Source organism: Amblyomma americanum, chromosome 4, assembly GCF_052857255.1.
Source record: "Amblyomma americanum isolate KBUSLIRL-KWMA chromosome 4, ASM5285725v1, whole genome shotgun sequence".
NCBI lineage: Eukaryota > Metazoa > Arthropoda > Arachnida > Ixodida > Ixodidae > Amblyomma > Amblyomma americanum.
Window position 1 is genome coordinate 179093764 of NC_135500.1, and position 72089 is coordinate 179165852.

Genomic DNA, 72089 nt, shown 5'->3' on the forward strand with positions numbered 1-72089 from the left:
AAGACCCTATTGCAGGTTTTGTTTGGTAGAGTGTAGAAAAGATCAAGAGTGCTGCCAGGTTATAGAGCTCACAGAAATGAAAAATGTATATTTGTGCAGGCCAAACATGCGCTGCTCTTTAGAGGAGGGCACCTGAGAAGAGGGATCAGCAGAGAAGGAGTCTCGACAGCCTTGTAGCGAGCTGGTTCCTCACTATCCGCCAATTTCCCATGGGTTGACAAACATGCGTGATGGCCATTTCTCAATCATTTAAAAGGCTGCGCTGCTTGGGCAAACAGGGACATGTTACAGAGACAGAGACGTTAAGCGCAATCTACCAACTAAGGTTTTATTCCAAAAGTTTGGAACGAAGAAAACCAGTACACGTGGCTAAAGACCGACGATAAATGGAAAACCCCAATGAACCACAGACACACGTAGCGATGACAGCAAGAAACACACAAATTAACCGATCAGAGGTTTCGTTCCGCTCCGACACACGCGCTTAGACGACACTCATGCTAGTCGTGTATCCGTGCGCAAAATACGATTCTATTTTCCTCCGAGTGAGCTCAACGGACGGGGAGCTAACGTAATCACATTTATTTAAACTCATGGTGAAGGCCTCAATAACCTCAGGCGTTTTTCTATTGTTTGCACGTGCCAGAATTGCTGTGTTTTCAAAAGATGATTGACACTTGTGTTTGAGGCAGATAGGGGCCAAGTTTCCAGGAGCCTGCAGGGAGCGACAATTCCTTCTGTGCTCGAAAAGTCTTTTATTTTGGGCAGCACCCAGTTTGTCCCACGTAGAACTTGCCGTGGAATAAAGAGATTTTACAAACGACCCCCATTGAGCACGGAACAAGTGGCGAAACATGACGAACACCACACCCCCTTTTCTCGCCTGCCGATTCTTTCTGGTTAACCGTTTTACAGATTTCTTTAAACTAAAAGGGAGCAGAAAATATGACCTTAAACCTCTGTGCAGTCTTCTTCAGCTTGTGCGAGGTCCTGTGTACGTACGGAAGGACTGCAAAAGGCTTCTTTCCTTCATCTTTCTTTGGCGGGGAAAGCTGGTTATGTGTTCTCAGGTTTTTCAAGCCCGTCTCGGCAACGCCAGTTAGTAGCCTTTGGGGTATCCGCAGGCACTAAGTCACTCCATTTGCGAAAAGAAGCTTTCGTCCATTTTTTTCGGTGCATGACTTTGTTAGGGTTCGTTTCACACCAGACAGCGCTATACCTCTTTTGACTAGTTTTTTGTGTACTGATGCATAAGGAAGGATGCCTTTTTAACTTTTAGTCTTGTAAAATCAACAAGTATGGCTGCTCGAGAGCACCCTTCTAATTTCAAGAAACTGGAGCTGTGAACCTCAAGGACACTTCGACGTGAACTGGAGCCCAGGATGCACGAACGGAAAGAGGAACAAAATCTCTTCAGTTCTATCTTCCGGGAAAACCAGGTTAGGCAAACAGATCAGGAAATCGTCGATGTATCGGTCCCTGATCCGTTTTCCATACGGAATATTTAGAGCTAGCAGAGGTTTCACTGAACCTTCGCCACTCCGTCTACACTCTGTGCTACTCTCGGTTCCACATTATAATGCGAAAGCACTACTAGTTCCATTACAGGGCGGCGTAGGTTATTATGGGTACTAGCAGATGGTACAGAAAATCTCAGCGATGACACAGATGGTTGGATGAATGAATGAAAAAAAAAATTATTTGCCACTTATTTGAAGTATTCGTGACTTTTAGGGGTCACTCATCGATCCTTGGTTCAGGATGCCGCGCTTGACTGCTGCCATCGTGGCTCGGCGTACGAGAAATCGTTGCACTTTTTCGTCCTCGCTGGCCAGCAAGCGCTCCCACGGCGCCACACTTGGGTTGTCTGTGATTGGGTGTAAGTCTGCCTTAGGGCAGGTCTATATGACATGCTCTAGGGTCGGTTTAACCTGCCACCACGGAAATTCGTGTACGTATTGCGTAGGGAAAATCTTGGTGCAGTTTGTGTAGGTGTGGGTAGGTACGGGTTTTAGTCTGCCCCAGTCTACAGCATCCTCCTTGGTTTGCGTTTTGCGTGGGGCTGGGTAGCGTTTCTGCTGGCCCCTGAAATGGTCGAGTATGTCTGAGTACGCGAGGGGACTACAGGGTCAAAGGTGCCCGTGGTGCAGAGCGTTGAGTAAGCTCGGTTGACGAACTCATGAGCTGACTCGTGAGCTGCCTCGTTGGCCCTCGTCCCTTCATGTCCCGGAACCCATACCATACTATGTTTAATGGTGACAGAAGACAACAGCCAGATAGACCGAAGAGCATAGGAGATTTTTGGAATTTGTGATGTTGATCAATGGAGTATTTTAGTGCATTTTTTATCGCTTAAAGATAATTGATGAGAAAAGTAGAATAAAAACAACCATATGCCTCTGGTGGGAACCGAACCCAAGACCTCCTAACGTTATGTGTCTCCTCGTCGTTTGTAGAAAACGAATGACGATCCTGTCGATCGTGCCTCTTGTTTAGTTTCTGCACGCTTGCTTCGGAGTCCTAGCACTTTAGTGAAGTTCTGCGTTGCGTTGCCGTACGCTATTGCCAAATCGATGGCGGCTTCTTCAGCTGCCTCTATGCATGAAGATCATTCTGCGTCGTTATCGGTACTTTTCTGCCTCCGTGTAGACTCCGTTGGGATTTTTGCTGAATTCCCTGCTGAGTGCTCGGACTCTGGCTTGTCTACTTTCATAGAGTATGTTGGAGTCCATATGTCTGGTTATCGGTCTTACCCAGATGTTGTCTCTGTCTGCATCTTTTATCTGTTCTCTGTCTTTTTGTGTGCTCAAGGGTAGCCCTGATTTCTCCATTAGGTGTCTTCCCGTTCTTGTTTTTGTGAGTCTGTCATGTGTTCGTTGAAGCTGTTCGATACTGCCAGTGACATTAGATTTTCGGTTGCTGTTGGCATCGGAAGTTTGAGCGCCGCTTAGTACGCTTTGCGTAACACGGTGTCGATTTGTAGAGTCTCTTGCTTGATTAGTTCGTGGTAGGGAAGACTGTACGTTACCCTGCTCGTGACAAGGCTGTATATGAGCCTTAGGGTGTCCTGCTCTCTCATTCACTTATTTTTGCTGCTGACTCTTCACACTATTCTGGCGCCTTGCTCTGTTGTATTGTTAAGGGAGGCGATGGCTTTGCTACAGCGGCCTTTGTTCTGCAGCCGCATTCCAAGTACTCTGACTTTCATTTTCGCAGGCATTGTGTCGTTTCCGAGTTTCAGGCTGATTTTGGAGTCGTACTTCCTCGTACGTATTCTGAGTTTTCTGCTGAGCACGATAGTCCTCTGGCCCTGGCGTATTGCTCAGTCTGGTCGATCACCCTTTGTAGCCGCTCTTCTTTTGGTGCTAGTGAACCTGTGGCTGTCCATATTGTTATATCATGTGCGTACATTTCGTAGGTGGCGTTTTCTATTTCGTCGAGTTTTTTCGTAAAATCCCATCATCGCTACGTTGAATAATAGCGGTGATATTGTTGAGCCTTGCGGGGGGCCCTTGTTTGGCGCCGTGAAACCGTCACATATGTTTCCGATGCCTATCGTAGTCGTTCGTTCCGTCAAGAAGGCTTTAACATATCGGAAGGCTCATTGTACGCAGTTTATGTTATTGAGACCTTCCATGATGGCAGCATGCCCCACGTCAACGAAGGCTCCTTTTATGTCGAGCGCTGGTACTGTGCGCTCTCCATTTCTCGGTATTACAACGAGGACTAGAAAAATAGGGTGACGTCATCAAGCGGCTTTAAGACGCACACATAAATCCAAGTAGAGGAGTGCTGTAGAGGTGCGGCACAGCTAGAAAATGCGCCTTTTAAGCATGAAATGCTTCTAGCTCCCGCTGTCGGCGCGCTGCGGTTGGCCCTGGCGCCAAAGCGAAGGAGAACAGAGAGGCGAACCTAAGCAAATTTTACCGCAACTTTCAGTCCGCCAGGTGATACGTGCTGCGCTGCCGGTGGTGTCAGCGCCAGCGTCTTCGTAGTCCCGCGTTGGGGAAGCTATTGCAATGCGCGAAGGAGCCGATAAGTTTTGCCTTGCAACCTCAGAGACGCGAACGCAGTCGTGCCGGCACTTGATAAGCTAGGCGACCACGCCGCGTGAGTTGCCTTCGTTATGTAATCCACGGGAACCCTAGAACACAGCTTTCATGGCGCCACCTGTCAGCACGGCCAGTAGCTAGCTCTAATTTGTTGTTCTTCGAAGTGCATAGGTGAATTAAATTTCTAATGGTGGCCTGATTAGTTGCTATCCGCTAGTCCATAGTTATTTATATTTTGCATGGCTTGAAGAATTTCTTCAAAAGGGAAGTAAATTTTGCCCTTGTCCTGCTTCCAGGATTTTTCCTGAGTGACCCCGGCCATCAAGCCGGCTCACCTGTTCCTTGGGCTTGTTGGTGTCTTCCCGTCCCTTGCCGCCAGTTCTTCCTCGGGATAAAGACCGCGACGTTCCGCGGGGAGGTGGAAATGAACTGGAGCGGTCACGGGAGGCGTACTGCTCTCCTTGTCCACTATTCTTGTCTTTACGTTGCCTTCGTCTTGACTCACGTCGTTGTCAGGCCTTGGATTTCAGGTTCTTCAGGGCAGCGGGCTTGGCTTGATCCGCGTAGCGGTACTTTCAGTTCTTGCTCCCTGTTGCATGAGCACCCCACAAGTAATGCACGTTTGAATGCAGTGCAGCACCTCCGCAGCTGTGCCACAGGTGCTTAGATTAGCTTAGGAGTGCAGGAGTGCTGCCCGCAGCAGCTCCGCAACAGCTCCGCAGCTGTGGCACAGGTGCTGCGGCGGCCTGCTGCACACATCAGCGCGGTGCCCCATCGTGAGAAAATTCAGGCATGTTTCAACTTGTTCTTGGAATTCATAGCAGTAAAACAGCGCATAGCAACAATTCATAGCAGTGAATTAAGTTCAAAGGGCAAATGCTTTCCTGAAAATGTGACCAAGTGGGAACCAGCTTTGCTGATTCTTCGCGCAGAAATTATTGAAAATTCTGGGCTGCGACTTATTCTCAGCACTTCCACAACCCGTTAGGTTATTTAACGCCTATTACTCCCGCCCCATACCCAACATGGCTCCGTGATCCCGGACTATTGAGGTATGGCAGTGGAACTGCAGGGGGTATCGAAGCAAAAAGTCAACATGCAGTTCCACATTGAAAATGTTCAAAAGCTTGCTGATATTATAGCCCACCAAGAAACCAACACCGTTATAAAATTTCTAGGCTATAGGGTTTTTCAATCTCTGACTGATGACCGCGCAGGATAGATCTCTGAAACTGCAGTTCTTATTGAGAGAAATATGGTAGCGATGCAACGCAGCATAAACTGAACAACTGTACCTCATACACTCATCGAAATAATTCCAAGTGGTAAAAAAAACATTAGCTGCCTTGCCCTCAGTGTATACAGCTCATCAAAGGACAAAGGTACTGAGATCTCAGGTCTCACGATGTCCAAAAATATTGGGGATATTCAATGGTCCAACACCTGGCAGAGATCATTAGATTATCTCAACCACTTTTCATATCCAAATCGAAAAGCTCCCAAAACTACCTCCGAGATCACAGATTGCGAAAAATTTCGCGAAACTCGGGCGCAAACCGCTCCAACCGATATCTCTAACCTGGAAAAATGGATCTCGATCCGATCTTGCCTAGGGTGTAGAACATGCCATACCAGTGGCCACACACCATGCCATACACCACGGACAATAAATTACCCCACATGTGGGAAGCGCATGCCGGCCTTCTTAAACGCTGGAAAACACAACGCTTCAATAGAGTTAGTTCTTGGGTTAGTTGGTATTCTTGATTGAAGCTCGTATTTTTTTCTGCGCAATGGCACACAGCCAGGGAGCACGCAAGAGATCTAAGAAATAGGGAAGGTGCTAACCTTGTCGAGCACTGCGCAACTTGCAAGGATTGCACACCGATGTTTTCGGGAGTGAGGATTATGAGCAGAAGCAAGTTAAAAACAACCCGTGAAACGATAGAGGCATACTATATTCAAAGAGCTGGGTCGGATGTGTCAGCGATATTTCGGTCATTTTGTATAATACAGAAAATGAGTTCCTTTCAAAGCTTTTGCGATAAAGGTGTGATGTGATTATTTTCTCCTTTTTTTCTTTTTGTTTTCCCTTTCAGAGTGTGCACCTCCGCTGGTATTTGAGTGTTTAAGCCGTGTGTGCGTCTGTGAATAAACAGTTCTCAGTCAGCGCTGTGTTCGTCCTTCTTCTCTTCCTTCTTCTTTTCTTTGGCTGTGTGCCGCTGCGCAGAAAAAATATGAGCTTCAAAAGTACACGCTTCTTGGTCGGTGTTGGTCACCATATAAGTGTTTTCGCACTTACAGAGACCGAGGGGCGATGGCTGTGAGGGGGAAACCGCGGCTCCCGTCAGTGACTGACGACGGCGCCCGTGTCAGCGATAACATCAATCAAGAGGCGCAGACACGCAAAGGTCTCGCGAGAGCGGGACTCGGATGCCGTCTAGGACTAAGTGTCAGCAACAACAACTAGGGCAATGGTACTGAAGCGCCAAATTGATTTTAGTGGACAAACGCAGATAAGAGGAAGATAATTAGTTATATATTCTTCGTTTATAACAATTTAAAGCGCCATTCTTGTTACTGTTGAAAAATGAAATGGTGGTATTATAAAAAGTATTTATTTCCGCGTTTTCTCACAGATGCAGGCAGTGGTCCTTATTCCATATATCTTGACCGAGGCCATTCTTTCTTCTGCGTTCTCATCAGCTACGTGTGTACGCTTGTTTTTTGCCTTACCAGCGAAATTTCTAGTAGATTATGAAGCTACTGGCCTTAGAAAGACGGATGCGTGCCGAGACGAATAGCACATAGCATGGGAAGAACTGATGCTCCTTTGGAAAGTGTCAAAATGTGAACTGCTCCGCTGGGATCACGCTGCGACGGCAGAGTATTTCAGTCACTTTGATACGCCGCTGTCACTGGGCGCCTATAGCAGTGAGAAAGTTCTGATATAACGTGCCTGGGTGGGAGGGGTCAGATGTGCGTCTCAGATGATCACTGAGCAGTTTGTACGAAATAGCGTGTTTCATTGTGAATTCTATGCATTTCCTCGCACCTGCAATAGGAAAGGATGATTTCGTGTTGTGTTGACTGTACTGGGTCAAATAAGGCATGAGGGTTATTTGTGTTCATGTTGAAGCAACGCCACAATCAACGTGCACTTGGCAGGGCTTTAATGTCTGAAATATGATGTGCAGGTCTAGCGGGCCGTGGAATTTCGATGACTTGAAGTGCACATGTGCTTCATATCCCTTCGAATGTTGGGGAGCGCTTTGGAGAAATCTATAGCACGATCCCTCGCAAAGTGAACGCTGCCTCGATGGTTTACACTACTTACATGCCACTGAACTCTGGAAACAGCGACTGAAAATGTTTTTATACACAGTGAGTTTTGTAGACTTTCTGTTGTCGTGATATTACCCTTTTGACTGCCTTGTTATCGCAGATTGCAAAAAATAGTGTAGTATGTCACGTGTCATCGTCTGCTGTTTTTGCAGAATCTTGGTACTCAGATACGGTTGCTAATTGTGCGTTATTCACAAAACAGATATAGTGAGGTGTGTTATGTGGCGACACACTCTGCGCATATTTCCGCGCAGCCTCCGCCTTATCATCCGGCCCAGCGTAGCAAGGCCACACGCTGGACTGCTTTACCGATAAAAAAACAGCGCCATTGCTGCGTCACTCGAGGCGTGTGTCGTCGGCGGTGGCTACAAAAACAGGCTGCCCGGCTGGGAAGAGCGGCCTCTACCTTCCGCCACCGAGACGGGCGTAGTGTCGGTATGCCCGCCCGGGTCACCAGATGTGGGATGTCGTTTCTGTTGAAGGACGGATCCCAACATAAAAACGTAACAACGGTTTATTAGCGACGGCAGCGGACGAGCATACCGACGCTACGCTCGTATCGGTGGCGGAAGGTAGAGGCCGCTCTTCCCAGCCGGGCAGCCTGTTTTTGTAGCCACCGCCGACGACACATGCCTCGAGCGACGCAGCGGTGGCGCTGTTTTTATCGGTAAAGCAGTCCAGCGTGTGGCCTTGTTACGCTGGGCCGGATGACAACAGGGCGGAGGCTGCGAGGAAATATGCGCAGAGTGTGTCGCCACACTTATTTCATTAAAATCTTCCAGGGTAATCTGTTGGAGCAAATGCTTGCTTGATTGTTTCTTGGGACTACAAGCTCACCATTCTTTTTAGGTGATTCACCAGTACCTTCTCTCGCTTCCTGTTTGTGTGAGTACTTGATTCTATGTTTCATTTGATCTTTTCAACTTTTGATCATAATTGTGGAAATCTCGGTTCTCTGTAGTTTCTGAAAGGAGCCCTAAATTCTCCGGAAAAGTGCTGCGCTATTTACGTCACTTTTATGGCATTTATGTAGAGCAGACAACTGGTTTATCATACTCTGGGCGTGTAGGTTTATAACTTGTTACATGCGCTAGTTCAGCAACCTCTTCTATCGTCACTGTTTTGAATCTGCGTTTTATGTCGTGGTTTTCAAATAATAAAATATGACAAAAAATTTGCACAATTGCCTCTTTTTATGTGAACAAAACATAATAAAAGGTACTCTCTCACAAAGCCAATTTGCTCGCAAACTCAGGAGTTCTAAGGCAGCTCCCAAACAGGGAGTCGGTCTCCTATAAATGCACAGTTTGGGCATTAAGACAAATAGCTGGGCTTATACGCAAGTTAATACCTTCAAATTCAGCGCGACAGACTAGGTGGGGACGAAGGAAGAAGTAACAAACAGTTTTTAGTATCTAAATACTGTTTTTCATCGTAAGCGCTCGCGCCTTCTTTTTTTGCCCTTGTCTTCTCGTCGTGCTGAACGTTCAAACGTTCGCGCATTTTTTTCCCACCAAACAACACTCCTACTATGACGTCACGTTTTTTAAAAAAAACTTATGACGTTATTGTTTAGTCGTCCACTTGCATCGAAGGTGGCGCTGGCTCCGCACCAGAGGCCGCCATGTTTTGAATGTGTGGGCTTCTGCGGTAGCTATGCTACCACTCTACACGTATACGTTGCTGCAGTCGGCGCTCTTTGAGAATAAACCGGCTGTGTGCGAAGCGTCGCGCCGCGTGAACCGTTGTGTATGTATTAAGGCGGAAGTCTTTATAGGCTCATCGTTGTGGACAGGATTAGTGCGTCCTCAGAAAGTGTCCGCTCCAACTGTCAGTCAAATAAATTTAAGAATAAATTTCAAAGAGGTTGAGATCCGAACCCACACGGGCAGTGCCCAATGGTTCAGTAGTCCATCGCCTTAACTACTCGGCCACCGAGTCTTTTTATTTCTTTATTGCCAGTTCCGGCAACAGTCAAATCACTCCAATAAAACACGCTGACCGCACTCGGGTCAACGTAGCAATTTAAAACTTCTTCAGAGCTGAAAGTTTATCCAACACTGGTAGCCACTCAGGTGGCTCTAGTTGGGCACGGTAAGCTTCCCGCACGTACAGTACTCACGGATTGAAATAGGACATTCGGAGCGCTAGCCTTGCAGTGCCACGCAGGCATGTGGTAAACCACAGGCCGGCTCATTGGCTACTGGAAGGAACAATTCTGCTTTGTAGATGTTCTCCCTCTCGCGCCATACCACAATGCACCACCTTGGTTCCATGAGCGTCTACGGGCGGCGCTCCATGAAGCGACGGCCACGCGCTCCGAATGTCCTATTTCAATCCGTGAGTACTGTACATAACTTTCTATAAAATTCTCTCTCACTGGCCGAACGTTCAGATCAGCATTTCTAAATGCCATCCTTATTGTCCATAAACTATGCAGGCCGAGTAGAATGATGAGGTCATCAAGGAAACCTCCCTCGTCACCTACAGGTAAAAACCGAATCCCATACGATGTGATTGGCAGGTCTTTCTTTAACGTCCTTTGAAGGAGGTCCCAATGAAATACAGGGTCCCAACAGTCAACGAACACATGTTCGATCGTTTCTGGCTTTTTGCACAAGAGACAATTTACCGTCAATGGAAAGAAAATTCCCTTCTTATCTAGCCAGGTTTTCACTGGAAGTGTGTTGCTATGGAGTTGAAATAAAAAGCTTTTAACGCTGGGTTTTACTGGCATTCTTTTTACGCTTTTGAGAACATCCTGCCCTGAGCCTGCACAGCATAGCTGTCACTCGGCCACCCAGTTCTTTTTTTTTTATTGCATGGAAATAGTGCCGAAAAGAAAAGGCTAAGCTTGCTTACGCCACAAAACACCAGGCCACCATACCCCTGCATCACCCCTCCTTCCAAAACATCAACAGTCTATGAGGCACACACATGCATCCAGATAGGCGAGCCAGCCAGACGGCTCTTGCAGGGCAGCATATGCTCCCCGCACCAAAGCTCATTGTTCACGAAACAAAGATTTCGACGACCGTGGTGATTCGGTGTGGCGGTCCATCATGCGGCTCTTCCAGAGACTAAATAGTCCCAACAACATAATTGGATCGTATGGCACAACAGTTTTTCTCCACAGGCAAAAAACGAATACTGTAGGGTGTGACGTCAATGTCCTTCTTAATTGTTCGTTGTAATATATCCCAGAAGCAGCATCAATGCACCGAATAAAACAATGGTGAATTGTCTCTGGTGTACTGCACAGGCAGAATATTACCGACCATGGCGCTAGCATTTCCTTACCAAGAAGCCATGCCTTCACAGGCAGCGTAGATGTGTGCAGTTTAAAGAAGCATGCAGCAGAAGAAATGCACATTCACCTAACACGTTTTAAAACACTGGTGTCAAGGAACCCAGAAAAGGTTGCCGATGCAACGGTACAGTGAACAAATACTCTGTAAGTGCCTGAGGCAAGTGCCTTCTGGAGAGGCTATACAAGTAGCCTAAAAAAAAGCGCACAGTGAGGAAATTGAAGGTGTCAATAAATTACTTAAGAAATCCCCATAAAGGCCCCTCACGAGTGTGTCCAGTCTGTGCGAATACGAAACGCAAATGAGCACTGAGACACTAAAAAAGGGTGGTTTAACGATTTGAAAAAGAGAAAAAACGGGAAACAAGCTGATGCACGAATAAGTGCACAAGGCCTATTCCACCAGACTCTAGAGAAAGAAATATTTTATCGCGACACATGGGTTTACATTGGGAACGCCATACGAATGTAGCAAATATTCTGTGCATTACCTGCACTTTCTTCCTCGCGCAGTGGAGAACCTGCAGCACATAGGCAAGTTTTGCAAACAAAAAAATGTTGTAGACTTGAGCCTGAGCAAACACTGGGGGGAAGGCAGCGATGGCGTAGAGGTAGAGCGTCCGCCTCGCGTGCCAGAGGACCGGGGTTCAAATCCTGGTGCCGCGAAATTCTCCACCGGGTTTGAAAAAAAAACCGCGTGTCGATCGAATTGCATAACGAGGCCTGGGGTGCGGCCTGATATCGGTGACCAGGACCGACAATGCACTCCCTCACCAGAACAGGACTTGGCCGCCCTGGTGTAGTACTTGGCCACCACCTTCTATAAACAAACCAATTAACCCTCGGCCCTCAGTTCCCAGAGGCTGCGGAGCAACTGACCACGGCGGCGGTCAGACCTGTGACACAGCGGAGGGTGCCAAGAATTTCTGGCTCCGGACAGGCCACCATTGGAATCTGAACCTGGCAACGTTTAACGCTAGAACTTTATGTAGTGAGGCTAGCCTAGCAGTGCTGTTCGAGGAACTAGCGGGAATTAAATGGGATGTGATAGGGCTTAGCCAAGTTCGGAGGACAGGTGAGGCGTATAAAGTACTAAAGGACGGATACATACTGTGCTATCGCGGATTATAGGAGAGACGAGAACTATAGGTGTGGGAATCCTCGTTAATCAGGATATAGCTGGCAAAGCAGAGGAGCTCTATAGTATTAGCATGAGGGTAGCAGCTATAGTAATTGGGCTGAATAGGAGGGGCAAGCTGAAAGTTGTGCAGGCCTACGCGCCCACATCCAGCCATGATGACCAGACTGTTGAAAGTTTCTATGAGGACGTAGAATCGGCAATGAATAAAGTAAAATCACAGTACACTGTACTGATGGCCGACTTCAATGCGAAGGTGGACAAGAAGCAGGCTGACGACCACGCCGTAGGTGACTATGGGATAGGTTCTAGAAATAGAAGGGGAGAGTTATTAGTCGAATTCGCAGATAGAAATAATTTACGGGTCATGAATACCTTCTTCAGCAAACGAGAGAACAGGAAGTGGACCTGGAAGAGCCCCAATGGTGAGACTAAAAATTAAATCGACTTCATACTATGCGCTCAACCTGGCATCGTTCAGGATGTGGCCGTCCTCGTAAAGGTGCGCTGTAGCGACCACAGGATGGTAAGGTTTCGAATTAGCTTAGACTTGAAGAGGGAACGGAAGAAGCTAGTGAAAAGGAAGCCCATTAATGAGTTAGCCGTAAGAGGCAAAGTACAGGAGTTTAGGATAGCGCTGCAAAACAGATATTCGGCTTAACTGAGGAAGACGATCATGACAGCCATCATTACGGAGTGCGCGGTAGAAGTAGGCGGTAGGACAGTTCGACAGGATACCGGAAAGCTATCTCAGGTGACGAAAGATCTTATTAAGAAGCGCCAAATCACGAGGGCGTTTGACCCTACCGACAGAATAGAACTGACGGAGCTATCGAAGTTAATGAATAAGCACAAGGTAGCCGACATCAGGAAGTTTAATATGTATAGAATCGAGCATGCTCTAAAGAACGGAGGTAGCCTAAAATCGGTGAAGGGGAAACTAGGCATAGGTAAAAACCAGATGTATGCGCTAAGAGACAAGCAGGGCAATGTCATTAGCAATATGGATAAGATAGTTAACGTTTTATTCCTGTTTTATTCTCTTTAATTTTGTTTTATTCCGCGCGTCCAGAGAAAATTAAACAAAGCAGATGTGACGAATCCTCCTTTGTCACGGCGATGTCGTAGACTTGTCATAAACTGTGGTGCTTTGGGAGAGACGCTACGGCGAAATAAACATAACGCTTTGAGATTAGTTTTATTTTCGTGTACTTATATATAGGCTTAAACGGCAATAAAAGCTGAAGTGAAATTCCAGAAAGACGTGGCCAGAAGGCGGTAAAAAATTAGCTCAAAAAGGACTACACACGGAGGGCACATCTACAGGCCTCCGTGAAGTGATTCCAGATATTACCCCCTCCCCTAATATACACGTTTAATTATTACAAGATCTTACTAGCAACAAAACGAAAAATAATGAGCGGAAAAAACTGACTAAATAAGACCAACAAACACGCACTGGGAGCTAGTTGGTTTCCGACGCATCTACCGGGGTGTGAACCTTAGTTTGTAGCGGTTTAGTTCGACCAGGGGAATATCGATTGAGTCGAGATCATGGATCTTCCCTTCTTCGGGAAGTATGCGGTATTTCTGAAGAAGACATGTTATGTAGAGGAAAATCTCCACCGAGGCCAGGATCTCGCCCGGGCACATCCGTTTTCCTGGTAAAAAAAAAAGAGGGGACAGGACGGAACACAGAATAAGTATTGCTGTTCTGATCCATTGCGTGCAAAGCCTATGCAATGGGTGCGGTAGCTGCGTTGCATATTTTTGGCCGCAATCACATGCGAAAATATTTTCATTGCTTAAATAGACATTCAGGACTGATTGAAGTTGGCCTGCATCGATGGATTGCCACGTTTTAATAACAAAGACGTTATTGTCACTAAAAATGCAGATTAAATACAGTTGTCATCACTGCCGGCTGTTTTTGCGAGCGAACTACGGTTCTTCAAGAGTGTTTCATTGTGATAATCTCTGAGGCTATAATACACCGCGATTCTCGTCTGGCTATGATCACGGAGTCCTCTTCAGGCTTGACCTCACAAATTTGGGTTAGGATTTGTAAAAAAAATTTAATCTAATTTTCTCAGCAGCAAATGCGTATTTTCGTGAAACATCAGCATAACCATAAAGAGTCTTGCAATTGATTTTCATTAAGAACAAAATGTGTACATTGCCGTGAACCTTTGTAGTGTTAGTTTGTTCAATCTCCAAAGCTTCCGCCACGCCAATACGCGACCAGATTTATCTCGATTGATCGCATCCAGGCGGATCCGATTATACGTCATTCCAGAATGTTCCAGTAACTTTGCACGCTTTATCTCGAAAGTTGATTATCAACTTTAAATTGAGCACGGCCGGGAGCGGCGGGTATTCTGTTCGACGACCGCAGAGCGCGTTTGTTACTACGCAGTCGCCGAGTGATTCAGTCCATTGTAGGCGCAACTCAGCCCAAATAAAGAGTTTTGTTTAGACGCCATCTTCGCTGTCTATCTGCTCTCCGGATCACAGTCACCACTTCGTGACAATATTGTTGGCCTGGGTGTCCTAAATTTTCTAGAGAATATGGTAGTTTTTCTTACTTCCGCGTTTTTATAAACTTTATAATATACTCCCTGTGTGCATGCTTCCTATACTTTCACGCATTTCCCCACTTATTATCTTTTCGCAGTAAGGGGCCTTCCAAGTTTCTGCGGCAGTTTGACATCAGTATTTTTTTACAATTGCTCTACGCTGTTTTCTCAAATGCTTGGTCACTTTTTGCTGCTCGACGTCAATCAATATGTCCCTAGTCTGTGAGCCGGGAAGCACGGCAGCTTCGACTGCTTCCTGTAGCGTGGCACCATGTAGAGTAACATAAATATTATTCTTGGAAGTGCTCGCAATATTTTCTTATATGTTCCCCTTTACTGTAAGCAATTTTTCTTTGCAATAGCTTTAACCTGGAAGATTAAAAAAATGACAGACATAAAGGAAGACGTGAAAAGTCGCCTTGCGCCTGCTGCATGCAGTGTGGTACATTACTTTCAGATCTCCTAAAGATATAGCGCACGGTTTTCTGAAGAAGCATTTTCTAACATCATATTTCCAACAATAGTTATCACTGTGCCCTTACTATAGTTTGATATCTTTTGGCTCTGTGGTGCCGGGTCCACTTGGCACAAAACAATGTTTCAGTTATTACAGTTCTGCAAGCAGGATATTCGCATCAGGCCACACGCTTCGGAAGAAAGCGATATAATCTTGATTTTCTAATACACTAGGCTTGGTAAAAAAAGAATGTTACTCTTTGTGCCTTAGTACGTTAGAGTACTTTAGCTGCCACAAATATTCTTTTCTACGAACAGTAAATAAATTCTGGTGCCAACCACATAAAAATTCACCCGAAAAAGGAAGATTGTTTAACTTTTTTGTCTTTTCTATAGCTAGTAGTAACATTTCACGTCTCCTCTTAACTCGTGCCTTCAAAAAGTGCTCTGATTAGCACGTGGTGACACTCTTGCTGCTCAGGTGAGACCCCAGAGCTCAGCGGTATAACCTGCATTGCACGCCAGACCTGACTATTTGTAGAGGATAGTACCGCCCTTATCCCTGCCTTCTTATTGCTTCCTGCTATTCAGGCAGCTAACTCTTCGACTTTTCCTCGCTGATTAGCTTTAGAATGCCTCATTAACCACCAAAACCGGCACACGCAGAGTGACAGTCATGACACTGCTCTCACAAGATTGCGCTTCTCGATTGTCCGGCGCTAATCTTAAGCTGCCTTGACTGGCCAAGGTCCCGTCTTTTATCGCAAGAGCTCGCAAGAGCTCTCAAGAGCTCTTGCGATAAACAGACGTTATGCGAGGCTCTTGCGTTATGTGTGGACCAATCCTGCAGTGGTCTTACAATGTTTCTGTACACGACCGCTGAAAAATACACGCGCCGGGGCTGGCCTTACCGATGGAGAATGGAATGAGGCACTCGGGCTTCGGTTGGACGAGAGAGCCGTCTTTAAAGAAGCGGCTCGGGTCAAACTTGGATGGCTCCTTCCACAGGGTGGGGTCGTTGTGCACCGCCCAGACATTGGGGATTATTGTGGTTCCTTTTGGGATGAAGTAGTCATCGAAGACGGTGTCCTCTCCGGCGCTAAAGAAGGGGTGTTAAGGAAGAAGCATACGAAGTATTTCAGTTAAAATCTCGCTGGTTATCTTACGACGAATCGCAAAATCATGGCAAACCTATTGGGTTATAGGTAACAAGGCTTTCTCTGCCTGTAAATAAAGCTGTAAGCAGCATTTTGGCATGCTTTCTGTTCACACTTTTCGCATTTCGATTTATTATTTTTTGCCATTACTCAAGAATACTTTTTTGAGAGTCTTTTGAAGGATGACTTGTTTTGGTGTAAGGATTGCATGGCCCCCCGACAAAAAGATGTCATAAATACCGCAGCATGGTATTACAGTCGGGAAAATCATCACACATTCTGCGTAAGTTTCAGTTACGTGTGTTAACGTTCCGATTTACTGTATCGAACGACTGCCTCTAATTCGCCATTTTGTGTAATGGCCTCGGTCAAAATTAGTAGTGTTATGCGTGTGACCAGTTAACGTCGTTATTCCGGTGGCGCAGTTCTCAAGACTGTTTTGGAAAATGTGTTTGTGTGCGCACATAAACGTAAGTAAAACGACGTAAATAAAAACGACGACTTTAAACTGCTTACACAGTTTTGGCAACAAACCACTCACGTATCGCCTACCCTTAGTTTATCGATATAGAGTTGAGGACATTCTACGTAGCTGCTCGCTTACTTTTCATTGATGTAAGGACATGCCTTGGTTATGAACTGTGTTGTCCGTGTGTGTGTCGTGATAAGAGCAAAAGCCTCGCATACCCTAATATTTCACTTAGCAGCGTGAGGGTTCGGGGTGGAGTAATCTTTGTGAGTGTTCATAGCGCGACAAAAAAAAAACGAAAGAAAAAACTCCGTATACGAAGCAGACAAAACACAGCAAGTAAGCTCGAGCTTTGACTGCAAATATCAAAATAGAGCACTTTGTCAAGGTTTCCCTCTATATGTTTCTTAAGAAAAGAATGACATTACTTGAATCCAAGTAAGGCTTTTGCGTTTGGTTTTTCTCTTTTACCAAAGTTTTGCGAAGTTTTTGTTTTGAAGAGTGATATTTGAGAAGTGCGTTGACTTGCAGCGCAATTTTCCCTTCATATTTTTTCTAAGCTTGTGCGCGCCAAATAAATCTGCAGTGGAAGCTGTACTTTGGGTGCTGTTTTCTCTCTTTTCTTGAAGGGAGTGTCTAGCGTTCCGTCCAGACGGAACATTTGCTGCTGCTGCAGTTCCGTCCAGACGGAAATATTTACTGCAGCTAGAGTTCTTTTATGTTACTCCTTTATGCTCCTTTATGTTTCTTTATGTTCCTTTATGTTTCTTTATGTTCCTTTATGTTACGTTCAAGCCGACGTCCCGATGTGCCTGTGTCGAAGCCGTTGTCAGCAAAGCCGGCTGAGAGGAATAATTAAGGTGTGGTTATGTAGTTGAAACTACTAAAAAGTTCAAAAAGCAGCAATCAGCAAAGTCAGATGTAAACGTGTAAACTATAGCTCAATCATGTAAAAGTAGTGAAAGTTTTTGCTTGTTTTTTTTAAACACGCTAACCATGCCAAACATAAAGTATCTCTTGCGCAAATTGGAGTTTGGTCTGGACGGAACTGTAGCGCAAATTGGAGTTCCGTCTGGACGGAACTCTAGCCACAGCCTTTCTTGAATTCGAATTTTTTTCTCCCTATGAGCGTTCTCAAATGTGACACTGAAACGCCTGCCTGCTCACCCCCTGGGCACGCCGAGCGGCGAGACGGTCTTCCAGCGGTACATCTCCCAGATGCAGGCCATCGTGTAGGGCATCTTGTTCCTGTCCTCCCATGTGGGTTGCCGCTCTCTGCCCACCACTTCGTCGATCTCTCGCTGCACCCTGGCCTGCACCGTGTCCGGCTTGTCGGCGAAATTCAGCATGTGCCAGTGGATGGTCACGGCCACGGTGTTGGAACCGGCAATGAAGAAGCTCAGCACGTTACCCATGAGGAAACGGGCTGCGCATAACACTTTCCCTTCAAGAACGCTACACATAGCCAGCTGCGACGTGTATATCACGTGGTGGCACCACTGGTACACAGTGTGGTGGCTCAGCGCACCGAAGGATTGCAGCGCGCTCTTAGTGGCCGCCCCGCGAAACTTTCTTTGCGGACAGGGACCAACGCGATGCCTGAGCACGCGTGACTAACAGTGGCCGCAGTAAAACTCCTTTAAAGCGTTCTGTACCGGCGGAGTCTTTAAAAGCCTGCCACTCCTTTTTCATTACTCTGGAGGCTTGCCCTCTCCTTTGGAAACTCACCTCTAACACGCTGCACGGAGCGGCTGTCTGGCTCCGGCGATACTTCTACGAATGACAAGACACGGCAGTGTGCTTTATTTTGTCTGTTCCTCGTGAACAGCCCGCAACGCTGGAGAATCTAGAGCTCTGAGGTTATTTGCTAAGGGGCGGCTAGATGCACAAGGCTCCTCACACGAGACATTGACTCACAACCACATCACTGTACCATAAATAAATGGCACGACATTATCTACAAATGGCTACCGGGGCACAGCGGCATAGCAGTCAATCACCGCGCGGATGAGGTCGCGGGAACTGCTCACTAAGATAGCGATTTTGTGTCGTTCCCCTTTTCGAGATCCGACGCAGCGGGCAGGTTTCGCGCTTTTGCGCGGGGCATAACGCTTGCCGCGTGGCATTCCGGCCAATTTTCCCATTCACGTTTAAAAGCCTCGGACCCAGATCTAAAGCTCTGGTTTCCATCCGGCTCACCACGACGTGAAGAAACTTTGCTCTGTCCCCTGTGGCTTGGTGTACTATTACTCGTTCTTAATCGGTAAGGCTGATAGCCCTGCATGTGCCATCTGCGGGCATGACGAGACTATAATAAGGGAGTAATTACTCATTAGCATCCACCCAAGCGCAGCCATACGGCTACGAAGGAGAGCTGTACAGCTTTCTCGCAGACCAGGACGAATTTTTCTTTAACTGCGATGTTTCTGAGAAAGCTGTTCAGCTCTCCTTTGTAGCCGTATGGCTGCGCTTGGGTGGATGCCAATGAGTAATTACTCCCTTATTACAAATCTACTCCACCATGGGGGATTCCCCTAAAACCTTTGACCATGACGAGACTATATCTCACATTCTTTGTGACTTATCTGCCTATAGCGCCGAAAGGCAGTCGCTCTGCCGTGCGCTGGAGCGTATAGATCCACGCCCACTGACAGAAATGAAGATTTTCGGCAACTGGCCGCAGCTATCATCGGCGCTGAAGGCCTCCAAGGCACTGCTCCGCTTTTTGCGAACTTCTGGCCTGCGCGATAGCCTGTGACTTTTACGAATGCTGACTTTTCATAGTGACTCTACCTTGTCTTTCATTTTTTTACCCCCCCCCCCCCTTTCTTCCCGTGTAGGGTAGCGAACCGATTATTCTTCAGGTTAACCTCCCTGCCTTTCCTCCTCCTCCTCCTCCTCCTCCTCCTCCTCCTCCTCCTCCTCCTCCTCCTCCTTCTCCTCCTCCTCCTCCTCCTCCTTCTCCTCCTTCTCCTCCTCCTCCTCCTCCTCCTCCTCCTTCTCCTCCTCCTCTTCCTTATAATGTACAAGGTTGCATTATTGATGGTCGGCTTTGTATCACGTTCTGAAGGACGTGCTCTAAGGTTTTGAGCGAAGGTTTTATCGCCCACTTTGGAGATCAAGTTCTTTACATTTCCGAAAGAACAGTCTTGTACGAATGTAATGAGGCTTCAGGTGCCTGACAAATGCGGCCGTACACTGATTGTGGGCGCGCACCAAGTATCTAATGACCTCGATATTAACAGTCAGCCTGCCAGCGTTTAATTACTGCTTACTTTTTCTTCATAGAGGTTAAAGAGCACAGCAAAACAAACAAAACAAATACCGCATGAACAGAGAGCGATTTACGAATCGTAACTGCCGTTGAGGATTAGGAAGCGGTATACATTTTGGAGAGAGAGAGACAGAAGAACTCAAAGGCAGAGAGGTTAACTGTACGACGCCCAGTAATCTACCGCGGGAAGGGGAACGGAGGGAGAGAAAGAAAGAGGAGAGAGGATTGGAAGATAATTTTTTCATGTGTGTCCCTCATAGCCTGAGTCGCTTTGGGACGTTAAACTCCCAGAAAACCATAAACCATCATTTTTTTTTCACGTGTCCGTAGGCCATTACTAATAAGGTACACAGGGCGCTCACTGAAAGCTTATAACCTTGAACTCAACCCTGAGTCTTATAAGGTCTCTAAAAGCGCCTTCCCAGCGGTCCTCTGAGACGGAGGTTTAGTCCAAGGACCCCGAATCTTGGCTTCTGTAAGGGGACGAGGATCTAATAGGTGGAGCATTGCAGCCAGGAGGACAGGCTCACGCTCAAGCCGAGGGCAGTCACAGAGTAGGTGGTCTCAAGCCACCCGCAGTTCTCAAATGCAGGATAGTCTGCAATTGCGATTAAGTGGGAATGCACGGTTGTTAGCGCCACTCTCAGCCGCAGGCGACACCATAGCGTGTTAGCGCAGTGGGAGAGGCGGGACGGTAGACTGAGTTGAGGTAAAGGGTCGATGCGGTGCAATCGGCATGCTGAGTTCCCAGGGATACACCATGACGCTGAAATTCACGTTTTGGCTGAGCACTCTCATGTATCTTGCTGCATCGGCTATTATCAGTGTTATCCGGACAATGTTGAAACTGCCGTGAGCTGATCGAGCTGCATCGTTAGCCGAATCGTTTTCGACAATGCCACTGTGCCTTGGTAGCCACTGAAAATGACTTCGTGACCCTGTTCAAGTGCCCGATGTTGTAGATGTGTTGTCTCCGCTACTAGTTTCACGTGATCGCTAGGCGTAAGGCAGAATTGAGACATTCGATAACAGCTTTAGAATCGCAGAACACAGTCAATTTATGAAGTGTTTGTGAACCAATGTACTGCACAGCCGCACGAAGAGATGTCAATTCTGTCCTGGTAGAGGTTGTCCGAAGCAAAATTGGTTGATGCTGACCTGTCTCGCAGGAATGACTAGGGCGTAAGCTGAAGTAGTAGTTGAGACCAAGCCATGCGTATACACATGAGCGCGGTCACTATATTCGCAATGGATTAAAAACAGCGTCAAGTGCTGAAGGGTCGGCATCAATAAGTCCGACTTCCTCGGTATCCCCAGAACTGTAAGGCGCACGCATGGCTCCCGCAGACACCTCAGTGCGAAGGAAGGTTGTGTCACCGGGGTGAACTGTGATGGGACGGACGACTGGTGGGCTGCTATAACCTTTGAAAACGCAGCGTGTGCTCTCTGTGCCGACACTGATACAAAGAGATTCTGACGAATCCTTGTTTGATGACGTATGTGAATCAGCGGTGTGTCAAGGGCGATAGGCGCCGAAAGCGGGTAGCCCTTAGCGATACCAATGGTTCCAACTATTCATGCGTTGCGAGAAGGGCCCAGGCAGATGCGAAAGGCCTGACCTTGTAAAGTTTGCAGGGCACGAAAATTTGTCTTGCACATGTTTGAAAGCACAGGTGGGCTGTCCTGCAAAATCCCAAGAAGAGTGCTGTGTAGAGCTGCAGTATTGACTGAACCGACGAGCTCTATGATTTTCTGCACAGAAATTTGATTAGGCTAGCGATAGAGGTCAGCTCTTTCTTTAAAGCGCTGCCATGCGTGTTCTATGGTAGATTCCGGTCTATGATAAACCCCTAAAAAGCGATGGGAAGTAAAATAGGAAATGTACGGCTGTCGATAGTTACCAGATATAGTCATACATTAGCTTGTAACTGCCACTCACTCGCGCTTCTGGGCTGAAACGTTCAGACCTTGCACACGAATTTAGGAGTAAGTTATGGTTGCTGTCCACTAAGTCTGGATCGCACCTGGAGGCGCGTCACAGAGGAGGCCTAAATGCCGATGCCGTTGGCATACAAAGAAATGTGGATGGTATTAAGTAGGTTCTCGTGGGGAGGGGGGGCTCTAAATGTCCGATTAAACAAAGTAAGGCTGAGAACTCCACCATGGTACGCACTGGCAAGTGTAATGCACACAGGATAAAAAATGACTTTTTGGTCAGGTAGCTTTGTACCCACCTAAACATCCGACCAGCGATTCCAACAGCTTGTAAAGTACTGAGGTTGGATATATGTGTTACGTTGTCGTAAACACCTTCAGCATCAATAAAAAGTGCCACGCACATGTGCTTCTGGCGTTTCTGTTGATGAACTTAGGATGCGAGATCAATGATGTCAATAGAAGAGCGACCCCGCCGAAAACCTGCCATAAATTTGGGGTAAACTTTATAGTGATAAAAACAACCCTAAAGGCGCGTCGGAATAATTCTTTTCCTGAATTTTCCCACGCAACCGGCCAAAGCCATTGGCCTGTATGATGTGAGCTCGAGCGTGGGATTTCCCTGGTTTTAGTAATGGCACCAGTGGACTAGATTTCCACTGGGGACGAACAACACCGTCGAGCCATGAATAGTTAAAATGGTTGTGCAGCTCTCCTTTCTGGTTATTCGTTCATGCAGCCGCGATGGCCAATTTAAAAGAAAGATATGCGCGGTAGGTCATGAAGAATCGTGCGTTTTCTTTTTGATATGTTGGGATCTCTGCTCTTTACAATATACATTTTATTTCTCGTCTACAGAACAGATTTTAATGACTTTTATCAGTGCAGAGTCTTAGGATGCTTTCATGCGGCTTCGTTTTTCTTTTCGCCCACTGACTGGTGGTTACTGGTTGGAAAGATTTATCACCGCAATCCAATTACCAGCGCCAGTCGGTACCACGCTGGCGGAGAATAAGAAACCGTGGGAAAGACACGTGCAGGGCCGCCGACAGCCCGGATTATAGCGGGTGATCGATTACTGGTAAGAAGTGCTCGGCTGATGGTGCTCTGGAGGGTCAGCATCGGTTTTTGGATAGCGGTGCGATGAGGTGACGAATTTTGGAGCAGAAACCCTTCAGTTCTATGTCTCAACAAGGCTTGAAGGCGGCTTTCTGAGCATCTGCTATACTTGTTCGATGCTGAAATGAAGGTGCTTGAGTCCGATGATGGACTAGGTATGGCTTAAACACTTGCTTTTGCGCATGACTTGCTTAGTCGCATATTTATTCACTGTGCGCAAGCCAACACACGCTCAGCGCATTGCGACAGTTAAAGAACGGGCAAGTCGAAATCGTAACACTTAGGTGCCTCCCTAAATTATTTTCAGTTATAAACAGGATGGTTCGGTGCTAGACGAGCGGTAAGTGAAAAGCGTTCCCTTCGCAACCAGGTTTCACTTCAAGAGAACAATAATATTACTTTTCCTCTGTGTTTTCTAGCAAAAAGTAATGCATGAAGATACATTAGCATATGCTTATGCAACTACAGCTAACGTGATAATCGCTTATATCAGGGTATGTTGCTGGGCTAGTTGTAGTTGTCGGACATCATGTTTACAGTTCAGCGCAACTGTGCGTGTGTCCTCTCTGTGTCCTTGTCTGCCAGCGCTGCGATTCCATGATGTTAGCTTATATAAACTAATACAAAATACCGGTGGAACTTGGTTTGGTTTATTATATTTAACGTCCCAAAGCAACTCAGGCTATGGGGGACGCCGTAGTGGTTTGCTCCGGTAAATTTTGACCACCCGGGTTTCTTTAACGTGCACTGACATGGCACAGTACACGGGCTTCTGACATTTCGTCTCTATCGAAATGCTTTACTACTGAGCTCCGACCCGGTGACTTAGCTACAACTCGTCTGACTGGCCGAAGACGACGCCGAGAGTCAAGACCTTAAGACCTTTCGGCCGTCGTCTGGGCGGGTAGCCCTCTGGCTACCCTCCTAGTTTTCCTATCCTATCCTATCCTATCCTATCCTATCCTATCCTATCCTATCCTATCCTATCCTATCATATCATATCATATCATATCATATCATATCATATCATATCATATCATATCATATCATATCATATCATATCATATCATATCATATCCTATCCTATCCTATCCTATCCTATCCTATCCTATCCTATCCTATCCTATCCTATCCTATCCTATCCTATCCTATCCTATCCTATCCTATCCTATCCTATCCTATCCTATCCTATCCTATCCTATCCATCGAAATGCGACCGCAGCGGCCGGGATCAAACCCGCGTCTTTCGTGTCAGCAGCCCAGCGCCATAATTACTGAGCCACCGCTGCGGCTAAACATTGGTTTTTGTTGGCTTAATTATTGGATTGCTTAATTAGTAACTCACGCTGAAAGTTCGAGTTCGGTTCGTTTTCGTGCTCCTTGATCTTTTTCAGGTACCCATCAATGAAGTCGCGGTTGAAATGCTCATCGATGGTCGCTTTGTGCTGTTCGACTTGTCCTCTGAAACAGCACGCGTAAATAGGCCATCACATCAGCATCCAGAATAACACAGACAAATACTGCTGTACAGAAAGAGAGAAATCTCGTACTGACGTTCGTATTCGGAGAATTAGGTATTAGTAAAAACTATGGCGTAGCGGCGTCACTAAGTGGCGGCATTTAGTTAATGAGCACTACGACAAAAGGGCAGCCTCCATTTTTAAATGAATGACACCGCGGCTCCTTAGGCGTACTATTTTATTTCCCGCGTCGAAGTAGCGACCTAAAATTCTCTACTCATGCCTGCAAATTGCTATGAATTACTTCCTCTCGCCTGTTTTGTGCAAGAACATTTTCGCCCGTTTTAGAAGTACTCACTTCGCAATGGCTGAAATGCTTGCTTCTATAACAGATGTTTGTAACGATTCAAATCCACACGTAGCCGTGAAGCAAGCTGTCGCCAATGATGCCGCGTCAGTTTTGACCCCCGTCGAACTTTTCAACGAGTACCAAAGTCTCAGCATGTGGGTGTTATGTTAGCTTATGTTCAAAAATGCGGATGCCGTGGCCGGTAACCGAACCCACCCCATCTCGCACAGTTACGGAGCTTCGCTGTCAGAGTGTCAGCTGTAGGGCGACCGATGCTCACTTCGTGTACTCGATGAATTCCATGAGCTTGGACATGATGACGGTGCGGCGCGTCGAAGGCAGCTTGGTGACCAACTTGCGCACGAACGAGGGCAGGAACTCGACCAGCGTGCCGGCGCGGATGGCCTTGAACAGCTCGCTCAGCAGCTCGTCCAGGTAGCGGCGGCGCGGGTGCTCGAACGGGTAACGGCTGCCGTACACCAGCGCCGCGATGTTGTTCGACGTGCTGGGGAAGATGTACTCCTGGATAGCGACGGGAGCGCCCTTCTTCTCCGCTATCTTCTCCACCAGGCACTGGCACTCCTCCTGCGCCGTCCGGAGAAAAGTCGTTTCAACGTTAGTCCATGCTTCTTTGCACGCAACGCCTCACTATAACCACAGATAACTTGCCCATGACGCACGTCGTGCATGAGCTGTATGAAAGCTTCTTTCCTTTGGCCAGATACGAGACACATTTGTGACACATAACGCTCATATGTAACACATTTGAATTCATGCTAGACACATTCGAATTCATATAGGTTTGGTTTATGAGGGTTTAACGTCCCAAAGCGACTCAGGCTATGAGGGACGCCGTAGTGAAGGGCTCTGGAAATTTCGACCACCTGGGGTTCTTTAACGTGCACTGACATCGCACAGTACACGGGCCTCTAGAATTTTGCTTCCATCGAAATTCGACCGCCGCGGCCGGGATCGAACCCGCGTCTTTCGGGCCAGCAGCCGAGCGCCATAACCACTCATCCACCGCGGCGGCGCCCGAATTCATATAAGATTTTTTGATAGGGATGTTTGTGAGTTAATGTGACGTACGAAACATTGTCATTATCTTCGCTAATGTGAGTTCATAGAACCTTCAAGCAGAAATCTAGCATTTGGAATCAAGAATATAGTGGAATCCGTTAGGTGCACACAAGAAAAAAAAGGGGGGGGGGGTTCAGACATATTGTTCGCATACAGCAGCGAGAAGACGTGGTCCAGAAATGCACCCGAAGTACACATTCTCCATAATACAGGACGCGACAGTAGTTAAGCGATCTCCGGGCAGCTTGAGTCACGATTGAAGGAAATTTGTGAAAAGTAACTTTCGCCTTCTATTCATACCTGCCCTTTGCTACACGCGGACACTCATTTCCCCCCCAAAAAATTGCATGTGCCTGGGTTAATAAGCAGCTTTAAGCAGCGCAAACACAGTCAATAAGGCAGGGAAAATCATTAGCTAATGGTTCTTCGATGCGACGTCTGAGTTTGTGGGCGTATTGTTTGCTGTATGCTTCATGTTTGGTTGTTTCTGTGGGCTGGGCTTTACTGCATATACAGGGTGATTTTTTTAACGTTTACGGATTTTGATTTTAAAAACAGTGCGGGATACATCGGCGAGGCCTGTTGAGCTGGACTGTGCTGCAAGGTGGACATTATGTACCTCATATGAATAAATAATTTGACAAATAATTAACTGGAGTAAAAAAACTTATTTTCTGTTTTAGGGGCAAGGTTATATCGCAAAATTGATGGCCGTCAACGTCGAAGGTGAGCTCTGTTTTAAAATTTTCTTAATCGGCAGTGTGGTTCGAATTACTGAACGTCAAAAATACGCATTTGAGTGTGTGATTAGTTGGATTTCCCCGTGAACTGATTACAAAATGTCATTGCTACGCGTGGTACCATCGTCCAAATCAAGCTAACTGCTTCTACATCACCAAATACATGAACTGTGCCTATATACAGTGCATAAGAAATACGAGGCGTTTTTTATAATTTTGCAATAGAGGAAAGGCAACTCAACGAGCTTTTAAATTGGCATTCTTGGCGTTCAGTAATTGGAACCACATTGCCGACTAAGAAAATTTAAAAACAGGTCTCTCCTCCGATGTGGACAGCCGTCAATTTCACAATATAAGCTTGCCCCTACAGTCAGAAATAAATAAATTTTATAAGTAATTTAAGTTAATGACATGCCTAATTATTCATTCATATCAGCCGCCTTGCTGTACAATCTACCTAAACAGAGCGCATCGACGCACCTCTCGCAGTTCTTTAAACAAAAATCTGTAAAGGTTAAAACACCACCTTTTATATGTATACTTCTCAAAAATGAGCATTGCAAGGAAACTTTGCGCAAAGCAGAGAAGATATAGGAGGGAAAAACACATATGAGCACAAAGTTTTCCTCGATGTGATCGTTCACAAACTGGCATTTTTTATTTCTTTATTTCTTTCTTAGACATTTGCCTAAGAGAGGGCTGAGACTAAAGGCTTGGTGTCGCCTGACGAGGCCTCAGCGCCCCGTGCATGACAAAGAGGCAAACAATTTATATATATATATATATATATATATATATATATATATATATATATATATATATATATATATATATATATATATATATATATATATATATATATATATATATATATATATATATATATATATATATATATATATATATACAACAGTGCGGCTGGGCGGCACACAAACAATATCATTGGTCAAAACACAAACGCATACAGTACATACAAGAAACACAAAGATACATCTGTAACAGGAAAGGGTACTCAACGAGAAAATTACACTGTAAATGTAGAATGGGTACAACATAAAAATGATAAGAATCACGATACATATGCAACATAATACACTAAATAAGAGACTTTTCCTCATTTTTCTCTTTTCCTCTTCCCCTTCAAGCACAGAAAGAAAATATGTCCATGAACAAATATCCGCACATATAAGAACAGTACAGGCATCGCAAGTAAGAAAAATGGGAGAGGGCAAAGGAAACTTGATTTATCGCAAAAGAGACAAAACATCTATACACTACACTTCCATGGAAAAGATGTTAGTGAGAAGAGTAGACAACGTCACTGAACAAAAGAGCTCTCTTACAATCCTTTTTGAAGGCAGGGAACGGTTTATTGTAATTAACGGGAACGTCTCTTCTATTGAGCATTTTGGTAACCTGAAAGGGTAGTGTTTGCCGGCCATAGTTTGTTCTAACTATTGGCATTCTTATTTTCGGATCTCTGATGTCGTACGGGCTTACACTCTCTGTAGGTACGTTATGCAGTCTGTTCTTATGCATCCATTGTAGCAGCTTGAAGTAGTATACCTGGTCTGCCCTCAGAATATTGTACTTACTAAAAAGTGGGTGAGTTCTTAGTTTTCGTTTATCCTCACAGTAAGTTTCGCATATGCGTAGCACTTTCTTCTGCAAAGTAATTAATTTGTTGTAATTTGAGTCAGTTGTTGTGCCCCAAACTAGTATACTATAGGTTATTCTAGAGTAGAACAGAGAATAATATAATGTCAACTTCAACCAAGATGGAATTAAGTTTTGAATTCGGTAGAGGCAGCCTGTAAACCGTGATAATTCGGACTTAAGGCTATCTACGTGGGTGTTCCATGAGAGATCACCACTGAACCACAACCCCAAGAACTTTTGCTCGGTGACCTCCGCCAGCGGGTTGCCGTCGTACCTGATGTTGATGGGACTGTCATCTCACTTGCTTGTGGGTTTGTAAATTACGTATTTAGATTTTGTTATATTTAGCCTTATACGATTGGCTTGCAGCCACGTAGATAGTTTTAGTAAGTATTCATTTACAGATTTTTCTAAGCATGCTTTTGTTGCTCCCGTAAAGAATAATTTAGTGTCATCTGCGTACATGATTAATTGAGGAGATCCTGGTATCATAGTTATATCGTTCACGTATATAAGAAATAGTAAAGGCCCCAGAATGGATCCTTGAGAGACGCCGTACTTAATTTATTCTGCACTACTCAAAAATGAAGTGGCTGATTATTCGTGTGGCGCTGCCATTACAGTAAATCAATCATCTGTGACGATTACGAACATGTTGCGAGTGTTTTCAAGTGAAGTGCAAAATCTTTTCTTGTAAACGTAGACTGCTTTTTTTGATTGCCTTCTTGTAGTTTGCAAATATTTAATAAACATAGTACATTGGCCAGTGAAGCAGATGGGTATGAAATTAGCAGGCTACTTCACACAGCGGTACCCAGGAAATTTTTTCTAAGTGCACTGCGGCAAAGAGACTCACACCCATGAGGTTGATGGAAGTGTGGATGAGTGCCACACGGTTCCCAACATTCTGTTATGCCTGTATAGCATCGCTTTCGGAAGTTTTTTAGCACTTTTCTGCAATGTTAATAACTGAACGTGTGTCTTGCGCAGAGTTAGACCCGAAACAGAAGCGCAGCTTGCCTTCACGTGCTCCTCCATGGAAGTCTTGCCGAAGCCCAGGTCCCGCAGGACGTGCAAGCAGAACCTACGGTTGTCCACCCACGTGTCTCCATTGAGTGTCGCCACGCCTGACCATCAGGAAAAATATTTAATTCCACAGTTAGTAATTGCACTAGGGCAATAACTAAGGCGCGTGCTCCTTTAAGGAGTTGGCTTGAAAAGAACGCAAAGATTGCACATATATCAATAGGCTAAATATATAAAAGACAAGAACTGAGCACATGAACAAATACGTTGTTTTGCACGCACTCTATCTTTCCTGCTGTCAGCAATCACAAAATTTCTCGCCGTTGCATGCAAGCCCGGTGATTTTTTTTTATGCCAGGCAGCTTAAACCAAAGCTACACTATCTGGTGCACTGACGCGGAGGAGTGCACGCTATTGTCGCCAGACAGCGTTTGTTGGTAACTGAAAAATATAGCTGGTCAACAGAAGAGAATTCCTGTTCTTTTCAAGTACCGCCGCTATGCATTCTTGTGACCCCACCAGCGCTTTTTAGCTCGTTTGCACTATGCACGAGCATGTATATCCTTACGCGTTAATCAAAGCCGCATTGGAACATTTGGACAACTTTATATCCTTACCTCCGTACACTTCACCCCGGAAGAGCCACTTTTGAGGGCGGTATAAAACTTCCTTCTTCGTCAAAAACTTCTTTATTGACTGAAAGTCATTCAGTATGACCATGTCGGCTGAGCCAGTCTTTATCCTGGAAGGTAATCGGGGAAAGATGCATATATTGCAGTTAGAAGTGTCCTAGAAATATATTTTATATGTGAGTAGTTAATTAACTCATAATATATGACTATTGCTGCTCTCGGAAGGCGTATCACGGAACTGAAGAGGGCGTAATAAATGGTTAAGACCAGCAGGAGAATTCTATTGCGATAAAACAGTAAGAATGTAAAGTTAATCATTAATCTTCTGTAAGAAAACTGTCTGGTATATTCGAATTTTAGCCATCATTTCGGTTCACTCTAGACGTGGTTTGAAACCGTCGCTTCGTTCGAACAGTGGGAAAACAGGCGCACTTCTCTCCTACCACAATGCACGTGTACCAGATAACACTGCGATGGAGGCGTGCTCTGAAATGTCACCGCCATCAAGAGCTGTCGGCGCGGAAACAGCAGCATTAGCCGCCTCAATCAACTATCATCGGCTCCTTTCGAGCTTGCTAAATGGGTCGCATGATGTGCACTGGGTTCGGGCTGCCAAAAGGACCGTTTAACGTTCTCAAATCGCTCAGGAAATCAGAATCGGCGCCGAGGTGCAGTTGAATGGGAGATTTTGCGCGTTGCTGCCACAGAAACAAACGGAGCTTCTTTTCGCTTGTTACTCTACACAGGCGTAGATAGCATCTCGTTCAATGTAATGACGTTAGAGAAAAGGCGTTCAGTCCTTCGATTTGGGGCTCATGTAATCCTGCCATAATAGCACCCATCTTTACACTTGCGTTTTGCTATCTTAGTGTGGACACCCCGGCATTTTTCATAGGAGTGACAGTGTCATCGATGCTATTAAATGCTCGCATCAAGCACTGCAAACGAGGCCTTGTCCGACATGAACGACGCCGTGTGAAAAATGGAGAGCAGGCATTGTATTCAAAGCGAATACGTTAACTTGTGTAACGTTAGAGGGCGCTTCACGGCACATGTATTCGGCCTCGCGACGGATGCGTTACGTTGTAGATGCCCTGTAAATGAGTAGAATCCAAAACTCCAGAGCTGCACACGAGCGAAAGCGGTTTGTGATCGGCCTGGCATTCATTTTATTCTGTAACCGGCTTGATTAGTAGGTACGGGACCACGGCCGTCCTCGCGAAGTGGTTTTACGAGGTTTGCGAACTCGACTAATGGTTCGCGGATGCCAGTTCAAGGTGAACTCCACAACACAATGAAGACTTTTAGAATGAAGTGCATACCTGCTACCAACAGAAGGCAAGCGCAGCAAGGCGTGGCATAAAATCATGTGGGCGGATGAGAGCATGTTTTCGGAACTAGAGGCCGTAGCTGGCACAGGACCGTGTTCATTGGAGATATATGGCAGAGGCCTTTACCCTGCACCCTGCAATGGGCGCAGTCAGGCTGTTGCTGCTGCTACTGCTGATGCCTGCTACCTAGCTAGACTCAAGGTAAAGTTACGTGTGGGGCAGGTCTCTAAGCCACATACACTCACGCCTTTCGCTGCGCTTACAAATTACAAAATGGGAGTGACCTCAACTCTTTCAAATATTTCAGTGGACAGTGTCTACGGACTGTGTAAATAAATTTTTGCAGCGGTTAAGACTTTTCAATACCCCGAAGGCCACGGGGCCCCATCGTCGGAATCGTGCACTTTCCACACAGTGTGGCCGGCAAAAAGAGTGGGTCTCTGGGGGGATGACAGAGGCGCTCACCGGTAGACGGGCCCGTACTGCTGCGCCCACTTCATGGCCTGGTTGCAGTGGAAGTCCTTGTGCGTAAACTGAACGTGCCCCACGAGTGGTCGACCCGGGGGACCGGGCGGGAGACGCGTGCCTGGTGGTAGCCGCTTGACCTGAAGCCATCGCTGTAGCAACACGTATAGCAGGGACGCCACCAGCAAGCTGCTCGCCACCGTCAGCCAGTCCATGCTTGCGCTGGTACCCAATTTTGATGGTCTGGAGTGTGGCGACTGTTAAAGAAATGATAAGAAAAGGAGAGAAACATCGATCAAAAGTTGGGGTAAAAAAAATGGCAGGCCATGCTCTGCAAGAGCAAGGTTCGCATGTGCTGGCAAGCACCTGACCAAATAACGACTGCTCGGCTATTTTTCAAACCATTGCAAATACATTTTGTTGGCCATTGAAAACACCTTTCTTTATTAACCTTAACTTCTGCTGAACCAGTGCCACCACCGCCTTGTTCACACCACATCATTCTTCTTTTGTTGCTTTTATTCGCAACAGTGGCATGTTTAAGACACTGTTTAAGACATGCCAAGGCGGTGCCCATTTTGCCTGGTCCATGTTTAGCGCAAGGCCGATGGGACCAAGCGACGCGTGGAGGTTTTGTCGGCGAGCGCGCGATAGGTTTCTGTGACGTCAACGGAGGCGGAGTTTGTATACGCCATCCACATTCTGTTCACTCACGCCACCTAGGATTACTTCATGGAAAGTTCGCTGCCACTTCTGTTGGCGTGCTGCGCAGACTATGACCACCTCTACCCTTCAAGTAACACGGCACTCGTCGTGACTTTTTGTTTTAGTTATGCTGATGGGCGTATATGGCGCTTCAGAATGGAAGGTTACCTCTGAGGTGTCAGTAAGCGCACTGATATTGAGATATTAATTCCCAAGTAGCTTTGAACACCTCTACCGACAGCGGTTTAATATTGATCGTCAAGAGTCTTGTGATAAACAACCATTATAAACTTGGTCGGAAACTTGCTAAAGTCTGAACAATGGTTGTGAATAGCCGTGAATTTTAAGGCTTGAAACGAAGTTAGATTTATGGCTAATCGTTATCAGTCTAACTGCACCCGCTTTAGAACAAAGACCTCTTCTGGCCTCCGATAACTTTGTCTGCGCCAGCTGCAGTCAACATACCTCCGGCCAACTGCCTAACTCGTTTGCCTATATGGCACCCTGCTGCCGAGTCTTGCTATATTCATCTGCTCCTGTAATCCGTTGCGTTACCCTAAGGGACGATCAGTTTTCTTTCCTTCGCATTACGTTTCCTGCCCATGATTATTCGTTCTTGGTTTCAAATTAGTTATCATTAACCTGCTTTTTCCTTAACCCACTCTCCTCTCTTCTTGACTCTTAAAGTTACACCTATCATTTTCCTTTGGTCCAAGGCCTACGGGCACTGCAGCGGTGGCCGAGTGGTTAAGGTGCGGGGTGCCTCGCATGCAGGAGGCGCGGGGTTCGATCTCCAGTGGCGCCGGGTACCCACCGGTGATACATTGGGTACAAGCTTTCCTTTGGCTTGGTGCTCGACTTATTTAGGGTGAGATGCTTGGAAAATGGGTCTTTGACCCCACCTTGAGTAATCGAAGATATCTTGCTTCATGGAGCTCTTTGGCCATAGATGCCCTTGCGCCATAAAAATCTATAATCGTCATCCCCAATGCTTAGGAGAATAACCCTAGGCGGAGTAAATTTGTATCATTTTCCTTTCCATAGCTCACTGCACGGTCCTCATTTAAATTCCAAGCTTTTTGATTAGCCTCCATGCTTATGTTCCATAAGTGAGTACTGGCAAAATGCAGCTGCGATTTAATCTGCTCTTAAGTGGTGATGGTAGACTGCTGTTGAATATTTGAAAGCACTTGACAAGTGCACGCCATCCCATTGTTTCCGTTTTTTACTCTCCTGATCTGGAACTGCAGTCATAATTGCTTTTCGTAGACGTATTCTTTTACCGCTACCTATGTTTCGCCGCCTTTCTTAAACTGTTGTTTCCTTCCAAGACTAGTGTGCACTACTTCGGTTTTGTCAATAATGATATTTAGATCCTCCCTTCTGTTTTGCCGATTAATGTCCTCGGTCATGCGATGAATTTCGCCCTCTGACTTCCTTCGCAGTGTAATGTCATCTGCCGATCGAAAATGTTCAGATTAGCGTGTAAGTTATTGCGTGTATGAAGCATAAACATATTTTATAGTCACGCCTGTACAATAGGGGAAAATAAGTCTACAACTCCGGATTACGTTGTTTTCACACGATTATTACCGCAGTAGGAATAAAAATGATTGCGATAATTAAACAAGCAACTGAAAACATCTGTTTATAATTCACACTTTCAAAGCCATTCAATGACTTTGGAAAGTGTGAATACAAAGTGTGAATACAAAGTGTCAATACAAAGTGTAATACAATAGAGTCTCTGCCAAAGTTTGGCAGAGACTCTATTGTATTACAGCCCTGCAACGCCTAATTTCCGTTCGAAAGAGGGGGCGCCTGGTGACGAGTTAATTAAAAGGAAGCCAGGCTGTTTCGACGTAGAACGACGTGCACTCGCGCTCCAAACCTCTACGCCGAGAGTTTGCAAAGCGTCCACATCGATGTAAATGACAGTTTAAAATTCACGACCCATCAGATAAGAATTTTATTGGATAGCGGTTTGCCACGTATGCTCGGCAGCGCACAGTGTGTACGCTGCATCTTTATAAGCAGGCGTAGAAAGTATAGCTACTTGCCTAAAAACGCCAAATGAAGTCTCCCGTAGACAACAGAGAAGGAAACCCCCTCTTTTCTTTTACCGTTTGCTCTTTTTGTTTGGCGAGATGTACGTTGTTCGCACACAGCGAAAGGTACAAATATGGTCAGAAAAAAAGAAACAGTCCTGCCACGCCCTTCAAATTTCTTCCTCGGCACCCAGTTTTACCTGAAGTACCTGCCGCTCCGGATAACTGAAATGCTTCACCGAAGCAAATTCCATACAGGAGTGGGTTCACGGCAAAGCCCGGTGCTGTTACTGCGCGGTTTATAAAAATGTAAGAAAATCCAGTCAACTCAGTTCAAAAGGCTTTTACCGATTACCATGAAGACAAGGTACGAAAAAACCATAGAAAATACGCACGTTGATTTCCTGTGGCCTCTCGGTTTGTAGCCTGCAGCAAGTACGGGAGCATTAGGAAACATATGTTGTCGTAAGTTGCTAGGCTTCAACTCATAGCTAACGTCAGAGAAGTACGTAATGCAGTCGCGTACAGCTGCGCCTCTACACTTTCAACTAAGACATAAAAAGAAAAACTCACCACCTGGCTACCCATTAGGAGTGCTGCATGTTCGGTGCTTTTCTTGGCCTGTTCATGCACATGAGTGGCGCTCAGGCACAGGTTCGTTTAGAATCTTTATTAAGCAGCACTGCAGAGGCATTTGAGTGCAAAGTAATATTTAAAAGCTTCCGTAGAAGCACGCGGAAATGATTTGGCTGGACACCACAATGCACTTTCGTGCAGCCATGTCCGACACTCTTGGACAAATAATTTCAATATTGAAAAAAAATGTAATAGAAATATTGAATGTATTATCCCTTCTTCTGGTGTGTAGCAAAATATTTATTTTGAAGTTCATCCATCGCTCTCATCGAGCAGTTAAGGCTAATGCATCGCGAGGCATGCTAGGGATGCTTCAGTTAAAAGCACGTGATACAAATGTGGTCATTCACGACATCGCTTCCTGGAAAGGATGTCCTTGACACCTAATGGTGCGTCATAATAAAGTTGTTCTCCCCCGCTCTGCCAGGACAAGGGGGTGTCTGCGTATTTAATTCCGGCTTCGCGGTAACTGGAACTCCGGCAAGATTTACGCGCCGCTCACGGCGGTGTGCGCGTACCTGTCAGGAATGCGGGGTCGGTCTGACAGCTCCGGCAGCTTTGAGCGCTTCCTAGAGAAATGGCTGTATGGCTCCTTGGCCATCTATCGCGTTCAAAACAAGACGGTGCATTGCGCCACGTTGGAATGCAACGTAACGCTGGGAACCAGTTCCTGACGTGAAAGTAGGACAAGACAGCGGGAGAGCTGGATTCGACTCGTTCGTTGTCAAATACGATTTTGCCTTGTTTTGCCAGCCCCAATATTAGTTTCAAGATACAGACTCTTGCCGCAGTTATAAACTTTTAAGAACGGAAGATTCTTAGAGCGGTGTTTTAAAAATAAATAATTAAGAAACCCTTTGTGGCACTGAATTGGGGCGTACGAACGCGCGCTGCCGGTTTTAGGCTGTGTGCCGACCCCTCGCACGCGCGAATCCTGAGAGTACCAAAAGCCCTATAAAAAATTCCAAAAGTCCGCTTCCCTGCGTAGGAAGAACATCTTTATCCACGTTTACGTTGCTCATCCTGGCAACAAAAGTCCGGTTCACCACTCGATAGCTTTAACAAGCCTCTTTCCGTGCACCCACCTGGAAAGCAGGAACCTGGCACAGCTGCGGCTCCCCCCCCCCCCCCCCTCCCCACCCCCTCTCGTGGCTGCAATGCGTGCGCCGCAAGTGTTTCACCTGCCAAGGAATGGTTTCGGCAGAGCTGCTTTACTGCGACTGCAACACATGCAAGAAGCGTGCGAGTAGGATGTACCTCATTATTCTGACTCGACAATTTTTCAGCAATGCGCTCATTTTCTTCCTTTAAAACAAGCAGGGCTGCCATGGGCAGGGCACCCAAAAACCAGCTTTAAGTGCTTGCTACCCCTATATTAGTGAAGTGCTTCACAGCTTCACAGAAAATCTCGAGCACACCTTCGTTTCGAGCACCGTTCAAAGCAGTGGAAACCGCGATATTAATGGTGCGACTAGCGAATCGCGCCAAATCGCTTCTTCGCATGAGATACGAGGATTTTTTACAAGCTTGTCAATAACGAAAAAGTTCCTGCAGCGGAGTGGAACCTATATAAATGCAAACAATGGCTTCCACGTGTATGATATTCTCCTACGCTCACGTACCAATTGCGCGCTTCACAATGCCGTCGGCTTGTGCCGACTCCGCGTTCTTCCGCTGCACTGTAAGCACTTCTGAGTTAGAGTATATATCTAGACACTCTCCAGGCTTATGGATGGCTGTTTATTTGATGGCATGATGCTGTGTCTGTAGACGGCAAGAGCGACGGTACGCTTACATAAAGCTAATATATCGGCGGACACCTGGACCGCGCCGTAAGGGAAGGGAGAAAGGAGGGAGTGAAAGAAGAAAGGAAGAGAAGGATGCAGCAGTGGAGGGCTCCGGAGCAATTTCGACCACCTGGGGATCTTTAACGTGCACTGACATCGCACAGCACACGGGCGCCTTAGCGTTTTTCCTCCATAAAAACGCAGCCGCCGCGGTCGGGTTCGAACCCGGGTATTCCGGGCCAATAAAGAAAGTAGAAATACAGAATCCGAGCACTAAAAAACTGAGCTTCACATGTTTCTACTATCAATAAGTTTAGTCTATAACAGCCACATTGATGCGCGTTTGCTCGACAGATTTGGCAGAAACTTCATTTCATTTCTGTTGAAAGGGTCACTCCAAGCGCACGGACCCTACACTGCAGTCACTCTTTCGTTTAGCTAATATGGTTCATTTCAACAATTTCGTGCCTTTCGTAACGTTTACCTTTCGACGAAATCTTTCGCATCGTTGACAGGCTAACTCGACGCAATGAGGAGCGTAACGCAGCTGACAGAAAACTTCCTTTCGGACTCGTGCACGGCGGCGGTGGAGTTTTCCTGACAGGGACGAAGAAGTGGCAGCTCGGTGGCGCTGACCGCAGGCCGATGGTGTAGGCGCCTGATCTCGATTTTCTTCCTCCTACGCCACGCGAAACTCAGCAGCACGCACATTCACGGGCAAGAAGGTTTTTGAGCCTTGTATAACTGCCACCTCGTGGGGAGATGATAGTCGTGCTGGTAAGCCATGGCACCGAATTCCCGGCCTCGTCGTTCCAGTCCCCGCAGGCAGGTGCATTTTATTTCATTCCTTTCGTTCGTCCGAACACTATTTGGTAGCAACACCAGGCCGTTGTGCCATAGGAGATGCGGGCTAGGCAGTTTTCTTCATATTTGTTTTAAAGCCGACTCTAGCGAATGTTAGCAGAATCAACTGCAACACTTCTCCCATAAAGGAACACTGAAGGCAAACTGGAGTTGTTCTGCATCGATATATTACCACATTTCAATAAACTATTTTCACTGAAAATAAAGCTTTTGCAAGGTAGAAAAGTCCAGGAATAGAAACACGGGTGCCGCCATCGCGATGCATCTACACAGTTTATTTTTCGCGGATTCCAGAGGCTACGTTAAACTGCCATTTACTTGAAAACGGTGGTCATGGAGTCCTTTTCGGCCCTGTCGTCTCGAGTATCAATCGAGTGGCTCGAAAAAATTTAAAAGCATTTCTCCGAGCAATAAATGAGTCTTTTTACTGCCTGACCAACATCAAAATACCCAGAAAGAGGCATAGAATAGCTTTTTATTCAGAACAAGAATTGTATGGTGTTGCCCTAAGTGTCCCTGTAAGCTCTGCTGGCGTCTCGGTCGCTGCGATAGATTTGGTGGGAAATAAGGCACCGAGAACGATGCCGATACAACAAAAGCGACCAAAGTGGTCGAGAGCGCGTTCCATCTCATGTCTTTTTCCGAGCTGCGTCGTAATTTTTCGCACACAATTTACGCACACTCCACGGCGGCTATTAACTTACCTCATCGCTGGAAAATTACTTCCGGCCTCAGAGAAGACTTAATAGAAGACCTATAATCCCTGGCCCTGCCCTAATTCATCATAAGGTGGATTCCTGGCCGTGCACGGATTAGAGTAAACAAGCTGGCTCATCAGGCAGCCCACTGTTTGCACATCCGGAGACACCGCGGTCCCATCGTTAACCCCTACAAATTAGGTCGAGATGCTGGTAGAAAAACACACAATTAGGAACGCCACCAAAAAAAGGGGGAAAATTAATCGCAACATTCACCGCGGCCACATCGAATTCATAGCGTTACTTGTATCCACATACCTCGTAGTAATTGAATAAATAGCATACTTACACCTGCATGACTCATCCTTTCCTGTCTACGTCCTCTAACCCCTCCTCTTCCAACTGCCGTGCTCTCTTCCTCGCCCTGCCCACTCTCTTCAGCCATTCCCTTATGCTCCCTTCCTGGAGTTCCTTGCTATCTTCAGCGTAGCTTGAAGACCAGCTCGGTCTGGTCAACCAGGCGCAGGATTTACTATGCGCTTCACCTGCGCTCTCTAATAAAATGACTCTCTCTCTTTTTAGGAATAATTTCGCGTCGTGATGGGCCGCGGCTTGAGATGTTTTTTCACCCAGCTGAACAAAACGCTCGGTGACCTTCGCCGCTTTTCCCGCTTACGCGCCGCTGCGATAATGCTAGCACTGGCGCTCATTCCCGGCAATGTGCTGTTGCTTGTTTCTTTGTCTGAAGCCTGATTTGTGGCAGGCTGCTCACCGGCGCATGGCATGATCCCTCAGCTCTGACAGGTAGGTTAGCGATACAACGCGATCGGGGTGTGGCGTGAGCAACAAATCAAGCATAGGAGACGAATGATCAGTCTGTCTAGTTAGTTCGGAAATTAATTGTGCTAATCCTAGCGTTAGACATGAATTTACAAAGTCGCGTTCAGCGTTGTGTTTAGATAACGTCTGTGTCAAATCAGACCGTATGATTTCTGCAAGGTTAAAATCACTCGGTATTAAAATAGCAGCCTTATAATAAACTGCACATCTCCAACCAAAAATGTTAACTTTAACCCAACGTTTCGAAGCCGACTCGGCTCCTTCATCAGGGGTGACTGAGAGCTAGCGTCTTTTAAGTATGGAAGGGAGGGGGGGGGGTGTGAAAAGAACGACAGCTGTGTCGCAAAAGGCGCGGGCAAGGGGGAGGCGGGTTTAGGCTGTTAGTCACGCTGGCGCACTGCAGGGAGGTGCTGAATGGCGACTTTTTTTCGTTGCGTTGAAGAGCGAAGTCCCTGGGCATACACTGGGGACAGGTTTTCTTTTTATGCGGTTGATATTGTTCGGGGTGGTTTGGATATGCCAGGATTCCAGAAGGAGCCTCTTGTGGTAATTTGTTTCGGTTCCGAGGATGCGGCTCTCTTCAAAGTTTGATTCTATGGTCGGAGTCCTCGGAATGTTCGGCTACTGGATTGCGCTTTCTTGCGAATTTGCGGACGTCGTTCTTATGTTGCCGAATTCTTTCTTTGAAATTTTTGGTTTCGCCGATGTAGCTTGCGTCGCAGTCGGCGCATGGAATTTGGTAGACAATGCTTTGGGCTCTTTCTCTCGGCGGCCGGTCTTTGGGAACAGGTAGGCAAAGCGCAACAGTGTTTGTGGGCTTGTGCGCAACCTAGAGACCCGATTTTTCTCCCCCCCCCCCTTCTCCCCTCCATACTTAAAAGACGCTAGCTATTGCCCTCAGTCACCCCTGATGAAGGAGCCGAGTCGGCTTCGAAACGTTGGGTTAAAGTTAACATTTTTGGTTGGATATGTGCAGTTTATTATATGTCTTCAAACCCAACCAGACAGGTAAACCTGTCAAAATGTTTAGTTTTCTAAAATAGCAGCGTGAGGATTGAACTGGTGACGTGGTTAAAGGTGTCATGAAACTGCATTACGTAAGTGGGTTCAGCGTCTGGCGGGCGGTAACAAACTGAGAAAATTAGTGGAGGGTCAGATGCGTTGCAGGATACGAATAGCATTTCTAAAAATAATGGCATGCTGATGACAGAGGACTGCACCCGGTGATGTGTAGCTGCGAGTACTTCGCCACCATGCTTATCACTATGCCGAAGTTGGGGAGACAAGACGACAGCTCGCTATTGGTTATCGATGGGTTTAGTTAGGCTTCTGTCAAGATGGTTACGTTGCATTTGGTAGTGTCGGTAAGAGGATAAAGTAAGTCACGTTTTGGCTCGATGCTTTTAACATTATTGTAAAGAAGGGATATGGGGTGTGATTTCTATTGCGGAGCGCAGGAGCATGCCTAAGGGTTGAGCATGATCACCTGCATGGTGCGAAGTGTGATCGAAAACGCACTTGGTCTCGTCAATAGCCAGTTTGTTGTAGCGAAGTTATATTGACTTAAGCCCCCGCGGCGGCTCACTGCTCATGGTCCACGGCTTCTTAATTCGCTTTGGGACGTTAAACTCCTTAAACCTAACCTTTTTTTTAATGTGCTGGCGCTCTCGCGAATTCAATCAATTTTTTACGCGCAGTACGAGTGTCTGAAGAAATATTTTCCTACGTAGTCTGATCCTTCTCGTTGTCTTTTTTTCCATTTTGTAGGACGTTGTTTTCATCTTTAAAGTGAAAGAGCAAACATTAATGTTCCCGTTTTTATCAGTATCAAATCGGCCAATTGCGTGGGCTCTTTCAGTGCCCTTTACTTGGAGAGTGACATTGTTTCGAGTGGCACACGTAAAATATTTTTTTGTATGATTGCGACCAGGTATATTTGTCGCTATCTTTCAAGCCGAAGAAAGCAAGATTTGACGGGCGAGCGCGATTATCAGAATCCTCGATTCTGGCTGAAAGGCTAGCAATTTCCTGGCTATTTTCAGTAGCGAGTTCGTGCACGTTTTCGACCTCGTTTTTTTCAAATAGTGCTTTAAGGAACGTTATAAAGCTTCCTCGAAACGATCAGCGTATGAGAAACCAACATTTAATAAACGGAACGACCAAATTTTGTTGCAATTGCCCTCTTCCATCACCCTGGAAGCAGAAAATTAGTAACAAGTTCGTGCAATTAGCATTACGCAGCATAAACATGCTACATCTATGCATTCACCTGCCTCAAACCTGTGTCATGCTTATATACTCACTATGAAGGGTATACCATCTAGTTTTAGGGGTGTATTGCAAATAACCACAAATTTAAAAAAGAATTTTAGTGCCATTGACTTAATCGGACGGTTGAAAAAACGAAGAGGTTTAACTACAAAGTCATATTAGTTGAAGTAAGTCCTTAGCACACGAGCAAAAAAAAAAGTGCAATCCATTTCTTAAAATCAATGCTTGACGTAGAAGTTTACTTTCTTGGAACTTTTTTTTTTCATCAATGTTATAATTCTTCAGATCAATGTTTCATCAATGTTGCTTAAACATTATGCTTCTAACGCTACTGATCAACTTTTTGTGGAGCGTTCAATAAAAAACTAAAGTGTAGGGAAATTATTGCCGAAAGATATCAATGACCATGAATTGACCTGCTCGTAATTGAGTTCCTGTTGATCAACATTCAAATGAGACTCATTTGACCTGTGAACAATTGACTTCCTGCTGACTCATATCAGTAGAGAGCGTTTTGAAATCTTAACAAATAAGCTCAATGAAGTTTTGGGTTTTTATTGTAATGTTGCAGACTCTACAAGCGCTCAGTACGCGGTCAATTGAAACTAAATGGGCATTTTTGTTAGGAAGAGTGGCTCGCTTTCGAGTAGACAACTATTTGTCCGACCTCCATCAGTTCCCCCGTTCCACTCGTCAAGGTGCTGTTCTATTAAATAACACCATCTGCCGGGCTAGTTGGTTGCGATCCATATGTATCAGCAGCGCGAACACAAAAAGGAAGAAGAAGGAGAAGATAGTACAGAGCGCTCAGCGCTCTGTACAGTCTTCTCTTTCTTCTTCCTTTTCGTGTTCGCGCTGCTGATACATATGCTGTTCTCTGTTCCATCGTTTTAAATATCGCTATGGCCCTTCTCGCCGCCAAACTAGCCGAAATTCCCTACTTGCGCCGCATCTTTTACGCCGATGGCTTCACTCTCTGATGCAGTATTGCTCTTCCGGTCACGTAGAGAACATCCTGCAAGGTGACCTATATCTCATCGTCTTCTTTCTCACCACCGCTAGACTCGCTCCCCCGGAGAAATCCGAGTTGCTTCTCCGCAGCCACTCATCATACCAGCGCTCCTGCAATCCCCTCGTCTCTGTCAGTCTTCTGCCTCTCCCATTCCTGTCGTCAACCAGTGCAAAGTTCTTGGCTTCCCTTTGCATGCGGCAAAGAACGTGCTGGCCCTCCATCACGCTTTCACGACCTGTCACTCGGTAACTCACCTCCTGCGGCGCATGGTAACTCGGCCCTCAGGTCTCCACGAGGTTCATTAGCACTGAGTTGTCCACGCGCTCGCCCTTAACAAGGTCTCGTACTTTGTACCTTGCGTTTCCTTCACCCAGGCTCAGCGCTCTAAAGACTGCCCTTGAGGGCCTCTACAATTAAGGCAGCTCTCAACCTCTCTGTCCCTGCCTCTACCGCTGAGCTCTTTGCCATGGGCCTCTTCCATGCGCTCCATTCTCTTTTCACTCTACATCGTAAATCCCAGCTTGCCCGGCTTTCCTTTAGTCGTCAAGGTCAGTGTTTACTGGCTCAGGCGAGTGTCTCTCCAATTTCCATCTCCACCTTTATCTCTCCCATCCCCAACCCGGCTCCCAACCTTCGTATCCTCTCTTTCCCGTCTTGCAAGCCGGCCGTCGTCATGCTGCTGAGCAGCCTCTCCCTTCACCTCTCTTTGACACCCAGGGGGCGGCCTACACGTATGCTTCTTTCGTGGCTACTCGAGGTTCCTGCGGCTACGCTCTGTACCATGCCCACTTCCCCGCAACTGAAACCCACAGCAACGGGCCGTGCTTAAATGTCACTACTGTGGAGCACTTGCCGGCAGAACATTTGCAAAGCTGATCCAACCAGTATCTAACAGTTTCAACCTCTCTGCCCTCCGGATGCTTTGTTCCTCGAGCTCGCCGCCATTGCGCATGCCATTCAATCGTATACCATTCTTCTCTCTGTCTCCCAGAGTACACAGTCTACTTAGGCTACCGAGCCGATATCCGCCACATACAGAACCGCACACTAGCTCCTGCATTCCAACAGGAGGTTGAACGAGCAGCCTCCATTCTGCAGTTTTCCACTGTTTTGCTCCGCTGGGTCCCTAGGCATTCAGAAACTGACTGCAATGAGCTAGCCCATTAGTTCGTCCGCGATATTCTTAACCGGGCACCGTTGCACCCTGCCCCAAGGCCTCGGAGGACAGTGAAAGACTCCCTGCGCCGCACAAACAAGCGGTTATACCTCAGGCTCTCTATCAGCAAGCACATCTACCCTACCCCTCGTCTTTCACCCTCCGTGCCAGAGGCTCGCCTTCTTCTGCACCTTCAAATAATGCACTCATTTATTTTATTTCAGTATACTGCAAGCCAGAGTTGGCCCAAGCAGGAGGGGCATACAACTAAAAAAATTTCTAAAAGAGCACCAGCTACAAAACCGCGAGTCAGTAAACAGGACACAAAACCAGAGTCATCAAACAAGATACTGGGAGCCATACAATAAGTTCTTGAGCTCCTTCTCAAAATTCCTAGACTTACATAGACCCGAAGGAAGGCCATTCCACTCCGCGACAGTGTTCGAAAAAAAACTGTTCTTAAACCCACTAGTTCGCGCGAAAATTGGTGCTAATGACTGCTCATGTACATGACGTGTTCTCCTAGTGCTCGCCAGCTTCACACAATCAGGAAGATCTGCCTTCAGATTTTCAGACATGTAATTATGAAGCAGTACTAGACGGGTAACTTTTCTTCTTATTGCCAAGAACTGTAAATTACTCTTTCGAATTAATGCAGTTGGAGAGTCTATCCTTCTAAATTTCCCATAAATAAAACGAACTGCTTTTCGCTGAACACGCTCCAGTTGAGCAATGTCTTTCTTGTTATGCGGGTCCCACACTGCTGCCACATATTCAAGTCGGGACCTAACACAAGCCTTGTATGCAGTGTTTCTGGTGCTCACGGGAGAGTTTCTGAGTTTTCTTTTAATAAACCATAATTTCTTTACTGCTGATGAGCAGATGTCAGCGATATGAGCGGACCTCTTGCCTCCTTCGCTATTGCTATCGATCGACCCTTCCTGTCCTAACTGCCCCTCTACCTTTACCTGCCTATTTCATTGTCTTTTCTACTGCCCGGCTTCTCAGCAGTCAGGTACCAATTTCATTACCACCCGGATCGGCTAGTTTGGCGCTCAGGGGGACGGACGTCAACAGGCCGCCCACCAGATCATTATGCTTGGCCTGTAAATTTTGGTCCAATAAATGTCCTTTTCCACTACTGGTATTTAACAGAACATGCGTCATGATGGAACGTGAACATTTCGGCAGGATTCTGCCTGATTTCAAGACTGCATGACCTTTGCGACGCCGCAAATCCCGCCAACCCTCCCTCCTTAGCCCCGCGAACACGTTTTGTTCGCCACCTAACTTATGCAGCTTACATGGCGCCGACCCCCTTTCCCGGCAAGGTGGCAGCACATTTCTTGCTTTCATCGAATCAACCTTGAAGAACGTACTGTTATGAACGGGATGCACACCAGCCGAAGACTATTAAGACGCAGACTAATTCGATCGGGATGACCACTTTGGCGGTGACAGCAGCGGAAATTTCGAGAGCGTGAGGTGACCAACGACCGCACACCCACATAAATGAAGCGCCTGGGAAAGAGCCTGTGCAATTTTTCTCACGCCTTGCCTCAGTGGGAATGACCTTTCCCTTTTGACTCGTTCCCGGAGAAGGGCACCTGGGGCAGCAACCGACAACGGACAGACGACGGGGGAATAAAAGGACGGCACGTCAAGTAATTAACCGTGTCCGACAGGAGCCGGTCCGACCGGAGGCATCTTGAGGCCCGCGGCGCGCATGCATCACATGTGATTCGACACGGAGCCGCTTGCACGAGCTTGCCACAGTGCTGTGCAACTTTTTCCATCTTAGAGAAATGTGCCACATGTTGCATTGGCCGCCGCCTCATGAAGGGGCGGAACCTTAGGTGATTTAAGAAGCGTGCTGAGTGAGAACGAACGCTCTGGGCCCTGGCGACAAGGCTCACCCAGTCGCTCGACTCATGAACTGGTAATTTTTGACTCTTTGCCCATTTATTAAATATGTAAATAAGTTTCGTGAAAGTGACATTAAACCCACTTGTTTTTGCTATCGTTTTTTCAAACTTCAAGCTTCCGTCTTTCCTCCATCCTCCTCCGGCCCAACCACGCTGCACTGCATCGTAACAACTGGTGACAGCGATGGGGGCCGGCCCCGAAACGTCGCTTCTGTCTTGAGAGCTTGGTCGTAATGTCAGCTTCTCTTCTCTCTAATGTGTCTGAGAGTATGTTGTTGCATGGTTCTGAAGCCATGGAGGCTTTTAGCATAGAGCGCAGAGGAAGGTCATGGAAGAGGAGCTGTTGGACCTAGGCTGTAAAGTTTGTATCCGCTCATAGAAACACCGCAAGTTAGAAGAGTGTATCGGTTAATGCTGTCAAAACAACCTTGCGCTCAGATCTGAAGAGGATGTAGCATGTAATAACGAATGCTGTAATTGGAGCAAAAACATCTTCATAGCTAAACAAAATCAACTACATGGTTCAGGATATCGCTCTGCGGAATTCGTGTTTACTTGGAACGAAGCATTAACTTCTCCGCCATGCATCATTGCAGGTCACCTGAACTCGTAATCTTCGGTTTTTCTTATTTCCTTCCTATTTTCAATCACCGCGTTTTCAGTGTATTAAGGGAAGAGAGCTAACTCCTGCAGCTTGCATAGATCGCTCTCTAGAGGCGAACTCGGAAGCACTCACCGCTTATCGAATTGTAGCCTAGTGAAGTCCGGGCAGAAATGCTCGACAGCTGTCCGGACAGCGGGGAGTGTGCAACGCGCGTGAGACTTCAGTGGAGAAGACGGGTAGTCTGAAGCGGCAGGGCAGCAGCCAACCTTGACGTTCTCTCCGGGGACGAGGGTCTCAAAGACGAGGATGGTATCCGGACGTGTGGTCCTGCAATCGGCGCCTCGGTCGAAGGTAAACACCAGTCAGCGCTTTTATCGAGCATGTGCGATGCGAAGAGCTGTATTCGTGAGAGCAAATAGAAACCTACGTTGGGCGACTGGTGGCAAGAAAGCGCTGATACTTGACCTATCGGACCCGTTGCGTTCTTCCGGGTGATTATTCCTGTCGAGCGGCGCAGAGAGAGAAACACGAACAATGCAAAGGCGCTGATTGCGACGAGCCGACAGCGGAAGTTGGCATTGTTGCCAACAGCGGCTTGCTACTCAGCGATAGAAAGTAGCCTATTGCCCGGATAAGGATATTGCCCTGGGAGTTGTGCACGCAGCCTGCATATCTACAAGACAATTGGCAAATTCCCCATAAACAAGTGCGATTCGAGCAGGTTCTAATGCTTCAGATTTGCGGTATTCTGACAACTACTCATCGACCTCGTTATTTAGTATTTAACAAGTGCTCCTATTGTCCATGAGGTTGCTTCTCGCTGATTGATTTTATTCATCTGAAGTGTTGAACGCAGTTAAAGGACAGCCTGAGGCGCTGTTTTTGGGGATGGTAAAAGCAACTGTATAAGAAGTGGCGGGTTGGGTGGAGGGGCACGTTAAATATGAAGCAATAGTCCTGTTTCAGCTGAGCTTAGACCCGACAAATCTGTATTATCGTGCTTGAAGAGTCACTCGGTTTATTTTTCTAAAGGATGTTCGAAGCCGTCCAGACGAAAGTTTCTCACCGTCCAAAAATTAGCCTCGCCAAGGCGTGCACTCAGACTATGCAGCAGAAGCTTGAGGGCTCTGGAAAAGTGTTTGACGGTTTTTAAAACGAGAACATTATTGTGCTCACTGTGCGAAAACATCGCCGTCATCAGAAACCCGTGGCAGAAACGCGGCACGAAAATGATGTTATGACTCCTCCAGGAGCAATAGGCCGCCGGAGTCACCACCGCCATGTACCCGAAACCACAGTTGAGGTGCCGACTAACCCAGTTACACTTACTCTGGCATTTATGCATCATAAAAATTGCTTAGGTGGCCCCATAATGTTGTACTGAGAAATTACTTCTAGCCGCAGCCCCGGGTTTCAGCGGTGTCCATCTGTGTGAAGCCTCTGAGCAGCAGGTGAAACTAGTTCACTGCATGGGTGAGTGGACACTCAGTCACGCTGTGAGTAGGCGATAGCGTGCACCCAAAATTGAGGCAGCTATGCACCTTACCTTTTCTCAAAAAACCAGAGCAAGGATTATCTGTTTATTTTGAGGAAAGGAAAGGAGCATAACTGGCTCTCTCGGTCAGTGGACACCTCAATCGCGTTTGGAGGTACGTGGCGGTGGTGTCCACCTGCAAATAATCGTGTTTTCGCGCAGTATTTCGTGCTTAGCAATGCTAAAACACCAGCTATATATTTTTTGGCATCATGAAACTTCTCGCGCACGTGCTGAAAGTTGTATTCGCTGCTTTCTTCACAGAAATAAAATTAGTTTGTGCACAGCGTCCGACCTTTCCATTCTGTGTGCACGCCTTCTATGGCACTGTGGAACTTTACCTGTTTAATTACGATATACTACCTGCTTCTCTTCGGGTTGGTCTGCAGTATAGTAGGTGCATATTCAGTGCATCTCGACCTTTATCACACACTCAAGAGTAGAAAGAAAGTGTGGATATATATGTATTCTGCCATAGATACGGCAGTTATCAGCAGTTATCAGTTTATTGCCAAATACAGAGGAGGGGGGGGGGACTCCTAACATGGCACGAGGCAACCCTTAGGGGGCTGTCCTTACAGGGCAAATGACAGTCCTTGGAGGGCTATCCGCTTAAGGGCGTCGGTAATTATCCGGCGCTGGTCAGCAGCAGCGGAGCTAACCAGGAGAGTCTCCCAGTATGACTCCGCCGTGGGGGGGATGCAACAGATCTGGGCTTGCGCAGCTTGAGCCAAGACAGTAACTGAAAGGTATCAAAGTCGGTCCCTGCTCCATTTTAAAATTTGGACATTCGGTGGTGGGACCTAAAAAGTCAGGAAAGCAGTCAATGAACCTAAGCGTGTAGTATGTGGGGCTGAATTGGGGAGATAAATACATTCTCCCCACTTAACCACGGCTGACACAGTTCAAAACCGCCAGACCCCACCCCGTGATCGCGTACGCTACCGAGCGCACGCCGACCACGGCGGGCCTTGCTCTGAGGGAACAAAGGAACGACACATTTGCTGACACAAATAGGCATTTATTGCTACAGCAAAAATAACGCTAACTAGCAACAAGATATGGTAATGAATCGAGGTCGTCCGAATCACCAGCAAGGATCCGAGCGAATGTTCGCCCGAGCTAGGGCAAGGGATATACTCCGAGGCCGGACGGGACGAGACACCGGAGCCAATCTTCCCGTCGCTTCCTCGCCCCGCTGGCGAAGAGCGGAGCAGCGAGCGACACGTCCGCTCGCGCCGACGATCCCAGCCGCAGAGCCTTCTGCACTCTCCCGCGTGCGAGCAGTCTCTCGCGCTGCGACGCTGGCGTCCTCTCTCATTAGTTAAGGTAACAAGGGAATGTGCTCCTCGAGGTGAGGCTGCTGCTGCACGGTGCATCGCGGGAAAGTCTACACAGGGGACTGCAGGGCAGATCCCCACAAGTATTAAATCCAGAGGACCTGCCTGTACAATTACCTTTCTTCAAAAGCTTCAATGAGTGCCGAAGCTTAAAAAATAGACACCACGTAGTGCAAAAAAAAACTCGACTAAACTTGGCTAAATGCGAAGTTGAAATGTTATTACTCGAGGCGATTGAAGAGTGAGCATAATGCATACACGAATTGTAAATTGATGTGTTTCTCGAGCTGCTCGTTCGGTCGTGCGCTATGTGCTTTGCTCCCGATTATCGTCATAGTTGCGGAACAGCATCAGCTGCGAAATTCCACGGGAATTCACGGTCATCTATGAGGTCACTTTTCATATGCTAATGAAATGGAGCATGTTTGTAAGCGCAAGCATAGTGCATTCCTGTCACCTTTCAGCTCACCTCGATGGATCGTTCAGCTGGCACCAGGGACGCGACAGTTTGCACAAATCCGAATTGTGGACAAATCTTGAATATAGAACAAGGCGCGTGCAACAAGGAAGGAGCCCGACTAGGCACGAACATGGTGCTGGCCTATAAATTAATTTTTACTCAAAACGCGCGAACAGTAATAGACGCATTGCGCACTAAATTAACTGCATTATCCGGAGCGAAACACCGGATGCAAGCGAAAGACGGCAGACAAAAAAAAACAAAGAAAATGGGAATACGCTCTGAACAAGTTAAGCGATGGAAATCCGGGCCGAAACCTAGCGTTCAAAGCTGTTGTAGAGAAAGGTACCTTTGTGAACTTTCATTGCATAAGCAAAAAAATTCTGGGGCAATGTTTGTTTTTTCTAGTTCATCCCGAAATCTTGGAAACAGTAAGAAAGAGCGAAATGAAAGAAAAGAAAAAGCAGGCTGCTATCTCCTATATTAACAAGCTACCCCATGAGTTTAAAGACGATAGGATCGCGTTCTAACAGTATATTCATGTTATCGGCCCCCACAAAACTGCCAATGTTATGCGGGAAGAAGTGTACTGTAAAGCTTGAAGATACAGTACGTACTATAAGACATCGCATAAAATGTGTTGACGTTCAATATAGGCATCGTCTGCTGGGTGCCTCTGTCATGCGGCAAATGCTACATCGTCCACGCTGGCCTATGCATAAATGAGCAAATAGGAGAACACGCTCCCAGGGTACGCGTATGCATTGAAGGTCACTTGGATTGCGTTGGAGTTCTTGCAAGTGGTGTAGGCTAGAATTGAAGCATTGTAAAAGCCATGTATTACCAGAGGAATCAGCTTACACACGATACCACTGAGACAGGGGGGATTCATCGATATGGCCTTAAGTGCGTAAGCAATCCATATCTTGCTTTACTTCATAAAGAATTGAAGGCCTTAAGAGGAGAGATAGTCTGACGAAGGCCGCGTTTGATTTCGAGCGCCTTTGGCTGATGTTAGTTTTTCTTCATATTATTCATTCTGATTGCTAGAGCTCGACGTGCGCCAGAAACCCGACGTTCACGCTCGCGACGAGGAGCAAAAAGAGGAGGCGAGCGAAGACTCCGAGATGGAGGTTCAGAAAGGTGAACAAATGAAATTCGTAAACGAATTCAAGCAAACAGCTAGCGCTAACATTCACCGCGTTCGAGGATGTGTGTCCACTTCTGCGTTGTCTTCTTGCGATGTTTTATGTTGAGTGATTTTTGGGGCGTTTTATAATAGATGCACCTACACCTGGGCGAAAAAAGTGCTGTAGTTAACACCCGCAATCGTATAGTTTCAAAAGGTTTATGGGGGTTCAACGCCCCAAAGCGACTCAGGCTATGAGGAAAGTTACAAAAGGGACGCCCTTGTTAGGCTACATGGCTGCTTTTGAGATGCGGCACGGGAAACAGCCGAAGTGCAGGTTGCTTGTGTGACCAATAAACTACTGACGTTTGATCGACATTTTGTCAGTAGTGGCGGTTGCCTCAGCATAATTTCTTTGAGATGTTTATGGTCTCATCAGGCCAGAAATGCGAGAGATTGACAATAAGTTAAGCATAGGAAGTGGAATGTTTTTTGTATTGCTGGAATGTCAAGCATGCGGAATAGCGTTTCTTCTTTCGGCGCACACGTCTGTGCGACCGACAGAGCTGCTGGAAACCTGTCGGCCTGTGTAGTTTGTGAGAGCAGTGACTCTGGGTGGTGTTCGCTTCCCTTCATGCGCTGTGTTCATGCTGTGTCCTCTTTTGGCGGACAGCTGTTAGCTGATGTGTGGAATTATACGTTCCGAACGCAACGTGAAACAGCGTTGGCATTGGTCTTGCACGACCGCTTATAACACTATAACACATAGAAAACAACCACCTGTCTTTCGTGTATCTACTTTAACTTTAGGCTGATTGTTATGGTTATGTTACAGCAATTTTTCACACACGCACGCGCACGTAAAACTCGGTCAAGTTTGCCTACTCCAGTGCGCCACATTTCCTTGACCTCAACTTGCACCCCAGTCTTCCGCCTGCTTCGTCGTTACGTGCAGAATCCATGTTGCGTTGTTTAGAATTCACCGTTGTAGTTGCTGAAATACCGACACAACAACAATGTTGTTTTCTACTTCTCTCTTTTCGACGTGTACTTGCTTAGTTATTGTATTCTTTATGGTGCAAAATTGTTATAGGTTTCTTTCGCGACATTGCCTTACGACTAATAGTATGCGCAATAGGTACCCTTTCTACATCGTTATACCCGAATTTTCGTTGAAGGTTCGTGTATCCACTTAATTCCGCCATTTAACCGCGTCTTGATTTTTTTTTCGCTTTAGCAGATCAGCTGATTTCAGCCCAATATATAAACTAAGCAGTGCAACTTCATCAAGCATATGAACTACGGGCGCAGTGCTGCCAGGTATTTCACCGGCTTCCAACAGATGCAAGGTTTCCCTGGTCTGGTTCTCGGCTTCCCTGGGGTGAAATGATTCGAAAATGTGTCTGACACCCTTGTGTAAATGAAAAACAACTTGCGCCAGGGCGCCCTCTGGCCACAGATGTCTTTGCGCCATCCAAATTGAACATCATCAAGAACTAGAAGACATGTAGACCAAGAAAATGGGGTCCTTCTTAATGCCTGGACTTTCCAATAAAATTTGCTCTTCCTTATTTGGTTTCCTTTGGTCTCTGCGTTGACAAAGTGTAAAAAATGGGTGAAGCCTGGTTACTGCATGAATTAAATCAAGTTGACGACTTAACGGCCTAGGAACGGTGAAACCTCGCGCAGATACTAATGTAAATCGAATAAATCTAAAGAAAAAATCAAATCACTTCACCTCTCTCTGATCCAGCAGTACGCCAGTAGATATCTGAGTATCTTTTGCCGCTAGGATTAACATAATTCTGAAGCCATGGTATATAACACGGAGGACATTTTGAGTTTCCATTCATAAATATGGGGGTAAATTAAGGTTGTGCAATACTCTGCGGTAATAGTAAGAATAATTGAAGCAGAAAAATTCAGGGGGCACTTTGTTGACTTAAAGTGTGGTGATGCGAAATCGTTTAGCGCGGTGTTGCTGCTTGTGTCACTGATGTGTGGTTAAGGTGTTGATTAAGTGCACAATTGTTTGTGAATCTTAAACGCTGGAGACACTGAAGGACGTTCTCGAGGCATGCGTCTGATTAGACGCCTTTCCGTAAACACTCTCCAGCGTCCTAGACAAGAACAACAACATATGCGTTGGAAGGAAGCAGCGTATTCCTTAGCACGCTCGGCTGCAGAACGGAAGGATTTTTTTCTTATCGAGTTGCTGAAAAGCGTAACGGACGGACGGACAGGGCCGTGGACGCGAGTATGAGCCATTAAAGGCTTTCGCCTTAATATTGTCATTAGCTTGGCCTAGGTTACCTTCGCTGTGTAATGCATTCATATAGAATAGGCAACCTGCAGTGTGCCCAGGTGGCGCTGAAACTGTAACGCGCCTAAAAACTGCTGTCGCTATCCGTTTGAGTCGCGATTAGCGCGAGGCTCCGCCGTTCGGCTGGTAATATTTCTTGCCTAGGTGCTCTCTACTCAGCCCAGTTAGCTTAAGCGCGCCACGTGTGGCCTCGACAAAGCTCGGAAGTTCATGCTATAAGCTCAGGCTGGGGGCGTGAAAAAGCACTACAGTTACGCCTGAACATGCTTGCTTGCTGCTGTCGCTAGACGGTGTGTTGCAGCGCTGCGCTTGAGACTTCAAATTTCAGCACAGGTTGCCTATATAGCTGGGACTCTAAACTTAAACGGAGTAGAAATAGACATCTTAAAGGGGGAAGAGCACTGGCTACACGATTTTATGCTTTCCAGAGCTCGTTCGAACACACTTGTCACTTGAACCATCCTTCTTTAACCGTTTTATCACAAAATGCCAATTCCTTTAATTTTGAAATAAATGATGGCTATTTCTGGATATGACGGAGTCTTGCCCCTCATGCTGTCGACGAAAATAATGTATTTATTCATAATAGAGGCTGCCGCGGTTACTCTGCTGGTGCGATGAGGAAATTAACTAATAATTAGTCTGTGCGCCCTTCAATATGTTTAAAGTGCTATTGTCGTTTGTAGAACTCTACAATAAAATGCGATCGTCGAAAACTTGCGACTGTACTTTCGGTTTCCGGTAACTTAGGTACCTGCACGTACGTTTACGTTCATGGAGGAAAACAACCTAATTTCATAAATAATAACCACAGATAAAACAGCTCCTGGACGCAAAGAATTGGCTCCTATGACAGCATTCTAGAATGACGGCTTGCTAAGCTAAGTGATCTTTCGTGTTAATAAGTAAACACCACATATTGAAAAGAAGAAAAGCAGAGCGCCGACACAAGAACGAATTATGACAAAAAGGCGCGCAGGCTTCAAATGCTGAAGGCAGCGCAAGGAGTCTGCTGCAGAAAGGGATGACATCGAGCAGATATTTTCAAAATATATGAAACAAGAGACCTTCCAAGACACTTGACTCTTGCAATGACTGCCTCGAAGTGAACAAGGGAGGAGGATCCTCAGGGTTCTTAGGCAACGTTTGGACAAGAAGACCTCTTGTCCAAACGTTGCCTGAGAACCTTGAGGATCCCTCTCCCTTGTACGCTTTGTGATGTCAAGAGACCCATCTTCCTGCCCCCTCTACCGTGGACTACCACATTCTGCGTATGAAAACATGGCATTGTGAGATAACTCGAGGAACCGGCCCTACTATCCGCGAAGTCCCGGATATATCCGGCAGCCTGGACAGGTTCTGCAAGACTTTTGTCCACCTGTGTCCCTGCGCTCTTGCGCTTAATAACGTAACGCCACGCGTGTCAGTCATGATGCTGAAGACAATAAAAGCAAACAAAAACCGAGAAGCTTCAATGCACGTGTCTCCAGTGGGTTTAGGAGTCGCAAGACTAATGCAGAAAAGAAAGAGGCAATTTATCCATGACTTATTCTCTTGGCTGTCGTATTGTCCATGATTATGCTACCGACACTACTGCCTGACGGACCTGAAGAAATTTTGTAGCCTAAGCTACACAGGCCGAGATTGAGCAGTTTCGCGTGGCTCCTGGAGAGCCGTGCTGCGCATGCGCGAGGAGCAGTGACGCCACACGGCGCACATCTGGCGCGCCGGAGCCACCACCGTGCCGGTGTGCGCCTACTCCGGAAACCACAACACGTGACCAACCTCGTGACTGGTCACGTGACCAACCGCGTGACGAACCACTTGACCAGCCACGGCTCCGCCGGCAGCTGCTCCGCACCACTTGACCGACCACGTCAAGCGTTGTGGCGTTGTGGTGCAATTTTCTTAGCAGGCGCATCTAAAAAGTACACTGATGAGCTTGCCTGTCATCTTCCTCCATTTCCTTGGTGCAGTTGGCATTCAACAGCGTATTCTTGGATCCCACACCTTCACTGCATTGCCTCTTGGACAGCCTTAACCAGAGACTATCCTGAAAACACCTAAAACACCGTCGTTTAGAGACTAAACAGATGGCCCTCCGGTGGCCAGTTCTCGCACTTAAAGCACTGATCCGCATGCGCCTTCTTCCCCTCTCCACGGCTGTGAGTAGGCAAACGTATCTGCCATACCAATGCGCCGGGCTGTAATGCATACATGTGAACAAGAATCCATGAAGAAGTCATTTCGGTGTCAGACTCGCTGTCTTTTCCATGTCGGGCGTAGCTGGATATAAATTACCTGTATATTCTTCTCCTCAGTATCTTCTAAGTGTTCCTAATATTATCGAAAAAAACTTTTTGCTTGTTTATTTCGAGCATTAAAGATTGCCGAAAAGTTTGCATCTCTAGCTCAATGAATGCCAAAGCTGCTGTCCTGTGATGTGGCAGCAAACATTTTGATGCGAGTTATGCGTCGACGGATGTCGCAAAAACCTAGATGCGGTGCTGAGAATAATAAACTAGAAGGGAACATGTTTGGCGGACGTTTCTGTAAAGTTCAGCTTGGGAAGCATAAAAGGCCCTGGTAAGATATTCAGTAAGGTCTAGCAGAGCATTAGGGTGAAGAAAGACGGCAACTTTCGTAATAATGTTGAAATGACATTTTGTTGCAGCTGAAAGAGCGCTCTATGAAGTCAGAACAAGAGAACGTTTTTTCCAGAAGCTCTTCTGTTGCTAAAAGTGGCGTGTACTCCACCATTCACTCCGCGCTCGAAAGAGCTGGCGAACCAGCACTGCAAGGATGCCTTGGAGCAACTCACGTCAGCCCATGTTGCGCAGGCAGGTGCTGACATTTTTGTATGCAAATTAAAGGAGCCTCGCTGAAGGGCACGACTACGATCGAAAGAAGAATTTCGACAGGCCATGACGTGATTTCAAAATAAAGGCTGTCCTGCTTTTAGCGCTGAGACCGTCGACGCAAAACACGGGCTGTTAACCTGGCAATTGCCGTTTTCTTATTTCATTGCACTGTGCTGCTTTGAGCTTTGCAGTTCGGTACACATTCCCTTTGAGGTTCAACATCAGGCCCGTTTAGCCTTCTTGGATTCTGGAATGCTTTTCGTACCTTCATTTCTGTCTTTAATGTTTTTTTTTACTAGCGGAAGAAAAGGTTAAATTTCGTCGAATGGCATTATGTTCTTATAAGCTTTGTTTGCGATATCCAGGCACACGAATCCTGTCATTGCGCTCGTCCCACCATCAGCGTGACTAATCCCAGCCAAGCGGTATTGGCAGCATGTGTCCACATATTAGGCGATTAGACAACAGGAGAAACAGCGCTGAAATATTTCTATTCTTTCATTTATTTTTCTTCATTTTATTCGTCGCAGTTTCTCTACTCCAGAAACCGAAAATGCGGGGACCAATAAAAATATGAATAGAGCTCAACGGTGACAACGAAGCAAGAAAAAGTTATCCGAAGTGAGTGAAAAAGAATGTGGCTAATACCCCTGTCAAGCGGGCAAGTTAAGTGCACTTACGGGGAGTGCACTTCGTGACCTTGAGTCACACTTTAGGCAACGCGCTTCTTAACGGGAAAACAGAGTGCACTCGCAGTAAAAAAAATGGTGACGGACTAAGAGCGCGTTTTTTAAAGATGTAATTTAATTTAAAAAAATCGCTAAAAAGCGACTGTTTTAAGTAGAATTATAAATAAAAACAAACTTCATCTATTTGTCTCAACATAATACGAAGATGTCTTTATTATAAGTGTGTTGCAAGTCAATGCTGGCCAAGACGAATGCCTAACCAATCCAAAACAACATGGCGGCGTTCGGCGAGGCGGCAGTTGATGCTGCTAGAACAGAATATGAGGGAGTTCTAGGCTATTATCTGTGCGCGAGAGCCCGGCGTCAACGGCAAGAGCAGTCACGCAAAGCGGCACAAAGACGGCGAGTTCGCTTTGTAGCTGCGCAGCAAAATACCACGCACAGGGCTCAAAGGACGACCGGCGTGGTCCGCACACTTTCACACCAACATAAACACGAACTGAATGAACATGGCGGCGCCGCAGTGCCGCATCATTCGGGCGCCGTTAGTTGCGTACATGATAAATTCGTTTCTTTATTGTGCGGTTTCGTTTCTCGCTAAACACAAATTATATTGTTAAAAGTTGTTTAATAACTGAAATGAACTTCTGGGTCCTTTTTCTATGCATTACATTTTGCGTCGTTGAAAGCGTTGGCGGCGAGGCTAGGCACTCCTTCAAACAGTTGGCGGCGAGGCTACGCACTCGGCCAGTAAAGTGCGTTCCGTGAACGTACTCCGACTTGAGTGCACTCATCTGAGAGTACACTCCGCTGCGACGTTAACATTTGGGAAAGTGCACTTAAAAACCGAGTGCACTCGCCGTAAGTGCACTTAACTTGCCCGCTTGACAGGGGTATAACAAATATTTATTTGCATTTAAAGTTATGATTCTCGGTCATGTTTATCCTTCTAATGCGAGCTCTATTTTTTCTATGTTGTGTACTGTCTATGTTGTAGTTTGGTTTTGCTGAACTTTTTATCGTCAAAACAAGCGGTTTCTTCCAATTTATGAAAAGGAGTAGCCAGCGTCGGTACCGGCGCCGACCTTTCCTGTAATGCCTATGCAAAGAAAAAGAAACAAGTAGACTCCTAGTGCTACAGCTCAACCGGAATCTGAAGCAAACGCCATTTGAACCAACTGCAACTACGCAGGGCCTGACTGCGAGGAATAGGCTTAAAGTGCTCATTAACAGGCGCAACATTGACGCTCTCACTCGTCAGTGCTTCCTTCGTTGTATGGCATGTATAGGAATTGTTAAGAAACAGTGTTTCTTTCACTTCATGCTCCGCATATGCGTAAATAAGTTGCTGCTGGTTCTTTCATAAGAAGAGGTGTGGTGTTTTACTCTCCTCCATAAATTCAGTTTGACGTACATGCTGTGAACAAAAAAGTGCAGACCACTCGCTAGTAAGAGGTCCTGATAGATAAAACAGGGCAAACAATAGGGAGAAAATTTGACACGTGCATCCAAAGAACGCATAGAAAGATTATAGTCACTAACTCAGACCCTAGAAATTGGCGCAAAGTAATATTCTTCGGCGCAACTTTATAGTCGTGAGATTCTTGTCCTTGAGAAAAGCCGCAGTCTAGTGTGGAGAGAGAAAAAGGCGCAAGTGGAGTTATAGCTCCACAAAGCTAGAACATAACTGGCTAACATTAGCAGGCATTTGGGACAGCGCCGAGATAGTGCCGCTCAGCATAGCGGCCTATACCGCTTCAATGACAGCCACTTAGTCATTAGCGAGTTATAAGCACAGCGGGATCCGCGATCCGCTTCTGCGAGGCGCCACTGCGCATGCGCAGAACGACGTGAGGGCGCCAGATGGCAGCACGTTCCCATCAGCTGCGTGCGCGCCTACTGCGTGGGGGCCATGAGCGCGTACGTAGTGGGGCCCCGCGGATGCGGATCACTGTAGATGTTCGCGCATCACGCTCTGCTGTAACTCTTTATTATATTTCTCTCTTACGCGACGGATTATGTCAACGTGCTAGTTTTGAATGTTCAAAGTCATGCGTCACGTGGTGGCGGCCGAGGGAACTAGAATAATAATTGGTTTTTGTGGAAAGGAAATTGCGCAGTAGCTGTCTCATATATCGCTGGACATCTGAACCGCGCCGTAAGGGAAGGGAGAAAGGAGGGAATGAAAGAAGAAAGGAAGTGAGAGGTGCCGTAGTGGAGGGCTCCGGAATAATTTTGACCACCTGGGGTCTTTAACGTGCACTGACATCGCACAGCACACGGGCGCCTTAGCGTTTTTCCTCCATAAAAACGCAGCCGCCGCGGTCGGGTTCGAACCCGGGAACTCCTGGTCTCGAATACCTGTCAATGGAGAGAACGTGGCAAGACTGCCGGGTTGTGTGCTTTGTGCGTGAGGCTCATATGACCAGAGTACTTAGCGTATAATCTGTCTCGACTACCTAGAACTCAGTGATCTAAAAAGACACTGTGCTGCTCAGATCCAAAACTTGCTCTTTAAAAGGAAAACATAAACAGACGTAGAAGTCAGCCTATCGACGTCGATATGAAATCCTGACACCGGAGACTGTATATTTCATTAAGCAGCGGCTTTGGAGCAAGTCCTCTGGTAAGGCCTATGCCGAAATGGCGTAGTGGCTGCGTGAATAGAGATTTTCGCTTCTGAGTGCGAATTCGGCAGAATGATCGCCGTTTGCTATGACCGCGCGGCAGTGCAGACGAAATTGATAAACGCGCTGCTAGTAGAATTCGTGCAGTGTTCGCTGAGAAACCCCATGTGAGCGATATTAGACCCGGAAGCCATCCCTATGCGGCTTGCCTCGGACGTTGGGTGTCTCCTTGAACGTACCAATTCATTATTTTAACTTTTCAACGCTGTCGTGCTTCTCGCCAAGAGAGCTGGGAACAAATGTTTGTGACTAGGAATCGGAGCCATTGTCGCTGCCACGGCCGCGGTCTGTCAAGGTCATTCTCAAGGAAAAAACAACAGCCCTTTGCAGGCTCCCGATATAGGCCGAAAGTTCGGAATGGTTAAGTTGCCACGTTAAACCGGGTAAGCGCAGTCTCCACCCGTCATGATTCTGTGACCTTGAGGTGTAGATAATGATGAGTAAGGAATGGTCCCACTTAATTCTTTGCACACATTATGGAAGCTCAATGATTTCTTTTTGCTACTCATGACGGGGAGAGTAAGTCACGCAGCCGTACAAGTGGCACCTTTGACTTTCCTCGCAAACGCCGTCGCAGATTCTACCCTACAGTTCACCGCCTGGTGTTCGACAGTCTTACTGGCATACGAAGCTGGCTTTCTCCAATTCGCCACGCTGCCCACGTAACCCTGTCTGTGGCACACATTGGACTGCTGGCCCACTTGCCAGCGTACGCGAATAGGCTTACCGACACTTTAGAATTAAGCGTTTGATTTAGTTCATATGTGCCCAGAATTTCGAATGAATGCATATGGTCCGTGACACTACGAAGGTCCAGCGAGAATATCTGAAGCGAGCAGTGAACTGGAGAAGGGGCCTACTGTCCTGCAAAGAAGCACCTTATTTTCTGCAACCAACTGCAACTTTTTTTTAGGTGTAAGGCTTACCTGCCTCACTGAGTGTGTGTGTGTGTGAGAGAGAGAGAGAGAGAGAGAGAGAGAGAGAGAGAGACGTCTCATAAGGACCCATGAATGTTAAGTAAGTTCTGCATATATGGGCATTAGCTCCTTAGCTGTCGCGTGGTATACCGTTAAGGCGGAGCGCGGGCCCAGAACGGTGGCGACTGCCTTCACCAAGTTAGCGCGCAGGTAAGAAGGGGCGCGGCGGCTACATAGAGCCGTGCAGAGGTGGAACTGCCAGCTGCGTGACATCTGGTTACATCACGTAGCAGCATGCGGCGACTATATTCACAAAATGAGCGGGCGGGCTTACGTCTTCTCACAGGTAAGCGGCCTTAAGTGTCTCTACCGACTTATTTATATTTAGGGTACACTGCACAGCTACAGGGTATCTTTTCTGCAGGAGACCCAATAGTCGAAGGTGCGAAAAATCAGCTGCAGAATTCCCACCTTGTCATTAGCGCCATCCCTATACTTTACACAAGTACTTCATCAACAGCTGACTCCCATGATTCCCTTCATATATTGAGGCGTCTCATGAAAACAGTAAGGTGACTCCATCGGCTTCGCTTACCCCTGGAGCTTCCCGCAAATCCCAGGCCTCGGCAAAGTAACGCACGATAAAACACTCGGCACGAGCCCTTCTGCCCCGCTCTTCCTCAGCTCGACATCGTGACCCGTCGCTAGTTCGTGTGGCAGTTAATTATTCAGGCGCAGGATGTCCCCGGCGCGCCTTACCGCGTTGCTAATCGCGTTGGCGTTGGCTGCTCGGGAAACTAATTCTTCGGCTCTTCGACTTGCCAGGCACCGTGCTGCGGCCAATGTGCCAGCTAATGCTGCGAGAATGGATCGCTTGGACAATTTGTGCGTGCTCCGGCCGCGTTGTGCTGGGAGACGAGGCGAAGCCCAAGCTTACGCGGCTAAGCTCGCTAATGGGCTCCGAAACGCCTTATATTCACTACGCTACGGCCGGGCCTGGCACTGTAGGCAAATTAGCGCTCCCAAATTCCAGCTGGACAGCGAGAAAACAACGGAGGTGTTCAATTATTGGGAGCTATATTGAAATCAGGCCCATAAATATCGAAGAGTTACGCTGGTAATCTCGCAATATAAGGCGTTAAAGCGGATTACGCTGTCCCCGCGCAGGAGCCTAATATACGAGCTCTGTCAGATAAGTATTAGACTCCATAAGCTGTCTCTGAACAGGTTTTTGTGGATGGTCGTTCTTGTACGTGAATACAGGTAGTTTGGTTTATTGGGGTTTATAACGTCCCAAAGCGACTCAGGCTATAAGGGACGCCGTTGTGAAGGGCTCGGGAAATTTATACCACCTGCGGTTCTTTAACGTGCTCTGACATCGCACAGTACATGGGCCTCTAGAATTTCGCCTCCATCGAAATTTGACCGCCGAGGCCGGGATCGAACCCGGGTCTTTCGGGTCAGCAGCCGAGCGCCATAACCACCCCATACAAAAATGTCCTATGGCCGGCTATAAAATTTTGGCCCAAATAGCTATAGACCTTTCCTATTTCTGTCTATAGCTGTCTATACAGGCTGATATATTTTTCTATAGAGAGCTTAAGACAGTTGTATGGTTCCAAAGCTATATAGCATTAGTGGCATAGATTTTTCAATAGCTGGCAATGAGCACCTCTGTGGGTGCTTATAGACGTTCATAAAAGGCCATAGACGGACATGGCTTTTTCCATAGACGCCCATACGGCTTTTTTGTATGGGACTGAGCCACCGCGGCGGCTTAAAACACAGGTAGTGTTGCTCGCTACGCACACCGCCTCAGTCCTCGGGCTCTGACGGAGAGCGAATTTCTCGGACATGGGCCAGATCGATGAGCGGCTCGGAAATCTTGAAGGACACGCTTCCTCTTTCCGAGGACATCGTGTTTGTGCGACAGGTTGTGGCTTTGTCGCAAAGAAAGTCTGAAATTTATGTCCTCGATTAATAGTTTATCCCTCTCTAGCCCCTCTGTTTTTCGTGTCACCTTCTCTTAGTACGGGGCACCTAACTGAAACAGTCTTTGAACCTCTTTGCCGTCACTCTTTCCCTTCGCTCTTCCACTCTTTCTCTTTTGTATGCTGTTTTACGAGTGGTGGTTCCTTGCACTAACAGTATTTTCCTTCTTGGTCTTCGGCGGCAAATGTGTTGTGTAGCGCTTACAGTCAGACAAGGGTCCTCATCATACGACGACATTTCTCTATGCGATCTTCTGAGCCCTGTTGCTGCAAACATAGTGCTGACTTTAACCCTAACGCCGAGGAGAATGCTGAGGCGGCTATAGGAACACGATGCAGTTTTTTTCATTTTTGAAACCTTTGAGCTTCGGTTAACGAAAACTAGGCAAAAACAACATGAAATGAAGATACAGACAAAGTAAAAAGAACCGTCGTCGGAAATAGGGGGCAGTTCTTTGCTTGTTTATCGTACTGTATCCGATGCAACTTTTTCGATCGCCCTTCTGTTGATTCTGGCGGCGTGGGCTAAGGATGAGAAATTTTAGCCTGGCCGTTCAGCTTGCAGCGGGCAGCGTCGAATTGTTGCGAAGCGAGTGTGTTATCGCTGTTCTGCTTCCTCGAGTGCGATGCGTTCTATCCCCGGTCCGTGGCGCTCCATTTGCGGTGGTTCCCGCTTGGGGGCGCAAGGAGGACTTAAGGGCAAGCGCTACTACGTGCCCGAGATACCGAGCAATCCTCCTTACTACAGCAGCGCACAGTGGAATTCAACAAAGAGGCGACAAAACGATTCCGGGAAATGTCTTCGTGGCTCGAATGGACAGAGGAAGGAAATCTTCCTTATATAGTATTTCATCGTTTCGCGGCCTTTTCGGTACAGGCGAAAATCGGAACCTTACCTCAGAGCTTCCGATTCCCTCGTTCTTTTCTTTTTCATTTTCATTCAGTATTTTCCGCAATCGATGCTCACAACCTACTGGCGTATTATTTTCTCTTTTATTCCCGGCTGCCTTGAGGTACTCGGATCGACCAATACTCCGTATCCGCTTGTCATTTTTTTTTACAGCGTAGAAATTTGTCGGAAGGAATTAAAAAAGGCGAAGCAGTGAAACTTATTGCGTTGCACTGAAATTGCCCTCGTCTTTGCCACTGCATAAATGTTCTTTTCTTTCCAGTTTCTCGCGGTGTTTTTCTGGAGAGGAAGAACGACATTACTGGCGCAATATCTTTTTCATTGCTACCGGGAACGGCGCCGGCGTGTTCAGCAAAGCAGAGAACAGCAAAGAGCACGCAGTAAAAGGAGTCGAACAGAGCGACAAATTCACTCAAGCAGGCCACTACAGCGGCTCGCCGACCAAGCAATTTACCCCACCTTCTTCTAAAATCGCCTTGTTTCGTTTTGGAAGGCTAAGTCGGCCTACGAATCGCCGTAGCAACACCGCACACGCGAGCGTTATCGTCGTGCAGTGCGAAGTCGCCGGTGTTGCAAAAGGGTTGCAAGCCCCAAGGGTAGCGTTGGCCTGGCGGCCTGGGGCACAGCTGGAAACATCCAAAGGTCCCGGCAAAGGATGAGTCGACTGGCAACAGAACAACTTGTTTATTCTGGCATCGCAAAAGAGCAGGGCGACCACGTTACTCGAAGGAAGAAATGAAGTCTCTCCTTGGCGTCCGGCGCAGCTGTCTTTTTATACCCTCGGAGTCGAGGGCAAGAGGGAACGGCTTGGGATGAGTCGCACAAGACGGCGACGCACGGACATGTACAGACGTGACGGGCGCGTCCGCCGGGCCGGCGCCGGTCAGACCTCCTCGCCTCCCAGTTGGGGAGCTCCTCTCTCCGGCTGCCGCGCTTTGACAAGCGTGGGCACCAACATGCACACACACACACACACGCACACACGACGACACGTGGCATTGAAACCTGCCTGGACGCGCTTGGCGGGAGGCGTTGCGGCAGCGATGAACGGGCCCAAAATGACCGCCACTTTGAACGAAGCCCCGGCGTCCGTTGCATCCGCGCCGGCTATACCGCGCGTTGTAGGCGAAACGTAACAGACCGCCCCGCCGGGAGAAGGAGATCCCGATGGTCAGGGGTCTGCATCCGCTGTCCAGAGGGATGTCGCTCGATGATGCTGATAATCGAAACCGGTCGTCCCTCGACGTTGCTTGAGCGCAGCGCACAGAGAAGGCCTCGTTCTCAGGTTCAGGTTCACACAGGGCACTGCAAAGTGACTTCGGGAGAGTTGCCATTTTTGTGCTCGTTCCCAGCAAGCGTTAGAACTACGCCGATACGCAACCGCTCAGTCAGCAAGCACGAGACAACCGTCACTAAGCTCTGCCAGGCTCTTTCCCCTTTTATACTACTGCCTAGTTCCTTACAGTAGTCAAGCAGCACTCAGAACGCGTCCACAAATTGGAAAATTGCACAAGAAAGCACATCATCACTTTGAAACACTAAACAAAAGCAATATGTTAAAAATCCTGCCTCAGGAAGAAAACATCAGTAACGAACAACTTTGAGGCGGATTCCCACGTTAGGGGCTTCGACTTAAGCCATCGGCGTTACCGTTGAGACTCCCCTTTTTGTAACGCACCTCAATGGAATATTGTTGCAAAGCGAGGCTCCAGCGCAGGAGGCGGCCATTTTTGGGAGAGATGGTCTGCAGCCATTGGAGAGGGCAGTGATCCGTCTCAATGATAAACCTCGAGCCGGCTAGGTAGCATGACAATTTCTGAACGGCCCACACGAGACACGCACACTCTTTCTCGGTGGCGCTGTACGCCTGCTCACGACAGGTCAGCTTACGACTAGCATACAGGACGGGGTGTTCCACTTCTCCATTGTCCCTTTGGCACAGTACAACGCCCATGCCTCGCTCACTAGCATCGCACTGAACAACGAACCCTTTTGTGTAGTCTGGCGATCGTAGCACAGGCTGGCTTGTTAGGGCGCTCTTTAGGGCGCTAAAAGCTCTTTCCTTTGTCTCGCTCCAGACGACTGTTTGGGGATCTGTTTTTCTTAGAGCATCCGTCAGGGGAGCCGCGATATCGGAGTACCTGGGGATGTACCTCTGATAGTAGCCGGCGACACCTAAGAACGACCGAATATCGGTCTTCGTGCGCGGTTGCGGGAAGTCTCGCACAGCGGCCACCTTTATTTCAGAGGGGCGGCGACGACCCTGTCCAATCACGTGACCGAGGTAGACAACCTCGGCCTGTGCTAATTGGCACTTGGGAGCCTTGACTGTCAAGCCCGCTTCGCGCAGGCGGGTTAGCACTGCCCGCAAATGTGCGATATGCTCAGACCAGGATGCGGAGAATATCGCTACGTCGTCTAAATACGGTAAAGCGAATTCTTCCTGTCCCCGCAACACTTTGTCCATGAGGCTTGAAAAGCAGTATGGCGCGTTCTTCAAACCAAAACTCAAAACTTTAGGACGGAACGTTCCCATCGGTGAAATGAACGCCGCATACCTACTAGCCTCTTCTGTAAGTGGAACCTGCCAATAACCCCTGACAAGATCTAGGGTGGAAATAAACTGAGCGCTACTAACTTTCTCAAGGCGCTCCTCGATGTTAGGGATCGGATAAATTTGATCCTTAGTGATGGAATTAAGCCTGCGGTAGTCGACGCAAGGACGAGGTTCCTTGCCCGGTACCTCAACTAAAATCAAAGGGGAGGTATAATCACTCTCACCCGCCTCAATAACTCCGAGCTGTAGCATTTTCTTTACCTCAGCCTCCATAATATCGCGCTGGCGGGGTGACACCCGGTACGCCTTGGATCGTACTGGCTCTGGCGAGGTAAGTTCTATATCATGAGTAAGGACAGAAGTCCTACCAGGCCTCTCAGAGAACTGACCTTGAAACTCTTGTAAGAGTTGGTGTAGTTCGGTTTTCTGCTCAGGCGACAGCGGTGCTTTAATGATTAAGTCACTAATGACCTGATCAGTGTCTTCCCTGTTCGTCACTGAGCCTAGTCCCGGAAGCTCGACCGGAAGCTCTTCTAACTTGCCCGTGTCGGGCATTTCTTCTCCAGTACCTGGTGCCTTCAACGCTACAGGCTCAGTTTTATTCAGTTCGGACGTGCTCTGAATATCAGCTTGCTGCGCCTCCGACCCTTTCTCATTGTTCGACAACGTCGGCCCCGCAACTACCGCCTTTGCAGCGAGCTCCCGAACTCTCGATCCGGTTAAGGCCTGAACGCTAGCCTCACCAAACAAAAGCCCCTTCTCGCGCAGGAGGTGATCGGACCTGTTCGAAAATAGGTACGGGTACTGGGGGGGCAGCATAGATGACACTACGGCCTCCGTCTCAAGTGCTCCGAAAGGTCCTTCAATAAGCACTTTTGCTACGGGCAGACACACGCTATGAGCTTCCACGGCTTGCTTGATCCATGCGCACTCGCCCGTGAACATATCGGGTTCTACGTAAGAGGGGTGAACTACATCCATTGTAGCTGCGGAATCACGAAGCACTCGGCACTCTTTCCCGTTCACGAGGAAGTCTCGCATGTAAGGCTCGAGAAGCTTCATGTTCTCGTCAGTGCTACCTAATGACAAACACACGACTTCTCTTTTTGTTTCTGGACACTGCGCCGAAAAGTGACCCGGCTTCTGGCACGTATAACACACGCGCGCTTGCCTTTTCTCGAACCGCTTTCTGCGTTCGGCTTCGGCTGCCGCCGTCTCCTTACGTTCGGTAGGACTGCTTTCACTCGCATCCGCACTACGTGTGTCCCCCCTTGCTCTCATGGGTGTGAACTTCGGCCTCTCAGACTTGGAGCCAAATTCACCCTTTTGACCGTCCTTAGCTCCGCGAGCCCGACGCGTCACAAACTCCTCGGCTAGCTCGGCGGCTTTAGCCACTGTACTAACGTCTGGCCTATCCAAGACCCAGTACCGCACGTTCTCAGGTAACCGACTATAAAACTGTTCCAGCCCGAAACACTGCAGAATTTTCTCGTGGTCACCAAACGCTTTCTCTTCTTTGAGCCACTCCTGCATGTTTGACATAAGCCTGTAGGCAAACTCTGTATATGACTCATTTCTGCCTTTTTCATTTTCCCGAAACTTCCGACGGAACGCCTCCGCTGACAGCCTGTACTTTTTTAGCAGACTCGATTTCACTTGGTCGAAATCCTCTGCCTCCTCTCTCTTCAAGCGAGCGATTACGTCGGCCGCCTCGCCGGGTAACAAAGTGAGCAAGCGCTGTGGCCACGTTTCCCGAGAGAACCCCTGCTTCTCGCACGTTCGCTCAAAGTTAACCAGGAACAAACCAATGTCCTCTCCAAGCTTAAACGGCCGCATCAGGTCAGTCATTTTGAACGATACCCGTTCTCCTGCACCGTGTGCCTGACTTCCATTACGAGCGCGTTCCATCTCTACCTCGAGACGCTTCATTTCCAAAGCGTGTTGACGGTCGCGCTCTTCTTTCTCTTTTTGTTCTTTACGTTCGCGCTCCTCTTTTTCTTTTTGCTCTTTACGTTCGCGCTCGTCTTTCTCTTTTTGCTCCCTCTCCTCAATGGTCTCAAGGCATTCCGACAGCTCGTCATCCTCAGCCTCCAACTCAAGAATAGCCCTTAGCAGTTCTGGTTTTCTGAGTTTGTCTGAGACATCCAGACCCAACTCTCTTGCAAGCTCCAGCAATTTCGGTTTGCGCAACGACTTCAAATCCATGGCTGCTCCGAATGCTGCTTTCTCTACTGCCTACTATTGTCTTGCCGCAAACTAACCCGGCAGCAACGACAACACAATTACCAGCTCTGTTTCTGACACTAACAAAAGCCTGGCAAAACTCAGAAGAAGAAAGTCCCGCACTCACCAAACCTCGCAGCCAAGAATTCAGCGCAGTCGTTCCGCTGCAGGCAACCAGTCATCACACAGGGCTCGTTGCACTGCTCCCGGATGGTCGTTGTGCTGCTCAGCATACAGTTGACCGCATATCTTCGCTGCTGGCCTCCGTTGTCGCGATCTCACCGCTGGCAACCAGTTGTTGCAAAAGGGTTGCAAGCCCCAAGGGTAGCGTTGGCCTGGCGGCCTGGGGCACAGCTGGAAACATCCGAAGGTCCCGGCAAAGGATGAGTCGACTGGCAACAGAACAACTTGTTTATTCTGGCATCGCAAAAGAGCAGGGCAACCACGTTACTCGAAGGAAGAAATGAAGTCTCTCCTTGGCGTCCGGCGCAGCTGTCTATATATACCCTCGGAGTCGAGGGCAAGAGGGAACGGCTTGGGATGAGTCGCACAAGACGGCGACGCACGGACATGTACAGACGTGACGGGCGCGTCCGCCGGGCCGGCGCCGGTCAGACCTCCTCGCCTCCCAGTTGGGGAGCTCCTCTCTCCGGCTGCCGCGCTTTGACAAGCGTGGGCACCAACATGCACACACACACACACACGCACACACGACGACACGTGGCATTGAAACCTGCCTGGACGCGCTTGGCGGGAGGCGTTGCGGCAGCGATGAACGGGCCCAAAATGACCGCCACTTTGAACGAAGCCCCGGCGTCCGTTGCATCCGCGCCGGCTATACCGCGCGTGGTAGGCGAAACGTAACACCGGTAGGAGGTATCCCCTGTAGTTTCTTTTTTAAGAGGGGGGTGGGGAGGTAGGATTTAAGAGCGTTATTTCTTATTCATCACGTTTCCCGATTTCTTCCTTCGGCGTGAAATTTTCGAAGTCCGAGGAATTCAAGATGGCGGGCCCCATAGTAAATTGATATAGCAACCCAATTGGTGATCGACTGGTGACGTCATTAGTCTATCGAATTGGGGATTGATTGGAGTGGTCACTGATTTTGTGGCGTCATAATTAACTAGTCACGTGACTATGTTTAATCGCTTATACTCAGTAATTCTTGAGGTCATCATAACACGAATCAAATATTTGAAATTCTCTAGATTATTAGAACACGTTAGACATCAATATTAACTATGAAGTTAATATTTAGTTATCGTTAGACTGAAATTTAAGTGCTTAAAATTAATTTTCGATGACATCATTATCTAACTTATAGCATATTCGTAACAGGCTCGATGAGTAGAATATGTTAAACACAAATATCGCCTAATTAGCTTAATATTTATTTACGCTTAGGCTTAGCGTGGTACCGGGACATCAGCACTCTGCAGCTCACAAGGCGGTAGGCGCCCGCTGGCCGTGAGGTATGGAAAAGTAGTCTAATCACGAGGTGATACATCGCATGGACGATAGATTGTTCTACCAAACAGCTAACGCTCGTTACTTCAACGTCTTCCAGACGGTGGCGGCATAATGTTTTGCTCGTTTATCCTATAAAATAACCCCTTCAACGCTTTTCCAGATTGCGATAATGGCTTCCTATTAGGCACAGAATTGCGCGGGCACCAACTCAGCTATGATTTCAAATGTTTGCTGCTTGTTGTGAGAAATGCAATGCGCTGGTGCTTGTAATATACGATGAGAGCCACTCCATGTAAAGCAAAGAATATTAAGAGTACTCCGCTAAGGAATAACTGCCGTTCCGCTTGCTTTGCTCGGTCCGTCCCCAGTGCCCGCGGATGGCCACCGGGGATACAATGGTTTCAAGATTTCCCCTTGCCTCGTGCTGTGCTTCTTTACGGTGATATCCTTGTTAAATAGGTGTTTGAGCCGACGTTGGGACGACGAAAACACATTTGCGTTAAAGCTCCTTGCCCCCAGACGCCCTTGCGCCATCAAACAATTGAAGAAAAAGTCTCTCTCGCTTATTCCTACAAAGCAGTTCGAAAGGTCCATGTGTCTTCCGGAGAGAGAGAGAGAGAGTAAACTTTATTGTTCCAGTTGAGAGGTTTGGTTGCGTTCCCGGAGACTGCCGATGTCTTCCAGGCTGAGCGTGGTTGGCGCCCCTAGTCCAAGGCACCACTGTCCCTGGCCATCCGGCATGCGTGGCTCACTAGGTCCCTTTGGACCTTAAGCTGGCTGCTGGTTAGCCGATCCTCCCACTGCTCCGCATTTGGGTCTTTATTATTTCGGAAATTTTAAATACTCCACTGCCTAGAGTTTCAATTTCAGTAGCCGTTAACTTCAGTATGCTTCGGGGAACGAATATATTCTTGCTAAGGTGCCGTAATTCATCTCAGACGTCAAATGCACGCCTATTTGAAACAAAAGTCGCTATTGAACTTTTTCATCTGGAAGTGGCACTAGACGCCCACTTAGGCTTCCGCTGCTCAGGTACTGTGGAGATGCTGCTTCTTTTGTGCTTTCTTAGTGTAATGCATCCAAAAGTGTGTAAAAATCATTACCGATACGGTCAGCTTCAGGGTTTTTTTTTGTGCACTCTGAAAACATTTTGAGCTTCAAAGATTATTACTTTTAGTCCCGAGGAACCGTTCATTGACTAGTTGGCAGTGGCTAGTTTTTGGCCTGTCTGCTTGGTTTCGAAGCATGCAGACTCGCGGAAAGCCGAGTTAATCAATACGACGTGCCGCATTTTTAGTCCAAACCTTTTTTTTTTTTTGAGGGATGCGAAATAGCTACCATGGTGTACGGCAACATTCCGCAGAACAATAAAAATTTGCACGTATATCGGCTTTAGGAGATGAAAAGGCCAAGTAACTGTCTCACTTCTGGGTGAACATCTCAGCGGCGCCGTGGTGGAAGAAAGAAATTTAGGAGCGAAAGAAGATAGAGAGAAAGGAGCCGTAGTGGAGGTCTCTGGAATAACTTCCGCCACCCGGGGATCTTTAACTTGCACTGACATCGTACAGCACACGGGCGCCTTCTGCATTTCGGCTCTGTCGAAACGGGGCAGCCGCGGCCGCGGTTTCAAATGAGGCCGTCTTGTCGTCGACAGTAGATATAAGCACGAAATGCATTGCAGGGAACCCATATAGAAATATAGGACGACTCATAGAAGTGCGACATACAGTGCCTTCCTTTTCCATGACCCCAATTTTTCTCTCCGCGGCACTCACAAAGACGGCCACAGACAGTTCGGGTATCTCAACGGTAATAGGACACGTCAGGTTTCTGGAGCTCTTTTCGAGCAACTAGGGCCGCAATATCTACCCACTGGCTCAAGCGGACGGAGCGACGGATAAAACGTGAGGCGAGATCAGGCTCAATGTCAACCTCGACGTCACTTAAAGAAGGGAGCTCTTGCTTAGAGCAAAACCCGCGAGGATTTCGCAATTTTTGCCTGCCGCACTTTCCAAAGCCATCTGCCACAGCGCTAAGAACGCGACGTGCTATAGAGAAATACTACAGTGGTACCAACTATTACACCACCGTCGTGCTGCAGCTGTGCTGGCGTGAGCCAGACGCGAAAGCCACTTCCCGATATGAGAGACACCAGAGAAGCGAGTGGCTTCGTGGAACGCGTAGCAGCCGGATCCTTGTGTTCCGTGAAATGGAAAGTGCATCGCAGAATGTCATGAGTTCGAGCACGCGGAAAGCCTTCGCCTTGACCCGTTCCGCTCGGAACAGCTGTCGGAGCACTAGTAGTGTCGCCTTGACCTTCAAGCGCATTGTGAGTGTGCAAGGAGATTCAGGTCACACACTCTTCCGCGCTGCGACGCTAAGTTAAGAACAAGTTGAAAAACGCAAAGTGAGGGCAGCCCTGGTCGCGAGATCCGATTTCTTTTTTATGCTGGGGACACGGAGTGTTCTGATTCCGTGGCACGCGTTGGGGCTGCGGCCACTTCTCAGACAGTTAACAGGTCACAAACACAAGGAAAATTAAAACATTATCTTGAATTTACAAACTTGTAAAAACGCGGTGCTGCCACAGTCGTGCAGCGCGATTGAAACAACGAATGAGTCACGAGTCCCCTGATATGAAAACTCCGGGAGAGGAAGCACTTAAGAGGGAGAAAGAACGCAGGCGAGAGTGAATGCGCACGGGGAGAAGGAAGAAACAGAGCGAAGAAGAGAGGAGTCCAGTGTGCGCAGATGAAGCCGGCGCCTGGGCGGGAAATTCAAAACTGAACTTGGGACGGCACACGGAGAATCTTCAGGGGGCAGTGGAGTTTCATGCTGAAAACTCTAGGCGGAAGCGTGGCTCTAGAAGCCGTTTATGCAGA

General features: G+C 47.3%; 1 protein-coding gene across 1 annotated transcript; it reads right to left on the minus strand.

Moving 5' to 3' along the window:
• Positions 1-13025: 13025 nt before the first annotated feature.
• On the minus strand, positions 13026-46439 carry LOC144128766 (cytochrome P450 2A7-like). The gene is made up of 9 exons (XM_077662439.1): positions 46249-46439; positions 31571-31827; positions 29760-29884; positions 29137-29243; positions 24918-25222; positions 24174-24289; positions 17668-17926; positions 15786-15973; positions 13026-13503 (listed from the first exon to the last, which is right to left on the minus strand). Exons 2-9 carry the CDS (start codon positions 31783-31785, stop codon positions 13328-13330), a joined length of 1491 nt encoding a protein of 496 aa, XP_077518565.1. The 5' UTR covers positions 31786-31827; positions 46249-46439; the 3' UTR covers positions 13026-13327.
• Between the last annotated feature and the right edge of the window lie 25650 nt (positions 46440-72089).

Excerpts from the sequence above, each read along its gene's own strand:
- LOC144128766 (XM_077662439.1), bottom strand. The coding sequence starts at position 31,785 with ATGGACTGGCTGACGGTGGCGAGCAGCTTGCTGGTGGCGTCCCTGCTA. Across the intron at positions 24,290-24,917 it reads GAATTCATCGAGTACACGAA|AGGACAAGTCGAACAGCACA; the intron begins GTGAGCATCGGT and ends GTGCTGTTTCAG. Across the intron at positions 15,974-17,667 it reads CCGCTCGGCGTGCCCAGGGG|CGCCGGAGAGGACACCGTCT; the intron begins GTGAGCAGGCAG and ends CCCCTTCTTTAG.